The sequence below is a fragment of the Sipha flava genome, unplaced genomic scaffold (assembly GCF_003268045.1).
Source record: "Sipha flava isolate LNK unplaced genomic scaffold, YSA_version1 220_pilon_pilon, whole genome shotgun sequence".
NCBI lineage: Eukaryota > Metazoa > Arthropoda > Insecta > Hemiptera > Aphididae > Sipha > Sipha flava.
Window position 1 is genome coordinate 271,717 of NW_020272849.1, and position 72,089 is coordinate 343,805.

The window sequence follows — 72,089 nt, forward strand, 5'->3', positions numbered from 1 at the left end:
GAGATCTAACCAAAATTAACGATTACGAAAACATTTACTACACAATGTTATACCTTGTAAGGTAATTTGAAAATTAAATTATTGCTGGTATGGTCGTTACCTATGTACAAAATACAGTCATATATAAGTAAAAATATAATATATAAATACAATACAGATAAGCACTAAACTCAAACTTTCGTTCTCATATAATATGAATACACTCCATATTTTTTTTTATAGATATGGCCGTAATCGTAGTAAGGCTTTCCACATAAAATTAAAATCAAAAGTGCAAATAAGTAATTGTAATGTACTATTACTGCTGTACCATTTTATTCGTTCTGTCTTCTGTGTGACTCCGAATGAAACATTTAAAAATATTTTCAAAATTCTTGAGAGAAATGGATTCGGAATACGGTGACGTAGTATATTTCAGTCATGTTGGATGGTTTGTCGTGGAAAATGTTTACAACGATTTTATGAGTTACGTCATGAAATTGACTTGTTTATGAATGGTAAGCAAAAACTAACCAGTAGCAAGGAAAACAAATTTTTATATTAATAAGCTCGAGCACTTGTAGAATACATCATGAAGGAGTTAAGCGTTTAAATTATCATCAAATACTCGTAGTAAAATATTCTTCGAGTTATAAATATATATTTATATATTTAATTAGATGTGTTCGATTTGTTTACTTTTTTTTGAGGGAAAGGGGAGAAAATAGTTTACTGGAATGCACAATTAATTGATCATAAATGTATAACATGATCAAACACTGATCAATATTACGGTAAGCAATATTAAAATAGTTTATATGATAAAACATATACATATATATTTTCATGATCATCAGAAAATAACAACATGTAATACAAATGCATATCAGTTTCATATCCAAACAGGAAACATTTATTATAATGTAATACACACTTATAAAAAAATGTATTATACAATATTGAGTAAATTATTACAATATTCGAAAAAATACATACTTCGTCCGATAAAAGTAATTGAACAAATTATATTCATATATCATAAATAAACGTTTACGTTCTCAATTCAAAATTTTTCATTACAATACTTTTAGTAGACTTTATTAATGAATATATAGCTTAATTAAGATTTTATATGAATATAAATAAATCGAGGAAGTGAAAATGTCAAAGAATAGTTCATGTTAACGACCCAATTATTATATACCCTTTAAATGTATTATTCGTTTGTAATCGTACAATTAATATAAATAAGCAATATTTTCAAAAATCAGTCATAAATTAAATACTCTGATTTTTAATGTCAATACTTTTAAAAACAATTTCTGTATAATAATACTATTATGTATTTGCTGTGTACAAACAATTAATTATTTTAACTTTCTTTGTTGAAATTTATAATCCAATGTAAAAACATATATGTATACATAGCTATTTGACAAAATTTGAGCAATATTCAATATATGACGACATAAATATGCTTATTTCCATGAGCATTGTAGTTCTTATGCAAACAAATATAAAGTATATTAAATCGAAATATTAAATGAACAATAAATTTTATAATTTATAAATTTTTATTTTATTAACTAACTATAGTGGTAAAAATAATAAATTTCGATAGTTTATGAAACTGTTATAATTTTTTGTAACCAGTTGTATAAAAATGATATAAAAGTCAATATGTTTTACCGTTATATTCTTTAAAGATACGTAGATATTTTGAATTGAAAAAGTACTTTTAAAATATTTTTGAAAATAAAACTGGATTAAAAATAATTATTTATAATACGGTGATAACCGTTATAAATCTTAAAATTTGGGTATAAAAAATAATGGTTTTTTTTTTTGTAATTATATTTTGTAAATCTGCCCATTATATTTTTGAAATATTTGAAAATAATTCGATATATATATATATATATTAATTTTCCACGAATAAATATTAGTTTTATGGATTACGTTTTTTTTTTCAGCAATATCTAACAAAATTTATTTTGAAAAACAAATGTGTAAACTAGAAAACAGTCTTTTTAAATTATAGGATGGCAAGGGAAAATTTAAAATTTATATTGATACAAGAATAATTCATAATATAACATCAACAAAACAAAAACATATAATAATATGTTTATCACTAAAAACATTGTCATCCTAAATAATATATAAAGTCACTGTGAGTTAACAACGTAAATAAATATATTTTAAATGTTTTATAAGCTATTAACAGAATATGATAAACAGAAGCATGCATTCTCACTCATTAAGGTTAATACGAGACAATTTCATTGAATATTATTTATAATAAATGTTATTATTAATAAGACTTTTATAATATTAGATTATATAGATTTACGAGTACATAGTACATTTGTATGGGCTATAGTCGGTAATAATATTTATAATTTTTGTCCTGAAATATTACATTTACATATATAACAAATTCGTTAAAAATTTTACTTGAAAATGAAAATTCAACATAGGAAAATTAAATAAAAGCAAAATCAACCTTATATTTTTATGGTGAGAGTACTAAAAATAGTAAAACATGTTTAAACGAATGGCATTGAAAATAATCAAAGGAGAATAGATATATTACATTACACTGATATACTATGAAATTATATACCGAAAAAGTAAAAATTCGATAGTATAAAAAACATATAATTTAATGTTAATTTTTTTTAGCCATCATAAATAATGTCAAAAAAGCGTAACTCAATTACGTTACATCAAAAACACTTAGAATTTAAATGAAAAATAAAATTACGCACGTGCGTTAAAAATTACTTGTTGCACACAATAAGATCTAAATATTTACAGTACACACTGACTATTATAACTAATGTGTAATGAAACATGTTTTGTGTCATTTACAAAACGATAGTATATCAAGATATACCGTACTAACTGTTAAAGTATTGCATACATTACTATGGTAAACGCACGAAAGAGACAACATTAAATGCAAATAATAATACTCTAGCGACAACTTAAACTACATAACATATTATCAACAAAAATTTAATTTGAAAAACATTTTCAATTTATACGAAAAAAGCAAAGCTAAGAATTTTGCATAAAAGTTTCGTTTAAAAGCACTTAATTTGTAAAATTTGAATTATTGACATTTCCTCTAAAAAAAAAAAATGAATAAAATTATAATTTAAAAATAGACGAAAGTTATATTTATAATAACAACAATTTCTTTCACAATTGAATACTGCTCCAAACTCATATTTTCTGACTTAATATTATTATCGAATAAAAATATTAACCACAAAAACATTTTACAACTATTGTCTAATTTGATTAATTTTTTTTATTGATTTTTTAATTATTTATAGATCTACTTTCTTCGATTTTTTGTCCAACGATCGAACTTTATGAAACTCTCTTACAAGTGAACTTACAGCTTCTTCATGTCCTTCAAAACTATCTGCTTTCCGTAACCCATCTTGAAAAGTGTTTAGATCGAATTGACTGCGAAAAGATTCTGGGTCGCGACAAAATTTACTAGGCTCCGGAGTGACTGATTTCTTCCTAGTTGGGAACGTTTCCCACGATCTTTGTTTGCGGACAGGACCTGTTTTTTTGGATCGGCAACGAACTGAATTTGATGTGCGTGTGCTTTTATCACCCTCGGGGGAAGTAGTACGCCTAAAAACAAAAGTTTAACATTAATTTAATGATTATCATTCAAATACTAGTAAATGATCTGTTAATGTTTATCAAGTTTTATATATTCAGACAGGACATTTTTGAACGATTCACCATAAGGAAAAATATTTTTTATCCCAATTATAAATTTTATGCTTGTCATACTTTTACAATGTGATAAACTGATATAACATATTAATTAATATTAATTTACAATATATTACATAAACTAATATTACTCATAAAGACGTCTTATAACAGAAATAAGAATAAAATATAAGTAATAAGACATGATAATAATACTATCTTCTTAATTCTTAGTTCTAGTTCTCTAACCTAAATATTAGTTTGTAATAGTTTCCTTCTCCCTACTCAGTATTAAATTAAACATGGTCAATTATTATTAATCACAGTTGTGCTATTATATGAATAAAGCACTTTAACTATTAAATATATACGTATATTTATAGATTATTATAACTTATAAAAAATGAGATACATTTAATTCACTATCTTGCTCTAATGTAATATTGTAATTCGCTTTATTGTAAAAAAATAATGATTCCCTATGACACAATTTAATATTTTATCACCATAATTTCTAACCTGAATGAAATAGGTTCTTGATGCATAGCACCATCTTCCGTATCTGAATGTGGATAACGTTTATATCTTCTCGGAGCAGCCACGGGTATGGGCATAGGATCTTCAGGTGGTAGTGGCATGGCCTTCTTGTGAAATTTTCCTCCTTGTTTACGGCAAACTTTTGGTTCGCAACTAATGGTTTCAACCTCTCCAATCATTCCTTCAATATACTCAAACGTTTGTTTAAGTTCCGATTTTTGGTTATCTTTGAAGTAAAAACAAGATTAATATACATTAATATAAATATTAACTGGATAAATAACGTTTGTATAATTAATTTTTTTATTATATAAATATTGTTGTTTAATAATTATATATATATAATTACATGAAATGCTTTCACAATAAAACAAGTAGGTATAATAAAATATAATCTTGTGAGTAAATGTAATACTAATATTTAAGCTAATAATTGTTGTTATAGAACAATACATATATTAACTTTTATTTAACTTTTTTTCATATATATATATAGTAGTGTTATAATATATGTAACACTACTTCAAATAAGACAAAACCAATTACGAAATATATATTTGTATTACCTTTATTGTCTTTTATAATCTCAAAGTTCATTTTTTTTTTCAGATGATCTTTTAAGTATTCTCTTAGTCTATCAGACATTTCAATATTTGAATCCTAAAAATGTTTTATCATCAATCGTATTTTTATATATAAAGCTAATAAATATGTTATCATTAAAGTTAATAGCAATTCACCCTTACATGTATATTAGAAGTTGATTGTGCAGCAAGATGTTGGACATCACGAATATCAATCATTTGATATAAAGAACATGCTCTTGTGTTTTTCACGCATTCTTCGTTGGCAACTATGGAACATATATTAAATAATATTAGTCATATTCATAGTACACACGATAAGTACAACTATTGAACCAACCACTTTTCGCTTTGGACCGAATGGGACAATCTTTTATACGGCCTTCGGATTTGCTTCTTTCTCTAAACTCTTGAAACGTTTTATCACGTGTACACACTTTATCCACCTTATGGGATAATACATTTTTTGTAGATTGTGTCTTATGAAAGTATAATATTTGTTGATCTTTTTCTCTTACTGGAGTCTCTAGTGTATTATCTTTTACATATACATTGTCGGATAAAGGTGATGAACTGCTCATGCAGTGTGATTCTATTTTATGGCACCCCATTGGAAATCTAATAAGAAAAATTAAACCAAACTGATCAGCAATTGAATAAAATCAATACAGTGTTATAAAAACATGTGGTTACATATTTATACCATAAGAATGTATTTATTATATCATATTTAATAACAATGTTACTGCCGAATGAATTGTCAACTTTTATATTTTTTAGTTTCTTATTTCATTAATCCATATAATATTAAGATAATAAAATAAACTATACCTTTGAGATTGTTGCAATGAACTTAGTCGATCTAATAAGCTTTTTAAATCAGCCATGTCGTTATTATTTGGCTTAGATGTTAAGCGTTTGACATAAGGATCTAATTGCTGAGCTAATGTCGCCAATTGTTTTACTTCACTTTGTAAATTTGTAATATCAGTCATCTAAATATTACATAAATTGATTATTTACACATTGTTAAATTATAAAATAAATAGTCAAAGTTACTTGTGACTGGAATATATCTTGTTCAACATGAATTCTATACAACTGTTCTTGCCAAATGGTCTGAAAGACTGATCTCAATCTTTCCAGTTCTACTCGGTTTCTTTCTAGAGTGTCATTCAAACGCAGACAATCCCTGATGATATTTTGATGTCGCAAGATCAACGGAGGTACAGCAGGAGATTTAGTACCTTGAAGAGCTCTCACTTCCCTCTGTAGTTCATTTAAACGGTCTTTAACACATCCCAGTTGAGTTCCCAGTTCCTATTCAAATGTATGTAATTTAATGTAATTTAAATTAATCTACATATTATTATACAGTATACATTATGTGTACAATACAACCATATCAACCATTTGTAAACTTACTTTGATTTGAGAATCAAAACTTCGACAATGATTGGAAAAAGGTCCTTCACCTTCTAAAGCTTTGGCTTTTAGAGCAGAATGCTGTCTTTTGCTAGGTAATGAAGAATGTGATAAGTTTAAATTTTCTTTTGATTTAGCTGCTAGACTGCTAATATTTTTCGATGATTCATATATACACGAGTCATTTAATTCTGATTTACCGAACCAAGGTTCCAAACATTGAGCAAACTCCGAACGGTAGTTCGTTTTTATCGTACTCGTTAATAAAGGCCTGTAAATAAATACACTTAATTAAAATAAAATACAAATGAAAATTGTAAGATCAAATTACTTTGTTGGCTGAGGAATTTTGACAATAGTGTTTAATCGATCAATCATTAGAGATACAATCTCAAGAAAATGATATTTATTTGAAGTTGATACAAAATTTCTACAAAGAAGAATGTGATGTTGCAAAATTGGAAGCACTGCACTTAAAGTCAAAAGCTGATTGCGAAAAGCTCTTTCTTTTATTTCATATTGTCTGCAAAAAATAAAAATAAAAATATTGTAAATTAATGAAAAATATAATGTCTATAGCATGAATCTACGACAGTTAACAACGTGCATAAATTTATTACATAATACCATACACAATGAATAAGAGATACTTTGTTATTTAAAAAATGTAAAGATAATACAATTTTTTTGAAAAATAATCCCTAATATTATTCTCAAACAATAAATAGTGGGTAACAAAACAATATAATATATTATAGATCATAACAATATAATATATTATGATCTATAACTTACTAATACATAATTATTAAAATTATTTAATTTAATTTTGTGAACTTCTTTTATTAATAATTTTAACATGAACAATTAATTAAATAACAATTTTTTTTTTATGATATAAATTGGTAAAAATCAAATAATTTGAAGTTCATTTAGTTCATTTAATTTATTACAAAATAAGAACAATATATAATATGAAAATTAAAAACCGTAAATTATGTAGCTATGTTTTTGAATACCTATAAGTTAATAATATATGAGTAACAATTGAAGATAAATATTTTTCTATATAATTTTGCACGAAATCTTAAAATTTTAAAGCTATAATTCAAAGTTGGCATCATTACTACAAAAAAAAAAAAAATTATATTATGAATCTATCTCGTATGTAGTTAAACCATTCTATACCAGTACAGACTAATGAATACAAGTGTATACCGGGAAGTAAATCGAAAGAAGCCTTTAATTTTTTATAATATAAATTAAAAAAAAAAAAAAATAAATATTTGACAGTAACAGCGGGTATCATCTCAACGGGATACCAGAAACTTTTATGTTTATTTTTAATAAGAAAAAATAACGTAAGAAATTATTATTATATAACGAAAACATTTTTATATTAATACAAATTAAATCATATACAGAATTATACTTTACATTACTAGCAGTTAAAATTACATAATTGAATAATAATTATAGTTTAATAAAAAAAAAATTAAATGAACAATTGATTAAGTAATACTTAAAAATGTATAAAATTATAAAAAAAAATCTAAGTGAACACAAGTGAAAGACATACTAGTGTAGAAAAGCATAGAAAATTACTGAAATTTAATAATTTAATTTATCATTATAATTAATATAACCACTTTATGTATTTCCATCAAATTATAGTTAGACAAACATCAATCTTGTTAAATATTAAATGAGGTAATAATTATCAAAATTATAAGGGCTAATCACCTCTCCAAGTGCTCTCGCACAAAAGCACATCTATGCTCTTTGACGTCAAGATCAATCACTATCAACTCAAATATTTTGATAAATTAAACACCTATTTTAGGAAAAATCTAATGTTTATAATAAAAAATAATAATATCTATAATGAAATAAATAAGAAAATGTTTTATACAGTAAATTAAAAAATTATATATGTATTTCTATCGATTCTATTTTTAACTTGAAAAATCTTATGTAAATTATCCGGAAACCGATACACCGTGTATTATAGTGAATAAATAAAATTGAAAATTACCGTTGGACTTCTAAATGCATGTCAGTTTGAATTTTGTTTATAGCGTCATGGAGTGCTTGCACAAAATTGTGTATCGTCAATTTCTCCGTGTCGGTATTTTGTCGCAACTCCTCCAGTAGTGTGTGGCAAGCAACCACGCCTTCTCGTATTGTACTCTGCATATCGTATACAGACTGAAACAAGAATATGTTTAACACGTTGGTATTTCAAACTATCAATAAAAATAATGCAGTCCAAACACTTACTATAAGTGCTCTATCTAATTTTTTCAAGTTTTGATTATAAGCTACATCTATATCTATGCATGCCTTGCGACTGTCGGGAGGCTTTTCACGTACACAACTGGTACAAATCACATGTTTTTGAGTATTTGAATAATAACTGATCTTTTCGTCGTGCTTTGAACACTACGAAAACATATACTTTATATCGTTTATATTTACACACATGTTATAGCGTCGTCTACATATTATCGTAATCGAAGTTGTTTGCTTACTATTTCGGTTTTGTCTGCCAAACGTTTGGACATTTGAACAATGTCGTGCGAAGAAAACATTTTAGCGCGATGGGTGTTTTCACGGCACGATTTGCATAAGGCTTGACCTAAGCCGTTAGTATAATATGTATGAAAATCTGTTGTTTTTTTTAATTTAAATTTTTAAAAATACACTTACCACAAGTAGAACAGAAGTACATCGAGGACGTATCGCGCTTGTCACAGTTGGCGCAAGGAGGGTTCTCGACGTTTACTACTTCGATTAGTTTGCACATCAAATAATCAGGAGGTGGGAGCTGAACGCCTTCTTTCAGCGTGGTATGTGTTCTAGATCACAAATAAACAATTTATAAATGTATCGTTTCAGTTTTAATAGCATTCCATTAGGTAAGGATTGAATTACATTAAAAACAAAAACAAAATTGAAATTGACATATCGATATAAATATGTAGTGAGCCATGGAACACCTATTTAAACTTTTAAGAAAACAATAAGGAATTCTAAAATTAATGCATAAATAAGGAACTCCTTACATTTGATAATTATGCCAGCATAACTGTGGAAAAAACCGACGCGTTATTTAAATCAACCAGTGCACCAGAAGTTACCTGTATTCTGATCTTGATTGTTCATAAGCAGAATATATTAAGCGTTTTGCTACATTAAGGTTTGCGAGTGTTGCCTAACTGCACACCCTGCATCGCCCCCACGAACTAATAAAATTGACTTAATTTCCATCATACAACATAAAATAGTCTGCTATTACTTGTTATCATAAGCTAGTAATATATTGATTCGACGGTCGTTTTTTATAATATATTCTGTAGTCTAACGACAGACGTGTACCGACTCGACTACTCTTTCTGAATTAAGAAATGTATTTAGCAACCGACCTGTGGGCATTGGCGTGGTTATTCTATGCAAATGACATTAAAACACTTCAACTGTCTCTAACGAGAGCGCAGTATCACTCTACTCTTGATCGTCAAGATGCACAATTATCTAAGAATGTATTGTTTCCTTACAGGGTAGTAGTGGGCTAATACATGATTATAGACTCAGCAGGCTAGGCAACTGCTTGCGATCAGGTTAAAAGTATAGTTGACACCTCGGTGCGGGGGCTAGGATATATGGGAATCACATGATCACCGACGTCGAAAGCTGGTTGCCACCGGGTATGACTTATAACAAAATGAGTTGATAAACCAAGGATTTCATTGAACATTTAAATTATATCGCTGTTTTTTTTTTTTTTTTTGAAACTGTACCATATTATATTTCTCGATAAGAGATTTAAACGAATTAAAGCAAAATGTGTATTGACTTTTATTTATTTTTATACTTATGTATTAAATTATTATGTTTATAATGTTTATTTTTTATTATGTTCGTGCTTTCAAGTATTTAATAAAAATTAAATAATTAACAATAATTATAACATCGTAATACACGAATAACATGGCGAAAAAGTATTAAAGTTCTTATCTAACTTTCAATGTCTTAAAACATTTTTCTACGCTAGGATATAAAAATAGAAACTATTAAATCTGATGGCACATTTTAAGCACTGCATACGATTTCAGTGAAACATAAAATAAATATACTTCAACCTTTCACTTTTTAAGAAATTGCCTTGGCGATAATTTTTAAAAATCCACATAATTATTTAAATTTATAAATGTTACAGGTTTTTAGCTTTTTTAAATTAAATTTATTTTGTTTATAATAGTTTTATTCATATATAAAGTAAATTTGAATTATACAACAATACAAAATTAACAAACAATTATAAAAACCAGTTAGACTAAAGAACAACAACTGATATAACCATAATGACAAAATAAAAAAACCATTACAAATTACTTAATTATTTTAAAAAATGTCTACTCTGTAAATCCAAATGAATATTTGTAAAAGCTAATACATGGATTTAAATAAAAAATTTAAATATCGAATCAGGGACTGTAACCGGACCAAAAATAACCGGTTATAGAACCGGGAACCTTGTGTTAATTGTAAACCGAAATCATTTTTTTCAAATGTTAAAAAACCTAACCAAAACCAGAACCTAATTTTTAAAGTTTGATTTCTTTCGGTTTATTTCGGTTATAATTTTTTATTTGTATTATTTGTTTAACGTTTACAGTATTATTTATTATTTAATTTATATTTTTCAAGAATACATGTATTATAAACATACATGATACATTACCAGGGCCGTATTTAGGAATTTAACACCAAGGGGCAACAATAAAAAACGCTTCATTATACCAAATACAAATTTCTACGAGTTGAAAAAGATCTTTCAGAAGAACAATTCGTTGCTGGTGTACACAAAAATATTCTAAATGCAATGTCAACATAAGAATAGATGGTTTGTAGATCTTTAGATTTATCGACAGTACTTGACTGTTAACGATTATGTGTGTGTGTCGTAACGCTGTGATTGGCGATATATATGTTTTTTTTGAGATACACTTTTTACAGGCCCTATTATTTGTACAATTTCGGACTGCACACTTGATTTTACTGTTTTAAATGAAAATTTAGTCTTGCTACTGTCTTAGAAAAAGGAATATATTACATACATACACACACACACACACACACACACACACACACACACATACATACACACACACACACACACACACACACACACATATATATATATGCATTAAATTTAAAAAAATTTAATAACACTCATATTTTCTAGTAGTTAGCTTATTATTTAATTTTTGTTTGGTAGACCGTGGTGCACACACGATAAAACCATAGTGCATACTTGTACATTCGTGGTGCACATAAAAATAGAGCCTGACTTTTTATTTTGTAAAGAAGTTTCACTTCAAAAATATTAGATCATTAATATTGAAAATGTAAAAAATTAGCCGCCCTCTCATATTCAGTCACCCAGGGCAACAGCACCCTGTAGCTCCCTTCCCCTAAATACGGCCCTGTACATAAAATAGATTTATAACACGGATATGTTTTTTAGATGAGTATTAAGAATTGTGAGAACAGAAAAGCATTTTTTTTTTTTTCAACCCGAAGGTCGGTTTACAACTACAATTCTCCATTCTAACCGATTCCTCGCCTTTTCTTTGAGTTCCTTGAAGGTTTTGACTTTTGCATCGATTTGAATTTGTCCTATATACGAGTTCCGCGGGCGTCCTGCAGTTTTCTTTCCTTCTATCATACCCTCCAATATAATATTATGCAATTCTTCCTGGTGTCTCAGGGCATGTCCAACCATTTTAAAAAAGCATTTAGAAAAGCATTATCCTTCTTTAATTACATTGGTAACTAAAATAATACAAATCAAAGTTTTAACCCGAAAACACATCCATGATTTAATGTTATACATAATTATATGTTACCATAGTTGTTTAAAATTTGGTCCATTTTTGTTGAAAATATACAAATAAAAAAACTTTTATCATAATATAACTTTTATCAATATAAATTATATAATTATATAATAATAATTATATTATATAATAACTATATAAATTATATAATTGGGTTTGGTAATTTTCAATTTAGTCAGTTGGTACTGCTTTTTCAAATTTCGGACCTTATCAATTCTCAGGTCCATATAATATTTCGGACAAGTGCCAATCACTGATACAACTGTTTGTTATTGACATTAATAATCACAATCAATGGAATTGCAGATCAATTTCTAAATCAAGTTTAACCCGCCGATATCGGTGGTTTAACAATCTGTAGTTTAACTTCGGTTTAAACCATTGATAATCGATTTTAATACGGTCTTTTAAATTTAAACCAGGTGTAAACTTCGATAAGATTTTAAACTACTATTGTAAAATAGGCCTTTAATGTTATTATATTATTCACATAATAATACTCTACCTACTCTTGTTGAATTTTTCGTATTCTGCTGGCAACTGCGGGTGATAACGATCATCGTTTATGCCGCGTATTTTCACGTTTATTAAATATAGTACATTTTGAATTTTTGTATTAATTATTAAATTATTGTATTATTTAATATTAAAATAATTATGGCTCGCCATACGCAGAATTCTGTGTATGGTTATTTCACGTATGACGAAATATTGAAAAAGTCAAAGTGCAAAAGTTGTGGATCAACATTGACTAAAAGCATCCATTAAATTATAAATTATAACATTTATATTTTATACACAATACTTAGAATAGTGGTGTAAATTAACCTGTGGATTTATAGCACTACATTACCAGTACCTAAATTCTAATTTTTTAAGTTTAAAACGTTTATCTGTAGGCACCTACTTATAATTTCTAATTCCAAAACTTTAGTAAGAATTTGAATATTAGGTACAAAATTGTAAATTGTTGTTACGTACTATATAAAAATGAAATTGTTAGATGTAGAAATACCTGCCACTGTGGGCCAAAGAAAAGCAAGCCATACTACAGATCTAACATCTTCAAAACGGAAAAAATAAATAAAATTTAGTTGTTATGTTATATAAGTCTCAACCTAAATCATAACACTCTCAAAGTTGGAAATTATAATACATGTACAATGATATAATGTACTTAATACTTAATATATATAGTAGGTATTAATGAAAGAAAAATAGAAATTAGTTTTAAAATTAGGTTACAAAGGATAACATAAAGACGTATACACATAAAGTAGGTTATACGGTTAAAATCACTTTAAATTCTAATTTAAAAATATTATTTGATAACCGGTATTAACCATAACTGTAATTTCAGTTTCATATTTTTATGATTTATGATTTAAACCGAAACCTTGGGAATTTTTTTTCTGAAACCTAACCAAAACCGAAACCCGAAAAAACATAAAGGTTACAATCCCTGTATCGAATATTATGAATTCAGTTGTTTAGTCATTTTTAATAAGGAAACTTAAATGAAATTCAATACTGAATTTTAATTACCCAATTTGTTTCATGTCTAAATTATTCACTTTTTGCATTCAGGTAATTAATTTTTATTTATTTTAAAATGATTGTGATAATTTTTTTTGTTTTTTGTTTTTATTATTATTTTCCACTTAAAATACTTGTGTTTAGTAACTGAAATGTAGAGATGATTTTGAAGTACGTATACTTGTACAGAATCCTTGAAAAATCCATAGAGAGATAAGTACTTACTGTGCTGTATCATCGACATAAGTAGTTATGGTTTTCCACTTCGATATATAAGCAACCAAAACCAAGTACTTTGGAACAAAATTAAGTTATATTTTATTGAAGTTATAGAAATTAAAATTGTTATAAGTTCACCATATTGTGTAAATGATAAAATATATACTAATAGTAATTTTAATTTTATAAGACTTATACTCTTGATCACATTTTTACCTCAGGAAATATATACTATGTACATACATAATATCCCATAATATATAATATTTATAGTCACGTATATAAAGATGAGTAGTGTTACGTTTTATTAGTAGTTTTTTTTTATCCAAGTCGTCTCGTATATAAAATATACATAATATATAAAAAAAAAAATGAACTATAACATCAAAGAATTGATGAAATGTATTTATAATAATAATTTTTAGATGGTTAACAGAAAATTTTACACGAAAAGAGAATAAATGTATCAACAAAATTATTTTGAAAATAATTCATTCAAAAACAATGAAAATAAAGGCAAAGAAGAGGTATTTCATAAAGAAGTATAAAAATATACAAATACCCATTAATTAAGATAAAAATCTATATCAATTTGCTATTGATCAACAAGTTAATAATCTTCTTAAAACAGTTTCTTCAATTAAACAATAAACAAAAGGAAAAATAACAGCAATAGTGACAAAATAAAAAACAATTAATGATTTCTGGAAAAGCTAAATGTTTAAGTTTAACTACCTTCATATGTATTATGTAATTATAAAATAAGTCTATAGTTAATTAAAAATTAAATAATAAAAATTATAAATATTTCAAACTTATTTTATAATATTAAAAATACAATTTAGAATCGACTTGATAATTTAGAACATCTGTTTTATTCGATAAAGTAAAACATTGCTTGGAGTTGAATTTTCGGTTAGTTTCATGCTATTCTGGATTAGAAAGTTTTAACTATATTATACAGTATTTTAAAAACATATTCTAATTGTACATTAATGTTTATGCTATGTGGCATCAAATCTTATAAATATATAGAAGATTTGTATATACATAACTGCAGTAGCAAATGTTTATTTTAGTAAGAACATAATTTAAAAAGTTTGCTGGTCACTACTCACTGCTCAAGGGTTAAATTAAAAATATTTTTAACATAGAAAAAAGTTTTTTCTCAATAACTAAGCAATAATATTAAAAGAAGTACGAGATATTATTCGATATTTTTATTTTTTATATTTATTTTTCGTAAGAATCTTAAGCAACAAAATGTTTTAAAGATTAAAAAGTTGAAATAAAAAATTTAAATTAATGAAGTAGATATTTTGAATGATTTTGAAAAATGAAACTTGTGTAACACATTTTGAAATATATACATATATACATAAATATATACATCTTGCAAGTTGTAATAATCCATTTCTATTGATATTAAAACAATGGGTAACCTCTAGGATCAAGTCTAAGTTTCACCCTTTTTACAATATCTACAAGCGATTTACATAGTATATTACCAGCTCCCCTAAAAACCATTATGTTTGCGGACGACACCGGCATATACTGCAGAGGAAGAAATATAAACACGTCAAAAACCCTAATGGAAAACGCTTTCAAAGTAATTAACAAATGGGAAAAATCTACGGGGTTCAAATTTGGTCCAGCCAAATTCAAGTGTACCTACCATTCTCACGCAAAAAATTTAAACCTTCCACGTTTGTAAATACGAAAAAATAACATCCTAATATATCCTAGAAATTACCTAAAAATCTTAGGATTATATTTAAACAATCAACTGAATTGATCTAAATTTATTGTTATAAAATTGAAATTTGTTTCTAAAGCTACCTAAAATATACTCTATTTGTCTATACATATGGCTATGTGCCCCCTTCCACCGTTAAACATTTCTGGATCCGACCCTGACTGTAATGAAGTTGAAGCATATGCATCACACATATGGTGCATTGATGGCAAATATTATGGGTGTAAGGGTTGATTGAAAAATACAATAGTAAACCAACTTGATCATAAGTTTTTCTAGTAAGACAAATATTATTATGTAGCATGTACAACATTACCATTGCCAAGCCCTAGAGTGATATAACTTGGAAGAAATTCTGTGGCGGAAGCGAGGAAAATTTTTTTTAAGCCAAAAAGTACGACAATATATTTATTATTCGGAACTAAAAAAAAAAAATGTTCTCGTTCGATACTATCGTGTATCGAACTGTAATTTTTTAGATAATAATAATATTAATTATCATTTAATATGTGCAATATGCGTCCACGAACATACATACTGGTGAAATGGAAATTAAATGTAGAATTAAGACATTCCATTTAGACCGAAGCCACCGAATGATTATTTCTGCTATTAGATATTTTTTTTCGCTCAACTATAATTTAACTTCAGTATCTATATCTCGTGAATTAAGCCAATAAATATGTTTTAATTTTACAATTAATTTAACATATTACTATTATTTACTACTGGGCAGAAGCTTTACACTGAAGTTCAATCGAAGTTTAACATATCATTATTTACACCTAATACTTTTGAAAAATATTCATTAGTTTTAACAAAAACAATACACTATCAAATTATCTATTACTTCTTACTCTTTAATGTTAGTTCATAAACGTAAACAGAATTACTATTTCTTGACTGTGGTCACTAATCAGTGTCGAATTTAAGTCTCAAAAACCTACCCTAAGCTAGGCAACTACTCAGGCCTCTTTAGAAAATAAAATTGAACAATAAAATACATTGTACGATTGTCAGTGCTGGCCCAAAGGTTTTCGGGGCCCAGTACAGAATTTTGCGGGGCCCCATACAAATATATTAATTTATTAATTGTTTATATAAATCTGTTTTTTCGTATTATATAACTAAATATATACTATAACTGTATTTCGAACTGTCGTCGACGATAAACAAGCGCATGCGTGTATAATACTTCAAAGCTATGCGTAATTAGTACCATCTTAATTTTCATCGATAACAACCCATTTACTGAGAAGACCACACGACTACGAGGGCGGCGATTAGCGTACTGGGACTATATTATTTTTATTTACAAATAAAGTAATAATCGTAATATATAATTTATGGGACCCCAAGGACGTATTTAGATATTTTTTTTTTTTTTTGGAGGGGGGCTGTGGTATTTTCTCTAACTGAAATTCTCCAAATCAAGCCTATTAAAAACAAAAGTTGGAAAATTATTATACAAAATTTACCTATAATAGCGAAAACAAGTAAAAATTATACGACGTAAACCTATCACCGTGATAGTGTTATCGTTCGTCGCCGTCATTTCTCAGAAATCTTTTAGCTCATAGGGATTCGTATAAAAATTGTACGGTGATTGAGACGCCACAACGCGTGTATATCAGTAAATCAATTCTAGGTAAAAGAAATCGAAATTACGATAATGCAGTACTGTACGTCAAAATTAAGCACAATGTACCGATCTCAATGGTATAATCGTTACGATCAAAATCGTCAGGCCCTTAACATGAATAACTTGTTCGTTGTTACTAATAATTCTTTATAAAATTATATTGAACTTTTACGATTTACATCTGATAGGACATAATAAGCAGATTTAATTAACAATTCCTGGATTTCGGGGAGGGGGACCCCTTAGCCCCTCCATAAATATACTCCTGTGGGGCCCCATACAAGCGCGAGGCCCGGTGCGGTCGCACTGCTTGCCCCCCCCCCTTAGGGCCGACACTGACGATTGTATAGAAATTTCCATTTAACCTAGGGTTCCGATGAGTATCCAATAATGAAAGGTGCAAATTACGGATACGTTTTCGGTTATCATCTTAAAATACGTTTTGTCCTTGAATCACACTGTTGATCGAAATTTGCTACTAAAACACTTTTTTCGACATGGGGTCGCAATGCAAGTGCATTATCTGATGCCATTAATGAAAACTCTGAACCGGAGCTTGAGGCCAGCTCGCTGACCAGCGGTAAATCCGGCAACAGCGTACCGGAAGTACTTCGCGGCGATAACCTGCTTACCCGCACAGTGGACAGATGACCCTGCCGTCCTGGCTCTTGACGCGCACGCATTTCGCGCAGAACGTGTGGAAGCACAGCAGGATGCACGGGTCGGTATAGTAGTCGTCGCACAGGAAGCACAGCAAAGGGTTGCGACTGGAGGCGGTGGAGGCGGACGTACCGTCGCCGGCCGTCGCGGTCGTCGAATCCGCCTCCGGCGTTCCCTGTACATTATTGCAGTTGGACGTCATGCCGTGACGTCGTATTCCTTCCGGCGTAGGTGAACCGTCGAGCGGTGGAGCGTTTCGTTAGTAGGGATACTTGTCGCCAAGACAGGCGCGGACGAAATGACAACAACGGGAGATCGCGCGGGCAGTGCGCTTTTGCGCGTACCGAGACCCCGGTCGGCGACGGTCGACGATGGGCGACGGTCGCCGAGGACCTCGGGACCGAAACAAGCTCCCCCGACAGCATCTTGTATATCGACCCCCTGGAATTATCGGGTGGTGCGAAAAGCGCGCGCACCCGGCTCCGACGGCCTTGGAAGAGAAACGTGATCGCCGACGCCGCCGCCATGGAGAAGATTGCTTTTTGTGAGGTATCGAGTGCGCGCACACCCGCGTTTATCACGGATCGCGTTATTCTCTTTTATCAACGCAGAACAATAACAAAATAAATCGATAATCATAACGAACTACTGTTATAGCTGCTATACCTGGCTGCGGTCATCATTAGATGAACAATAAATAATAATATTAGCGATCGGCTCACTCGTTCGGATAGTAATCGTATTCACAACATACGTCCACAATACGTGTACTCCCATCGGTTATACAAATATATTATCAGTTGGTTCGCTGGTTTTAGCCGTCGTCCACAGTCATACAACAACATTACATTGCCGTATTTCTGTTAAATATGGGACCGAAACCCGAGGACATTTTGAGTGGATTCCAAGTGTAAGTCCACTTCACCGAAGACGATCAATCTACATTTATACTTTGCATAAGTGATGTTATACTCCGTAGTATTTATTAACATATTTTTATTTTTTAGAAATTGGATGAATTTAAGAGACGCTGATACAGGAGTTGTGTTGTGGCAAGGCAATGAGGATCTGTAAGAACAATTTTAATAAATATTGTATTGAGAATTTATTCTCAATTTTACTATTATTCTAGTTCATTACCTGATAAAGAACATGAAGCTAGAGTGCCAAAAAAAATATTGAAATGCAGAGCTGTATCCAGGGAAATTAACTTTTCGTCTGTAGAACCCATGGAAAAACTTAGGTTACAGCAAAAAGTATTATTTAAAGTAAGTGGTATATAAATTAGATAAATATTCATACTATAGGTGCAACTCAAACACAGGTATTGGGGATGTTGAAAATAAAATTGATGGTATTTTATTGTATTATAGATTGAATTAAAAAACACCAGAGGTTCTAAAGATACTCTTGCAATGTATGGTTTCATACTATGAAACTTAAATTATGTAGTTGATAATATATTATTTTGTATTACTCAATTTATATAACTTTGTTTTCAATAAACATAAGTGATTACATTGATGATAGTTCTTGAAAAGTTTTATGTGGCCTATTCATTGATTGTACTTTGGGAAAATGAAATTTAAACTAGTGTATTTTAAACATTTTAGGGTCGCTGTCTGGAAGAATGGTATTTTGAATTTGGATTTGTTATCCCTAACTCGACAAACACTTGGCAATCACTTATTGAAGCTGCACCAGAATCTCAAATGATGCCTGCTAATGTTTTAAAGTAAATATCAACATTTGATTCATATATGTTTATAAATAATCTAAATTTACATACATTATTATTTGAGTTTTGATGTTTTTATTTACAATAAAATATAAATAAACTATAATTTTCAGATCAATTAAAGATAAATTGTGTCTAGATAATAGAGAATAAGTACAACAATAATATTTTGAGAATAATAAAAAAAACTGTCTACAATATTCAAGAGTTAATATATTGACATTTGTTCTTCAAATAGGGTTTCTTGAAACTTAAAATATAAAATTAACTTCAAGCTAATATATTAACTAATATAAGTATAGGTGATATATTATTTTAAATGGTATTTATTTGGACTTCATTTTTTGATAACATAATTTTCTTCAAAATATTTTTAGTATTATATATGAATAAGTAAATATAAAAAATAATATAAAAAAAAATAAATATAATAAATAATAATAATAATAATATATTAAATATAATTAGAAAATGTGTTAAAACCTAAAAGTATTATGTTAAGCTCTTCCTATATGATGATTTTTTTCGTTTTGAATGTCAATTTATTTGAATTATAATAGCTTATATACATGACATAAGCGATGGAAAAATTCTTTAAATCCTTATAGTCTCATTTACTCAGTCACCGTCCAAATATTAATTATACTATTAAATAATCATAAAATGCAAAACTGATTGTTTGATATTTTAAATATTGTAATGAGTGTATATTTTTTTTTTTCAGTGGTAATATTGTGATAGAAACAAATTTCTATGATGATGATCTACTTATTTCGTCATCCAAAGTCCGGTTGTACTATGTATAAATACTAACACATTTGACTTAATACACTACTCAAATGTAGATAGTTTTTGCTTGCTATACATAACTGTGAACACAGAACACAAGTTCTCCAGCTGTGATTATTTAGTTTTTTAATTTAATTTTATATGTAATTTGTTTTTTTAAATTGTTACAAGTGTGAAACTTGTCAATACGCTTTAAACATTCTAAATTTAAAAAATTATGGCCATTGGGTGGCTACACTTGCATTTAATTGTTTATCTTTAATTATACAATGTACACACTAATATTGTTAAATATTGAACTCACTTATTATACAAATTATTATATAATAAATCAACTGTTGATTTATTAAATTATATCACACATGATTAGAATATTCCTTTAATTCTATATTAAATTTTTACTAGAGTGCTAGTCAATAGAATATTATTGTCTGGTACATTATATAATATAATTATATTAATGTATTGTACTTATTAATTATTTTTATTCTGAACAACTATTATGTTTACATTTTTAATAAAAATTTCCAATTAATTTAATTTTTAGTTCCTATTAATTTTGATTGTATATGTATTGTTGTACATTAATAATTGTGTATGTACCATTTTATAACTTATCTTTTTATTTTATAATTTGAAATTGGTTTTTAACATTTGGTTTTCCTACAGATAATATAATACTAAATATGTAATAGTGTTTATGTATTATTCAGTAACAATTAGATTTATACAGCATTTTTAGTTTTACAGAATGTTTAAACACATGCACAGAGTAAAAAATATACATACATTTTACTATCTAATATATTATATTAAATTAAAATTTTCAATATACAAAAAAAATTGAATAATTAATTAATTTCAGTATACTAAAAAAATTGAGTCAAGGAAATTAAATTTAAAATATACTAATTAATATATGTTTACATAATAATTCTGTGTATCCAAGAGTTAAATAAATTTAATTTCCAGTGTTTTAATTACATATCAAATTTGTATTAGATTGTAATAAAATAGCTATTATACACTTATTTGGAACAAATATATAATAAGAAAATATTTAGTTTTGTTGAATATTCAATTAAATATATTATGTTTATATTTAAAAGTACTAATTAGTGATTTCGAAATTTTTACTTAGTTTATTGCCATTTTTATTTCATAAATTTATGTTTATACATCAATATTAACATTTAAAATCAATTAAAACACAAAGTTTAAAAAAAATAATAAATTATTAATTTTCTTAATAATAATTAATAAATAAAAAATAATAATTTTGTATACCTACTCAACAACATTGAACCAAAATGTTAAAATTTTGTTATAAAAATTTATCATAACAATATTACTACATTATTTAAAATAAAATAAAATAGTTTATCATTTTCAAAACACATAATTGAAAAATAAAATTTCAACCAGCATATTTATCATTGCCAAATTGATTTTTTTGTTGCAGTATTTTTAGTAACTACTAAGACTTGATTTATTGATAATTGATATGTAGTAATTAGTAGTGATTTTATTTGAATACTGTTTACAATAAACTATTGACTTGATTTAAATAAATAATAGAGTAGTCATGTATGTTTACACATTATTGGGTAGGTTTTTTTTTTTGTTTTCACTCGATTAACCAAGAGAATATCACTTGTATTTCAGTAAAACTGTTAAATTTAGCCAATGATACCTTATACCAAATAAAATAAATTATTTCTTGAAATTATGGATGTTTGTCTTGTATTAAAAAAATTTTATTTTAAACTTTTAATTATTTTTTTCTTTTGTGAACTTTAATCCATTAATGATGTATTTGCCTTTAGGATTAATTATAAAACAAAAATAACTTTTTCTTAGGGACAAGAAAAACAAATTCAAAGTATACATTTTACATACCTTTTTAAATATTGTTATAATGGAACATTCAATTTTCAAATTATGTTTGCTAAGCATTTTGGATATTTGAGTATAAAAGAGATTATTTCTGATAAAATATTTATTTTTTATTTTTTAATATTGCCCATAATTTATTTCATAACATCAAAAACTATACTTATGAAGCATGTTTAAAATATTTTTGCGAATCAAATGACATATGTTCTTTGTAAAAAAAATTTCCAATAATTATAATAAGATAAAGAATAGAAAACTATTTAAATAATGTTAACAGTTTATAACTGTTTATTCAGAAAAATTTAATCTTTAAGATCAGGGATGGCCAACCCGCGGGCAGCATATGGCTCCTTATGGAAAGTTTACGACCTGCAAGATTTATTAAACATTTACAAAAAAAAAAAAATTCATAATCGCAAGAAACTGTTTGATTCATCAACAAAATCTTTGTTCCCAAGTATTATCGATGAACTACGTTATGCAAGTAGTCAAAAAACAGTGAATTACATTTGATCACATGCATTTCCTCACCGAAAATTTAAAGAATTCTTGAAAGAATTGGATTCAGAATACTGTGATAAAAACAATAATTCATTCTGTTTATTTTAAATAATTAATACACCAAAACTTATTTTATAATAATTATAATTAATTATAGTTAATCCTGTTTAAAATGTTTACTCCAAATTGTTTAATATTGGAGCAAAATTCTAATAAAATTTTTTATGTGGTCCACAGCATCAAAATGTAATTGCAAAGTGGCCCGCAAGATCATTTGGGTTGGCCACCTCTGTTTAAGATGAATACTTAAAAAAAAGGTATTGTTAAAGCTGTAAAAACTGTTAAAATTACATAAGTTAAGCTTAGAAAAACTTGGTCAAACACTAAATTGAGCATTTTGAAAATGATAAACTATTTTATTTTATTCTAAATAATGTAGTAATATTGTTATAATAAATTTTTATAACAATATTTTAACATTTTGGTTAAAATAAAAAATTATTATTTTTTTTATTCATTATTTAGATGTCTTATCTAAATCTAAACCTCTTGTTTTTTGAATTATTTTCGTGTATGGAGATCCCAGCAAGGCTTCACCCTTATCAGCTTCAGGATATTTATTTGGAGTTACAGGTTCCAAAATTGTGCTTTTATTCTTTTTTGGTGTCTTGGGTTCCTTAATTTTTTTACTTCTAGTTGGAGACCGATAAGAATTGATTCGACCATTAGTCTGTCTAAAATTATATCTTCCTGGGTTTGGTTTTTCTTCCTTGGTTTTAAAAGCCCCTGTACAAAATTTTTCACATGAATAACATTCACAGTAAATATTATTTTCACCAAAGAAATTTGAACTATAAAAGCATGTTATTTCTTCACCAGGTTCAATATCTTTGAGTACTTTAACACAAGCAGTTCCCTTATCATTAGCTACGAATTTACAGTTTGCTCGGCAATCATGGTTAATATATGCTGCAGGACCAAGCCAAAGTTGAGCACACTTTTTGCGGCAACTATACATCACTGAAAAATCATTCTTACCAATATGTAAGATTTCATCTTCTTCTTCTTCTGTTAGCTCAGCTACAGACCCAACTAATTGTTTAATAATGTCACCTCTAAACCAAAATCTCGAGGCAGTTATTTTGGCTCCTACTTTATTTTCTAATGAATATCTATGACATGGTTCAATTTTAAAACCAGAATCTCTGTAGAATATACCTAAATACCTTTCAATATGGTCTCGGACTAATTTTTTATAGGACCCTTTGAATAAATGACTAGGTATACACTTTTTATTCCATAAAGCATTTAAAGCTTTTTTCATTTGTTGATTTTGTATAAAATCTTCAATAATAGGTTTTAAATCTGATTTACATGTATACATTTCTTTATAATTTACATCCATTTTGTGTGTATTAAACCCAAGAAAAACATCAACAACTAGAGATGTGGCTAAATCATCAATATCACACAGGTCTTTAGGATTCATAATTGATTTACCTGTAAACAAATTTCATAAAGCTATTATAGGTGTAATTAACTATAAATTTTAATTAATTATTAAGAACTATTCAAACTACTTGGTACACAATCTAGGTTGTAAGTCATCAGTACAAGTACATTTTATTTATTCATATTCATATATCCTACACTGATAGCATTAAATGGAACACAGAGCAATATTTTTCAGTAGTAATCAACTATTTAAAACTATTTATTTCAACGATAGGTACATAATTACCAAATCATTTGTATTGAACATAATATGCAATTTTAGAGTGTAAAGCAAAATAAAATTGCAGAACGAGTTAATATCTGGGTTTTTTATATCTAATAATAGACAGTGGCTATTGTTGGTTAATATCTGCGCAGTAAGATTTTAAATTAAATACCTAATTAAATCTGCGTCACAAAGGTACGTATCGATTTCACCTTATTACCATACTTTTTTCAACACGATACTAGAACTGGTGAATTAGAGAAAAATAAAAAACCGTTAAAAGCTGCCACGAACGGTTTATTTGAAACAAACGCGAAAGTAAAATAAACCATTGTGGACGGAGAAAGATGAGTCGCAAACGGCGTATGGGAAAAAGAAAAGACACGTCCCCACGCGATGTTCTAGAGGAAACCTCATGAGAAGTCCGACTGCATTATCGGACACTGCTTCAGTAGTTGGAACTCAATAAACATTTAAAAAGAACTATGAAGCCCTTAACACATACAATGCAATGTTCAACAACTTAAAATTATATAACCTTACTTGTTAAAGCAATTTAAAAATGATTCGTATGAAATAATTTTTTTAAAAAAAAAAAACAGAAAATATTAAATATCTAGGTATTATACTCAACAATATATGAAATGTATTCAAATTCAAAATTTAATATTAAAAATGAATAAATCTAATTACTTTTATATTCATGCTAGAAAATTATTAGAAAAATCAAAATTGTGTAGGTAAGGTATATTTTGCAATGACTTAATCAATACTTCAAAAAGGTAATACTGCTTGAGGTAGACTTGGAATAATGACATACAAAAAATTACAACAGTACAAATATACACAATACTACATACTTACGACGACGTTATCTAGATGGTTTTCGACGCGTGCCCACGGTTGCGGATTATGTTTTGTGTTATATTTTAATTTTTTGAAATTTTTTGGGTAACGACGATCAACCGTGTACAGTGGCGATACCGCCCCACTGAAAAGATTATCAACGATCAACGCCGCTGAGGCGCGTGCCGTGATCAGCTTAGGAGCCTCGAAACCGTTAACGTTTTGGTCGATAGGATGTAGGTGCGAAGAGGTGTATTCGACAACAACGACAACAACTTTGCTGGCGATAATGGCTGATAACAGTGATATTCGCGTCAGCTGATCGTGTTGCTGTTATTGGGTCGCTGTCTGCGATCTCGAGTTGGTCAAATTTTCCATTTCCTCTCCTCCGACCGCGTCCTAGAAGATCAATTGAGTTTTTCCCCAGTTTCTACGCTTCCCGCTCTTTCCGAACCGGTGAGCCGGCGGCACGTCTAGAAAGTAATATATTATCACTATCAACCGGCGATGAGGGCGTGTCAATTGTTCAAGGCGCTTTACAGCAAGTCTGCGTTGTATGCCGGTTTCGAGCACGGCGTAGTTGGATGTTGCGCTTCTCAGAAGTTCGTCACGAGCAGAAGAACCATGGTGAGTGCTTTGTTGAATGACCCATTTATCAACCATTGAGATGGTTCAATCAGTCCTACAGTGTTTATCGTTCGGGACGTCGAGTTCCGCAAGAAACATTGGTAACCTTCATCTGTGTTTCAGGCGTCCATATGCGATGTTGGTGTCCGAAAGGAGTCTGACACGTTCGGTGAACTTGAAGTACCCAGCGATCGTTATTATGGTGCTCAAACAGTACGGTCAACAATGAACTTTCGTATTGGTGGCGAAAAAGAACAGATGCCGGTAAGTGTTCATCAATTAAATTATTCCATTGTAAATAATCAAGTTAAAGATTTAAAAAATTCAATTCATGTGTAAACTAAAACGAGTTTTCATTTTACTTTTCTAACCTAGTATGTGGTTTGGTTTCAAAATTTAATATTCTGATATAAACCATTCAAAATAAGTTCAGTAGGTTAAATATTACTTAAAATTAGAATAGGTACATAACCTATTGGTAATTCAGTTGGAATTTTTAATGATTAGAAAGTTTTAATATTTATTTTATAAATCAAATGTATGTACCAGTCATAATGCTGTGGCAAGTTATCTTCTACCAAAAAAGGTTCTGAACCACTGCAAGCAAAACATGATCATTTTGACTTTCATCTTTGTTCTACACATACAAATTGAAAGTAAAATATTGATTTATATTAAAATCAATTATTTAAACAAGATAAAAATGTATACAATTATTAAACAAGCTTTGTAAATACCTATCTTTATATTGTATTATTTTAGTTAATAATATTGAAGTATAATTAGTTAATATTGGATTGCAAAAATTATTTTTTTAAATTTTATGTTGGAATACTTAATTCTATGTTTGATATTTATTAAGTAATATTTGTTCAGTGATATTATGTAGTCATATTAACTTAAATATTATTTTTTTAAAAATTAAAATTATTGCTCTTTTCGCCTTTAATAAGTCTTATATAATTATCAAATAATAAAACTATAAGTTCCTACAATTAATTTAATTGTAATTGAAATATTTTCCTTTTTTTCAGTACCCTGTAATTGTAGCTATGGGTATATTAAAAAAGGCTGCAGCTGAAGTAAATAAAGAATTTGGCCTTGATGCCAAAATTGCTGATGCTATAAGTAAGGCGGCAGATGAAGTAATTAGTGGAAAACTCTATAATGAAGGACATTTTCCTTTGGTTATTTGGCAAACTGGTTCTGGTACTCAGTCAAATATGAATACTAATGAAGTATGTATTTTGTATTTATATAGTGGTTACATTATTAAGATAAAAAAAATAGGTATAAAATATAATTATATTACAGGTAATCAGTAATAGAGCTATTGAAATTTTGGGTGGACAATTAGGATCAAAAACTCCAGTTCATCCGAATGATCATGTTAATAAAAGCCAGAGTTCCAATGACACTTTCCCAACAGCCATGCATATTGCAGTTGCTATGGAAATAAATAATTTGTTGTTGCCCTCCCTAAAACATCTGCATAATGAATTAGATAAAAAAGCCAAAGAGTTCTCTGGTATAATTAAAATAGGCAGAACTCATACACAAGTAAGAATGATTTGTTTTAATTTAATTTAATTATATAAAAGAGAAAAATACTATTATAGATTACATTAAATGTCTTATGTAATCTGTGGTACTTTATGATGATTCTGTGTTCACTCACAAAATAAAATATGTTTTAATAGTTTCTTAACGTGTCTAAACCAACAAAAATATTTATAATCTATTTTTATATCATAATATAGTTCTTAAACAAATCATTAAAGTGTTTTTCTATAAATTATTTAATTTTTATCAATACATGTTAATATGGTATAATTAAAATATTAATAGATTAAATAAAGTTAATTTTTTATTTTTATTATTTATTAATAGATTTTTCATGTACTCATTAAATTATTTGTGTAGGATGCTACACCATTAACTTTGGAACAAGAATTCAGTGGATATGTTAGACAACTTCACAATGGAATTAAAAGAGTAGAAAATACTTTGCCTCATCTGTATGAATTAGGATTAGGCGGTACAGCTGTTGGAACTGGCTTGAATACTAGAGTTGGCTTTGCTGAGAAATGTGCTGATAAGATAAGCGAGTTAACTAATTTGCCATTTAAGAAATCTCCTAATTTTTTTGAATCATTGGCTGCCCATGATGCTATGGTAGAAGTCTCTGGAGCATTAAATGTACTCGCATGCAGCTTGATGAAGATTGCTAATGATATCAGATTCCTTGCATCTGGACCCAGAAGTGGATTAGGAGAATTATCATTGCCAGAAAATGAACCAGGAAGTAGTATTATGCCTGGTATGTATTTATACATTATTGCTCTTTATTTATGTCTATTATGTGTATTGAAATCTTGTTTTAATATTTTAAATAAGGGAAGGTAAATCCTACCCAATGTGAAGCAATTACAATGGTGTGTGCTCAAGTAATTGGCAATCATGTAGCTGTAACAGTTGGTGGTAGCAATGGTCATTTTGAGCTGAATGTTTTCAAACCTATGATTGTTTCCAATGTTCTGAGATCTGTAAGACTATTAGCAGATAGTGCTATGTCATTTACCGACAATTGTGTTGTTGGTATTGAAGCTAATAAGGAGAGAATCAATCATCTCTTACAAAACTCACTTATGTTAGTAACTGCCTTGAATCCTCATATAGGATATGATAAAGTAAGACAATTTATCGCCTATTATTACAAATTTAGTGGGTATTCATAAAAATAATTTTTTAGGCTGCTAAGATTGCTAAAACTGCTCATAAAAATGGTTCTACTCTAAGAGAAACTGCAATAAAACTTGGATACTTAACTGAAGAAGAATTTGATAAATGGGTAAGACCAGAAGACATGCTAGGACCCAAATAATGAGTTTAATTCATTCTAGGTGCACAATTACTTTAATTATTTTTAAATGTACTTTTTTTTTTCTGATGAATGTATTTGGTATTTCAATACAATGAGAAAATAAAAATAAATTGAAATACATCTTTATAGTTAATAAACTAATTTGTTTAATTTTTCCATATTTATTTTTACCTTATAATTCTTGTGTACATTGTGTGGCAGAAATCATAAATTAGTATTATATTTTTAAATAGTACATTTCTATAGAAAAAATTATCTTTAGAAAATATATTACTTGGTTGATTCAATGAATTTTTGTTAAAGCTCGTCATATTTTATGTTAACATTAAATTTATATGTCCATGAACTTGTCCTGTAAAATTAATTATATCAATGAAAAAGGTTTATACATTATTATTTTTTTTAAAAGTTTATACTTTCAATCTACTGTTGCTCATTTAGTGATGTCAGCTAAGTGTACTGGAGTAACTCACATCAATGAACATTTTGTTGGTATAATAGTGATAAAAATACAGTATTAAACAATATTGAACAAGTAGTTAAAATAAAATTTTAGAAGCTTGTTGATATTTTGAATACAATTCAATTTAATTGAGAATAGGTTTTCTACTATGTTAGTTTTGGGAAGCTCCATAAAAACATTTATTTGAGCATAATAATAGTTATAATAATAGGTCCTTATTGACAATTTTTAATTTATTGCTTAATAGATTATATTTTTGAATTGAATACAATTTGAGTTGATTGTCAGTATATGTGGCATTGTGATTAAATATATTAATTAATTTATGGTTGTATCCAATTAAATGTTAGATTTAAAAATATTGGTAATTATAAAGCAATATGTTGACACTTTTTTTTATGTATCAGCTATACACCTGCTACTTGGAAATGCCTATTTATAAAATTATAATTTTAAGGTATGTACAGATCACTACACAAATGGCAACAAATGGTTGCTAGTATTGCGTGTACTGAACTCATAATATTTGTAAATGTTCGGTGAACAGCAACTGTGTTGAGAAAATCTGTTGCCAGAATATGTATGAGCGGGCATGTTGACTATTCAATATTAGTAATTACATGAACAATTTTTACAAATACTTGTTTATGTCATGTGTTCATCCTGTTTGTCAAGCAAAATGTTGTTTCTACAAGCTTTATATTTTCTAAGGCCTCTTACACACTGAATCTATTGGATACTGATTAATTAACTGAATTTATTATCAACACATTGTCTTTATCCTTACAGGTATAGTTTTTTTTATTAATTAAAAATAATTTGTTTAAATGCAATTCAATTTGCTAACACAGTATAAAGTTACATTTTTCAAGTTTTCTAAATGTGAAACACATTTAATGATAATATGTGATAATTAGTGAATGTTTCTTGTAAAAGTAGTAATATAATTTAACCATATAGATCTTATAAAAAATGTATTTGGTTAAGACCAATATATTTCTAATAAGGGTTTAGAATTCAGTCTAAAATTTAACTAGACAATACAATACAATATGAAATATACTTCAAATTTAAAAAAACGTATGCATTTACATTGGATAAAACTAAAAACACAACATATTTGAATATTGAAATGACATATATTTCAAACTAAATAACTTAAAATTTTAACATAGTTTGCCAACAAAAAGAGTAAAAAAAAGGAAACTCAATAACTCTCTTATCATAATACAAAATAAAATATTTATTATTTAGTACAAAAATAAGAAAAAAAAATTATTTGTGTCTTCTCTGTGATCCATTTTGTGATTTGTTTCCATTCTTAGGACGGCTCCTTCTTTTTTTCAGTAGTAATTCCCAATCTTTTCGTACCAACATATAAAGCTGTAATGCTGCTTTGGCATCTTGTACTGAACTATGCTCACCTTCTTGTATACTAGCTCCAAGAAAATGTAATGTCAATCGTTTGAGACCAGGTCTTCGGCCTTCTGTCAATTGCTTGAACTGCCAATATGTTGACGTATCCCTAATCATATGTTTAGGATGTGAAATTCTCAAAACCTTCAAGTCATGTTCTATCGCATGACCAACTAACAACTTATTTTTGAGTATTTGTAAAACTTCTTTTTTAACTTTAGTAAATATTTCACCATTTTCAATGTCCTCTGGTCGAATACCACTCACTGGTGTTCGGTAATCAGTTACACTTTCTGTGGGTTTAACGAATTTATCATAAATAGTTTCCCCTTTAGAATTGACAATTGAAACACGAGCTAACATACTCGCTTGGCCATCATCATGTATGCCGACCATTTCACAATCGATTGCTACAACTTCGATTTCTTTTTTCTCCGGTTTCTGAAAACAGTGTGAAGCGTACACAAGGTCAATGAACAATATCATAATGAAGTGATTAATTAATTTTTTAATTTTTACATCTAGACATTAGAGAACGTTTAATACACCTGTACGATGGACTTTTTCAAATTACTAGTTGGCGGCGGCGAACTATTGGTGAACTTCAGCCAATTGTTGGCACCGTTCGCATTTTTGTGTACCGTCGAAGCGACGCTTTTGTTCATCTTGGCAGCGGAGCCGAGTCAATCGGACGGGAAAATATCACAATCGTTCACGCCAACGCGATATAAACGGGGAGAGCGTTTAACGACAACCTAACAGTCTAACGGGCTTGTAGACCGAATCACGTGTGAACTCGTTTTGTAGATGAACCACACTAATGATAACTGTTGAACTTGATCGCCGACGTTGTTGATAAGAGTTATCATGTTGTCGGGCCTGCGATAACGAGGAACGTCCAATGGAGGAGAAAACACGCGGCCCCGTCGTCATGCGAACGGAAACAACGTAACCTCGAAACGTGATGGCCGGAGTAGTGGCGAATATCAGTCATATATAATATTATACGGTTTGTAACGTTGGAATTTTATATCTATTTTCGGTTACACGACATGAAATAACCACCGATTGTGCTAACGGGCGGCTATGAAAATAGTACGGGAAAAAAACAAATAAAACAATAACAACAAACGATAACGTCAAACCGATTCAAATAAAGAGTAATAATAATAATAGGTAATATTAATCTTTCTAATATTGTCGAACAGTGAGAGTCGTGCCGCGGTTTCCTAACGAGCAGTTTTGCCGTTCTCGCGCGTTTCCATACGGGTCGAAGCGGTCGTCGTTCCAGTTTCGTCTCGTCGTCATCCATCGGCGTCGACGGGACACCGGATGAGAACATTTCAAAACCAACGACCAAACTATTATTATTAATATTATTGTGTTCACCGGATTTCGTCTCGAGGAAACGTCGCCGACGTACGTGTGGTCGCAGAGTTGCACAAGTAAGTTTCTTACACATCGTTTCAAGGCCGCCGTCTTTCAGTGAAATAAAAAAAAAATATAATACTTTTACTCTCGTTCTCGCAATAGTACCATGATAATAGTCATATTGTTATGCGTGTGTAGGCTGTGCAAGGTACACTCGTACCTACTCTCACGGTTGCCATCGCGTAGTCGAATTTCGTTCGTTTTCCGCAGCTCCGTTACCGTTGCTCACGCGGTGATAGTAATAATAATAATAATAATAATAATAGTAATTTCTATTATTATTATTCGGCACGAGACCATTGACACGGCGGCAAACGACGTCGAATCGCCGCCAGAATACGGTTATTCAATAATATTATTGTAATCAATTTTCTCACCGGTCCATTCATTATTCGAACGTCCGTCCACTGTGCGTGCGCGTACGCGATTCATTATGTTTATCATTATTTGTATCTAGATCATTGTTGTTGACTATCTCGTTGCTGAACACGACGACGTGGGTTTCTTCAAGGTAATGCCCCATGGGGTGTCTAGCGTTTTTGAACTGAGCCGCGCGATTTTTTCGTTCTTATATTATTCTTGCTGTTGATCTGAGAATGCGTCGTTCCTCGACATAGGTATTCGTCGTGCATTCGTTAACACATTCGTTAACATTCGATATTGTGAGTACCTGTTAATAGTTCTAGATAGTGTTTTCATATTTTACTATTCGCCGTCTTTCAACACCCAAGTTTTATGTTGTCAACGTTTTTTAAATTCCTATCAGAAAGTCACTGGAAGTGAACGTACTGATCTTGTAATGATGTGTTGTTGTTGTCTACTTGAAGAATGTACAGGTAAAATATAAAAACCCTTATCAATTGAATGTTTTGCTTTGGATTTTTTGTTTAAAATAAAAAACATGTATATTTTGGATTTACTATTGAAAGCCAAAACCTTCTAAGAATGGTTGGGAATTTTTGAATTATATCTCTGATTATCAATAATATTTTTTCTCACATTTCAATTAGTTGGTCATTGAATGAGTCACTGAAGCTGATTTTTGCCTACTGGAATTTGCTAAAATTGACCTTTTGATAATAGATAATACTCATAAATTTAATTGCTACAGCATGATTCTATTTTTTTTTTTTTTTTTTTTGACTATTACTAATTTATAATCATTAGTTTCAGTATCAAAATTATCATTCATCTCTTGTATTAATAAATTAAATATTATTTGTGTAAAATTAAGAAGAACATTTTTTAAACATTCATCTTTTGTGATTACTAAATTATTTATAAGTAGTAGACATTTATATCACTATGGTACTTATGTTATGATAGGTAGGTATTTACAATTTATTCGATTAAGCTTTTTGGTAGGCATATAACTAATTTAAAAATTATAAAAACAGGTATATAAAAAATTATTCAATAAATATTTTGTTGACTACTTGAAATTATTTAAATAAATTATCGAGTTACTATTTTGATATATAGGTTAATGTAGTTACCTACTTAACAATAATAAAAAGTACAGTCATCAACATGTATAACTGATATATTTTGTTTACCTTAGTGATATTTTAAATGTAAACATTACCACCAAGTCTAATTTGCCCTATAGTTGTGTGTTTTTAGTGATGAACCAACAGTTAAATTTTGTTTACAATTTTAAAGTATTAGAAAAACAAATATTCAATAATTAGACCTATCTAAAATTTTATTTTTGTTGTAGTGTATTCTATTAATTATTCTTTTCTTATTCTAAATATATGTGTAAACTTTTTTTTTTTTAATTAGTTTATTATTTTGTTATTTTAGGCACTTTTGGTTTTACTGAATGTCAATTTTTCAAGTTCTTCTAAATATAGATTTTTATATACAACTTTACTTAACAAAATTGAAATATTATTGATTCTGCACATAATGGTTTCTATTGTAAACACAATTTATATCTACTCAAAACAATATAAAGTATATTCAAATAAAAATTAAACTATTAACTTACTTTTAAGATATAATGTTTATTTCAAATGTTTAATGGTATCTGTTAAATTAAATTTAGAAAGAAAAAAAATTAGTGAACCGTCATATTTGTTTAGTTCATACAATTGGTTGTTCTTATACTATCATAGATTTTTTTTGATATTTATTCATTTTTATTTTGAATTTGATTTAATTTGGTTAAATTGTAATTTTTTATTAATCCACTGTTTCTATAAACTTTATAAAATTATAATATCTATTTTTAGTAATAATTTGCTTGTTAATTCTTATCAGAATTTATATTTTCTATAATATTTTAATTGAGTGAATTCAACAGGAATGATGAAGCTGATCAAGTTATACCTGTGAGCCATTGTGGCAGTAATGAGTGCCAGAGAAGCAACAGATGACCGCTTCATCAACGATCCCATATTAACGGGTAAAAAGCCACCATTTATGCTGAAACCACCATCATACGTCAACATATCTAGATCTATAAATGGCTATACATCATCTTTAACTCAGTACGATAGAAAGAAAAGAGAAGGACGTTCCAGAGATTGCAGCCCGATCAATGTACGTACGGTAAATAGTGAAATGGACGATCAAAATTTTATAACCAAATGTACTATTACTGATACAGTTGATTATAGAACTGAATCACCTAGTTCAATAGTTGTTAACACAATTCATAGACTTTATGGTTCTAGTGTTAAAATATCACCTAAGGAAAAAAAATTAAATAACATTCCTACATCAACTGTATTACAAGGTGAACATGCTGATTTGCCTGTCTTAAAGTTGCTCAATCCACAATTCCGGGCTAAATTAGTTGTAAATAAGTATTCACCTCCCAAGAAAACAAAACCACTTACAGTTACTAATGGTATTGACAAATGTATTGAAGTAGAAGATCATGGTGGAAATTATTTTATAAATTTAGTAAATTTAGAATGTGATATAATAAAAAAATTAGTATCACAAGTAGAATGTTTGTTACCAATTGCTCCTGAATATGGTCAAGATCGTATTCAAGCAATTGTTGGTAAATCAAACCTGTTAATGTCTCAAAAAATTAAGCAGTTCCTTGGTTTATGTGAAAATAACATAACCCGTTCAGTTGATGATGTATCTAGACCCAAAAGTAATGATTTAGAAGGGTTTTGGGATTTGGTTAAGATTCAAATAAATCAAGTGAAAACTGAAATGGAAGCAATTATTGAGCTAAGCAATAAAGGATGGCCTGAAGATGATGACAAGAGCAAAAAAAAACTTACCAAAACTATTAAAGTAAAAACGAAAGCAATAAAGCCAGCTGTCTCAAATTCTAAGTATGATGCAGCTCGTAGAAAAGCAATTGAAGATCAACGCAAGGCTATGAAAAACTTAAAAAATGAAGACGTTATATTTTTTTAACAATAATCAATTTTAAAATTTAGACTGTAATATTATGTGTTAATGAATATTTTATTTAATTAATCATTGTTTAACTTTTTGATTTTATATTTTTGTGTATGCCATTTGCATTGTAAAAACATTATTTTTAATTTTTCATCAAATTTTATAAAAATTAAAGCATATTGTTAGTTTAAATTATGTTGGTTGAGTATTTTTAACTTTAAAAACAAGTGCACTTAGATAGTTTGAATACATTTTGTAATTAGCTTTAACCAAATCATAATATAAGATGTAACCAATAAGACAATTTTAAAATTTAATTTTTATATGAATAAAAACCTAAATTTTAACTAATTAAAACTTTTTTGATTTTTATGCCTTATTGTTTGGCCCATTATATGTTATAGAATTGTGTCATTCATCAAAGTTTTTTAAATGTGCTCTGACTTATTGAATTATAGTTAATAATACATAAATATATGCTGCTTTTATGTATATATATATGTGTGTGTGTGTGTGTGTGTGTGTGTGTGTTTGTGATGTATTAAGTTTTTATCTAATTAAAATTTTTAATAATTTGTATGCTAAATTTTAGGTTAATAGAACTATTATAAAAATTATATTTATGTACTTTTATTATGATTTTATTGATGAAAATATGCTATTATCAGGCTAGTTAGATATAGGATGAATACCAGTTATACAGAATAACATATAAAAACTGAGACCTATGTGTCTATGTATAATTACTAGTGCTTGTTGAATATTTTTTTCCGTAATCACAAAGGCAATTGGTAATATTTGTTTTATGATTCTAATAATATTGATTGTTGTTCAAGACATAATTTATAAATTTAAATTTATAATTTATAAAGACATATTTTATTTTTCTTGAATTTGTATTTTAGTAGATTACGCATTCAATAACTTAGGTTCTTAGAGTATACATATTGTTGTTTGGTGATTGCATTAATATTTATTAATAAATAATTTTCATTGATACGGTAGTAGGTATTTTTGATGATCATTCTTTAATTGTCAATTAATATTTACGTATTCAGCACGTATCTTTATGTAATTTTATTGATTCATATTATATTTAAATTGATAATTGTTTGAAACAGAAACGTTTTTTTCAATTATAATCTTATTTATTTTTTGTACACGAACATTTTGAATATTTACAAATATTAAAACATTAAAAATTTAAAATACTTATCTAATTAAAATGAAAATAGCCGTTAAATATTTTTATTTTGTAACTTTTAAATACAACATATTTTACAAATGTTTTTAATCATTATAAAAAACCACATGGTGTATAAATCTTTATTTTATAGTACTATATTACCTACTTCAACTTTGCTAATAAAATTACCTATATTCAGAGTAAGGCATTATTTAGATAACATTTTATTCGAATAAATATTATAATAAATATTATTCTAATGAATTTTTGACAGTTATTTGAAAAAAAAAAATCATTCGAATAATTTAAAAAAATAATTATTCGAATAAAAAATGATTTGAAAATTTTTTTAATAATACACCACTGTCGTTATCAGGCCCCATTGAAAAATTATCTTACGCAACTATAACCAATTTACCGAAATGCAACAAACTGTTAGATGATATGTTTGAACAAAGAGTAATTTTTAAATTTAATGTAAAGACATATATTTAAATTGAAATAAAGATGGTAATAAAATATTTTTTATTGAAATTTAAATGCATTTTAAATATTATTTCATTTTTGTTATTATTATTTATTTTGTTGTAGTTATTATTAAATTATTATGACAAACAAATACATATTATTTTCATTATAAAATGCATTCATCAATTCATGATAAAACATATCTAATTTAATTATTTATATATATATATAATATATATATATATATTATATTATATTTATTTATATTTTATAATTTTCTTCTTTTTGTATTCAACTTATGGTTGGTTTTACAGTCGGATATGCGCTCTTTACTTTTACCTGTTTTTAACTAATGTCTTCAATTTACTTGCTTGATAGTCTTGCATCGGTAATCATTTGTTTGACAAATTAAGTTCTTGGAGGTTTTAGGTCTCTCTTTCCTTCAATTTTCCCTTCTATTATTTTATAAATTACTTAATTTTTGTGTCTCAAAATGTAATCAATCATGTTGCATCGTCTTGATTTGATAATTTTGAGTGTCTCTGCTTTCCTATATTTCTCTGAATATACTTTTGTTGGTACGGTGTTCTATTCAACTCACCCGTAACATCTTTCTTCTACACCACATTTCAAAGCTCTCGAGGATTCGTTGTTTTGCTTTGAGCATCAAGTTTCATGCATATATTTTTATGAAGAGTTTCTTTGCCTACTCTAATATTCATGCTATTGGAGCATAAAAATGAGAAAAATATTTTCTTATTCATATACGCTGACTTTACCTATGTGATTAGACTAGATCTTGCTTCCATTATGCATTTGCCGTCTTGGTTAATTGAATTGTCTTGGTATTTAAAATGTTCAACTTGTTCAAGCATTCGATTCCCTGCTTGGATTTAATATTAATGCTTTGGAATTAATATTAATTCTACAGATTCGGTCTTATGCACACCATAACTTTAGTTTTTTCCCAGTTTATAATCAATTGATATTTTTATCAACGTACCGTTACTTATTTTGTTCGTCCATTATGACATATGAGCTTAGGTTTAAAAGTTGCTATAACTTGTTCAATATCAATATTCTATGAATTTTTCTTATTCTATAAATATGCTGTCAACTATCCATTTAACAGTTCTTTTTTTAATATGTTAATTAGCTTAATTTTTATTTTTATTGTAGGTAATTTTATTATACTAATTTTTGATTAGTTTTTATACACGTAAAAATGGTGACTACTAATTACTAATTAGTATGTATACTCTTGGTATTTCCATCTGAAAATACTCATCCATTCTTCACATTCCATGTAATTAGCTATTAAAAAAAAAAAAATACAATTTTCAGCCATGATAGTTTTCTTTAATTATTTTTTAAATACAGTGGTCGCCGCTTAATGTAATCACGTTGGTACGAGACATAACCGATAACATAATCCGATTGATAACATTAAACGAAAGTTATAAATAATAATAAAACCTACGTTAAATAAAAAAAAAAATGAATAATGTAGTGTTGCGTCAAATTTTGTAATCATAATACATAGTTATTAAAAATATAAAATTAAAAAAATTAAATTAAATGTAAATAAATATGTATAATATGTAAAACGATTTTATTATTTAATTGTTTATCCCTCTTTATTAATCACTCATTAAAAATAACTGACTGTCATCCAAGCATTTGTGTTCGTATAATAATCAACTGGTAAACATTTTACTGATTTAAAACAACGAGGATTTTTACGTTTCCCTATAACCAAAAGTTTTTGTTTTTTACCTAACATACTTGTACAACATAGGACAGTGATGCGCTCTTTTGCTATTTTACAGCATTTTGCGTTTTCATTTTTGAATAAATAACTATGCTCAGGCAAGGCACGATAAAATAATCCAGTTTCATCAGCATTATAAGCATTGTCGGGCGTATATTCTGAAATAATTTTTGACCATTCAGTTTTTATCCAATTTTCTGCTGCCGAGAAATCTGCGTCTTTTTATTCTCCATACGTTCATTTGTATACAATATTTTCACGTTTTATCCAGCGATGAAACCATCCTTCTGAGGCAATAAAATTTTCTATACCCATTTTTTTTTGCAAGTTCTTCAGCTTTTTGACGCAATATTGGACCATTAATGCATGCATCATTTTTTCTAACATTAATAAACCATAATGTTAATGCTGATTCAACCTGTTCTTCTTTCTCACTGCGTATCCTCTTTATGTTTGGATTTTTAAATAATTTAGTGTTGCTAAATTTTCTATTTCAATTCGTTTTTTTAATAATTTATACAATAATGGTTGGGAAATTTGTAGTTTTATAGCTGCTTCTCATTGTCCCATTTTTGGTAAATTGTCGTAACGTTGTAGAATTAAAATTTTATCATAAATTGCCAGGTCACTTATTTTTTGTTTTTCACTCATTTTTACTCACACGCGATACAGATACATACAAACGTGATAATGGTCGACGGGCAGCAACGATACTATCTTAATGCTATATGAACTAAAGGTAGATAAATATACGGTAAATAAATAACAGTATAGACATTTATATTCGAGACATTCGACGAAAACTTTGTATGTTACAAAATTATGATTTTATGACCTCAAACTGATAATATTATGAGGCGTATTGATTACAATAACCGTCATAATTTACACAAATAAGTATACATCCGGCCCGTACTTATACTTTTCGATAACAATAAACGTTTGATAACATTAAGCGGCGACCACTGTATTGTCATATACCTAGAAGGTATCAGAATATATAAACTTATTTTTATAAATACAAAATAATTTATCTTCCCGCAGACACGCGGCCTTTGCACATTACGCCGAAATCCTAATAAATGAACACTATATAAATGTAGTCATAATTTAAAAAAAGTGAACAGGCAGAAAAATTAATAATATTTAATTTTTTGTATTTTCTTTAAAATTAAAAATTAAAATTAATTTTTCTTTTTTTTTAATGGAATTGAAAGAAAATATTACTTTTTGTTTCGTTCAGTAAATATGTAGTATTACAAACTTTTTAATTGAATCTCCTGATGCATCTCCTCTGTTGGCTTTAAACAGTTACAGAAATGAAACATGTATACCTTTATAATAACAAGAAGAGACCATGAGTGGTAGGATATTGGTACAGTCGAGGTTAAAATATCGAAAAGGAACTCCGCAGCAAATGTGGTGAAAATAAAAATGATATAGAATAAAGGTTAGTAAAGGGGATCGATGAAAATTTTATTTATTCTCAAAAATTTGCTAAAAAGTCGCTCGCTCTAAAGATCAAAATGAGTAAGGGCATAAAATATACGTACATTCAAGAGAAGTGTGATTTTTTCTTCCTTAAAAATTGTATAAAATTCTACTAATGTTCATTTTTTTTTGTTAAACTTTTTCCATTTCAATAACTCTTCGGTAAACCAAATGGTCGGGAAATAATACACTCATCCGTACAACGACTCGCCGGCGTATTGATTGTAAATGATTATTTAATCGGAGTGCCCAAAATTAACCAACGTGAGCGAACACGAATCGTATTATCTTTGTCAGTATTCGTTTGAGATACGTGATACGTCACATGTGTGTAATGTTTATTATAGAATATGTAAACATTACGACCGCTATATATCATCGGTGAGCCGTAAAAACAATATTAACTCAACGAGAAAACAATTGTCTCCGCAATCGCGTATAGACTATGCAGTAATCGACGGAATCAATAATTATTTAGAACCAGCTGGACATTGCACGTTTGTAATGCACATTTCCCAAAGGTACGAAGGTATCTGGTTTTTATTTTAAGTAAACATATACAATTATTCGTCATTTCACACTTTTGTCATCGGGTACTGACAGTTTTTTTAGGAGCGACTCGTTTTATAGAATAACAGCGAACACAATCGTCAATAGTTCGTCAATGCAATTCAACCGTGTTGTAAAATATTTGTGTACTTGCTAAAATACCGCCGAACATTGTCGCAGACCAATCGTTTTTACTTGGTACACAGCAGTGGTGCCGATCACGTACTTTTATGGGGCAATTCGCCCTTTTGTTTAACTATGGTGGTGGGTGTCTGGTGTTTGGGTGGGTGTGAGGTGGGTTGGGTGGATAAATTTACACTCTAGTTAGTAAATCTTAAGAATGTACAAATCAAGTGACAGTCGATCTGTAGATGGTAGGATACTATGATGCGATAGAGCAATTCGCCTATCAATGCATGTATACCATATCGACCATGTCAAGTATAAAGATGTACATTGACATTTATATTTATTTCGCACACATGATGAAGCTAAATGCCTCTTGGTCATAGGCGAATTTCAACTTTTGACTTGAGAGGGCTGAATATATTAAGGGCAAGCAGACCTATATGGGACAAAGCCTCCCCACATCCCTCACCAATCACCATTCATATCTTACCTTATAATATTACTTCATAATCTGATTAATTTTTTTATCTTCATTATTACGGTCGACCTACCACAAATTTAAAGAAGGGGGGGAGGGTTATAATAACATAATTTTAACAATATAGTAATACATTTATTAATTAATTTTATTATACCTATATATCAATCAAAATAAACAACAAATTATAATTGTAACCTTTTATTGGTCTTAGCACACTCAATTAGTATATCCTCAGCTTTAAGCTGATTTAATACTTCTCTTTCAATGTTTATTATTGCCAAACTGGAAAATCGCTCGTCAAACTAATATTATACATTTAATTCTACAATACCAGTGATAATTTCTATTTTATAATTAACATGGCCATCTCATAATATATAATATTATTTAAATATATAAAAAAAAAAAAAACACTGTACACATTTATAATATAACATTTTAAATTTGTAAATTTTTGGGGGGCTATGGCTAAATTGGGGGCTTAGCCCCAAGCCCCCCAATTTGCGCATATGATTTCGGTTCTCAATATTTAGAAGTGATTGTACAGCATGCAAATACATCTTTTAAACATTTTAAGATAGTCACTTAAATTTCCAATAGCCCCGTGAAACATTTTTAAAACATCTTTTTTTAAATTACAGTTGTTTAAAAAAATTAAATAAACTTTTTTGTTTTACATTTCTTTAATTTTATTAACGTATTTAATATTTAAAAAATTAAACCTATATTTATATACGCTTCAAATTGATATTAAGTGTTTTTTTTCTAAAAGCACTATGAAGTAGGTAAGCAATAAGAAAGGGCCGAAGGAAAACAAATATATATTACTACATTTATACACACACGTAACGTGTGGAGAGATTAAATTGTTTATTATAATATGTACAAGATTATGGTACACACTACACGGTTCGCTGTTCGATGTCATTGTGGAGGAGAGAAGGCGATTATTAGCTAGTTTTTGAGTTGGACAGATTTTTAACGATCTAAAAACATCAAAAAGTTCGTTAAAAAAAAAAAAGACATGTAAAAAAAAGCAAAAATACTTTAACGATGTATTTAAGTTTATAATTATTGCTTTTTATGAATTTATTTACACTCACGATTACAAAATTACAAATTATTAAACTACCCGCTATGGACGTTTCAAAAAAATTGCTGTAAAATCGTTATTTTTACGATAATGCAAATAATAATAACATAACAATCAATATTAAGATTTTTTAATTCGTTCGTTTCTAAACCAAGTCCTGTACTTTAACTTGATGTCTGCGGAAACCTTATGCGTGCGCAAGGAGTATGCAGGGCATGCAGTTTATACCTTAAACACAGGGCCTTGTTTCTTACAATGCTAAAAATAAATAAAAAATGTGTCATATTTGGTCTTTAAATTTATATTAAATGATTTTGTATTGCACTATAATTATTATTGTATTTTTATATTATGTTCCAAACATTTTTATTTATTTTTTAAACACAAATTATATACCAATGTAATAATGATTTAAACTATTAATGAAATTAAAAAGTAGTACTATGCTTCAAGCGAGATTAAATAGCTTAATGCTTTTAAATACAGTGCAAGAAATTGCTATATATTTAAATCCGGACGATATTATTGATGATTTTAAAAACTCAATTAAAGGCGGAATTGTATTGTTATAATCAATACGTTTTTGTTTATTTGCAGTATTTAAATACATTACTCAATCCATTTCAAGTGTTTTGTGTTTAATTTTTTTTCGTAATTTATTTTAAATTTAAATTTTGAAGACAGTTATAACAATAAAGAAATAGCTATCTAGTCACTTTTTATTTAGTAAAAAATTCAAATTTTATATTAAACAGTTATTCAGACATTTAGGTGTATATATTTATCAGAATTTTGAACGTTTAAAATAACTTTTAATGGTGAGAGTGAGCAGTGGCAGTCTTTCGCATACCCTGAAAAAAGGTGTGTGCATACATATGACGGAATCGAAGTAAAATGTGACACGAAATTCTATAAAATCAGAATACATCATTTTTACTTAATTAATTTTCTTCTTGACCTATACTGGGGGAGTAGATAATAAAATAGAGTACTGCTTGTTTTGGTGTAAACTGTAGATATATAACTAAATTGAACGTTATTTTTACATTTTTTCAGATTTTGTTTTTACAATCTGTCTGAAAAATATTAATACGTGTATACAAAATACATTATAGTATACAACACCAAAGTTTGATGTATATAAAATAAAATTCTTTAGCCACGGACGAAAAGAGAACTATAAAAATAGGGACATTGAGCTGCAGAAGTGTAGTATAATCGATTTTTCTCCACTCGACAGATTTCATTGCGAACTTAAGCTCGGCTCATTTCTTCAGTCTTCAGTAAGATAATTATATAGTTGAATTACCCGGCTTTGCACTGAACAGTCTTTGCCGGATATAGTTTTTAATGGATTATTACTTCACTCTATTTAAAGCCTAGATCAGCCGAAATAATGGTCAAAACAATAATTGGCAATATATTGTAACAGGTAAATATTAAACATGACCATACCCGCACGTCTTGCTGTGGCCCTTCATTGAATTTAAAGAAATACCAATATTGTTATCAACATTCTATAAAAACACTTGTAAACAATGAAAATACACTGATTTAAAAAAAATTTTATTTTGTATTACACTGTCCACGGGATCCGTCCGCGAACCGTTGACACCCGATCATAAGTCTCGGTCCGAACCTGAATCCGTACTAGAACCCGGTCGATACCAGTCGTACTGCGTGCACAGCTATTCACGTTTGCGTAGTTCACCCGGAATCGCCGGGTTTGTGTGGCGTGTTAGGGCTACACGGAACGTCATAGCAGAACGACAGCCGTGACTTAACGCGGTTCGTGCAGGGGCGTATTTAGAATTACTTTTAGGGGGGAGGAGGGTGATTCAAATATTTTCTTTAATTCAGACTCAAAATTTACAAGTAAAATTTTTGGTAAATTAGGTGAATCCTTAATATTTGTGGTTTTTTTTTAATTTAATGCAATATCCACTTAGAATCAACTTTTGTGAAGTTCTTTTTAACACCTGTCTGTGTTTTGAAAGTTACGCTTGTGTTTTATTTGATTTTTCACTAAGTATGGACCCAGCAAAAAGCCCAATTCGGTATTTATAGCCACGTGTAATTTGATTTTGTTATAAAATGATCCAACTAAAAAAAATTGAAACAGTATCTCGCATATAATCGATTCCTTAAATACGGATTTAGGTGGGGGACGATCTCCCCCTTCCCCCCCCCCCCCCCTAAAATATGCCCCTTGGTTCGTGGAGATCACTGCGACGACGAGAGTCGCGTTTGCGTTTTACAAAATGGAAAAATAATAATAATATCGATACAAACCGTAAAACACCGTCACGTATTTCGTAGTACATCGATTTTGTCTACATTTACAAGCGTAGTAATACGATCCCTGGCCCGCAACGGTTTTCGTCCATCGTTTTAATTAATCTCACATCGCGATATCAGCGCCGTTCAAGCACGGTCGAACGATAAATAGTCTCGAGATACAATCAGAATGTGCACACGTGGACATGTATTTTATAACCCAGGTCACGGAAGGAAACGTTATCTGAACGTTGACGTTACGGTGTTTTTATTATCCTCCTCTGTTTCCTCATCTAAAGCTTGGACGCTTCGTTTATTATGACTCCTCTATGAAGAAAAATTATGTGAAACGCCGATTGCGGACAAAGCTACGTTTGACCCATTGATCTTGGAAATTTCATTATTCACCTTTCGTGTTAATTGGTGGAAACGTATTTTTCAAACATTTTTTGGACAATCTCTAGGTTCTGGAGCAAGTGCGAACAAATTAATAATAATGTGTACGCGATATATATATACATAAGCGACGAGTTGAGCTGTTGGACCTCAAATATAAATTCTCAATTTTAGAATTTAGTTATATGTGATCGCAAGCATTAAACCCGACACAATATGTCAATCATTACTAATTTTGTAATTTCGACTTTAAATCTTATCAACAGTATTGTTGTTACACTTTAACGTACAAATAATAGTCAACAGAGTAATTTCGCGTTTAAAAATGTATAAAAACGATTTACCTAGATTTATGTATATATTTTAATTTAACGTTTTACAACTATGGCATTATTCATATTCGCATCTTTTAAACAAAGTACTGTTTTACAATAATCGATGTTTGATAGAGCCTGTACTCGCCAGTGATTAACCCTTTGAGACACTTATTAACACTATATAGTTTTATGATATTGACTTGGTATTTTAATTGGTTGTAGGTTTTGCATCCTTAGATTTTTCATAATTTTGACATTTACAACTCGCCATCGTATACGTAGTATGATTGGGATACGTTCTCTGTTGCGTTTTAAAACAACTTATTCCAAAAAAGATCTGGGAAAAATATTCAAAAATATGAACAGAGATACCAAGCAGTTGTTCGGTGATCTTTTGGAGACTAACAAAATAAGAAAAAAACGTCTGAAAAGCACGGATGGAAGCCACGCAGTCAAAGTGGAAAGAGTTAATGACAATGTCGATCGGCTGAAGTTAAAGATCAAACCGATTGCAAAAGGTAACATATATGTGTATAAGTGTTGTGGATTTGTTTTCATTGATACAATGTATATGTAAAATATGTTATGTTTTATTTTCGCTGATCTATATAGTTTGCAAGAAAAAAAAATTCAATCTTTTTTTACGTTAAAATTTTATGATGCAGTTCATTATTTAGATAAATTGTAGACAACTTTATGTAAATATAAATAAATAATATATGGTAATAATAAATATACGGTGTACTTTTATCATGCAAGCTTCTTAAAAAAAAAAAAAAAAATGCTTATAGTGTCTTATTCGAATAAATAAAATAAAATATGTTAAAATAATAACTTGACTATTTTTCAAATATTCGAATATTTCAATTCATAAGGCAAAAATGTATATTTATATAATTTAGCATTTTATATGACAAAATAATAAATCACAATAACTGTATGCGAATAATAAGCTTGTTTTTATACAAATAAACTCTAACTCGGATCACTGAAAAATGCTTCTAAGAAAATTTTGATTTTAAACCCTTTAAATTGATACTTTAATAGTAATATAAAATTGTACATATAAAATATAAAATTTTCATCGGTAAAAATGTTAAATGGAGTACCTTATGTAAATCATACATTACAATACATAATATATAAATATATTAGGTATATATATATATATAGAGGTAATAATATAAGTAATCATTGTTCACAACCTCGTGTTATACGTCACCGTGCCAAATGTATGGTGATATTTAGACAGTTTCAGTATGGTCGATCATTCTAAGCGGGATTTGAACGAAGAATATTACCAACAGTTTGTAGCTGCAGTGTGTCACGACAAAGTTATTGTACGTAAAAGCTCCGAATGTGATGTGGTACCGTCAGTAACGAACATCCTTAACGCTACAATGTCGGAGAAGTCAAAGGCGGCTTTAGAAAATTGGAAAAGGAGCATGATTGAAAAAATGGGAGAAGACGGATTCAACGAGTACAGCAGAGGTAAAATTCGTGTTTTCAAAACCTATTCATCGTATTATACATATATATTATTACACTGTGGACTTTTTCGTTGTTTTACGACGCATGTAAAAGTGTCATCATCGTATCATCTGTATATATACTCGTACATTCATATAGATGCGCTCGAAAAGTGTTATATCTCCTTGTACAAATGAATGTAATTGCACGATGAAATGCGTATACGTTTTGTTCTAAAAAAAAAAAAAAAAAAAACATTAACAATAGCAGGTAGTATCTTATTGCGACTGTACGCGTACAAGTGGTATCTCGTTACGCATCGTGGGGCAGAGTTGGGCAAAAATAAATCAAAATAAAGAATAAAAAATAAAAGCGTGAATAACTAATTTATTTATGAATAAAGAATAATTTTTTATTCTGAATAATTGTGGTATACTGAATAAAGAATAACATTATTCTGAATAGTTTTATTCGTAAATAACACAATTATTCAGAATAAATGTATTCGTTAAAATCATGAATGATATTAATTAAGTAGTGATATTAAATATAAAAGTATATTTAATTTATTTTTGTAAAATTTTTATATGTATTAATATGTATTACCTTTATATATATTATTTAAGTCTAAACAATAAGTCTATTAATATTATGCATCGTTATTTAGGATTTAAATTTATTATCTATATGATTATAGGGAATAACGAATAATAATATAAATTAAAATAATGAATAAAAATAAAAATCAATAAGAAAATTAAAAATAAATCAATGAAGAATATTTTTTTATTCTAATAATCAATTGAACTATATTTTATTTGACTAATGTCCAACTCGTGGGGCACGTTTATGTTATTTTTCTAAAAATATTAAATTTTTTTTTAAACGTGTATCGTATAATTTTAAAACTTACCGTGCATTGTGAATTTATCGATTCTATATCCCCGAGGTCATTGGTTTTACAAATACATATATTATGCACTTGTCTACGGTACTTTATATGCATTTGTTTCATCTGTTTCGCTTTGAAAAAATATTTAAAAAAAAAAACAATTTAACTCAAATATCAACGGCAGTATATTTTTTTTTCAACTCTAAGGTTGGTTTATAACTCAAATTCTCCACTCTGACCGATTGCTAGCCTTTTCTTTAAGGCTCTTTGTTTATTGTAACACTTGGTTCACATTTAATTTGTTCTATATAAGAATTCCATGGTCGTCCTGCCGGTTTTTTTCCTTTTATCATACCCTTCAATATTATACTATTCAGCTCTTTTGTGCGCCTTAGTGTCTAACAATTTTTCAACGCTCTATTCTATCCTAACTCTACGTTTTTCTTTCAAAATTCTAAATATTTCGTTTGAGTTTCGTTCTATTCAGCCTATCCTTTACATTACATATACTTTTAGCATCAAATTTCAAAAGTTTATACTTTTTTTTTTTCAACATAATTTATTTAATTTTTTTTTAAATATATTTAAATTAATGTTGATATAAAAAAAAAAAAATCGATAAAGACAATGTTCAATACAATATGCACTAAGTGTAAAGAAAATACTCGTTTTTTATAAGTTCGTGTTAATTTTTACTATTTTATTTAACTATTTCTTTTAGTATTAAAATCTTCAAAAATAATTTGCTAGAATAGTAAAAAAAAAAACTTTGCTTTCCCTTAAACATATATGTATGTATTTAAGTAATATGAGAATAGTTCTCCATATTATTCAAAAATACTATGTTTACTTACAGTTTTTCTATTAGAACGAATAATAACGAATTTAATGTTAAATCATAACGTTTTGATTTACGTTTTGGTGCGCTACAAAAAAGATCAAGTTACAGATTACACGTATAAATCACGTCGTAACCTTGATGTATTACTACTGCAAGTGAATTCTGTTCTGTTCAGAGATGGGAACAGAGAATATTCCCCAGGCAAAAATAAATATAATTAATGTTTGTATTTACTTTATGACAACAACAAAAATGTTTACAATTTCAATTATTTTATAATTGTTTTCATTACGTATACGCTATACCTACCAATTTACCTTTTGGTATTTCCATATTCCATACATTGAAATAAAGCCTATTTGTCTGTTATTCGTAATCATGGAGACAATTTCCGCAATTGTGTTGACGTTTAATGATAATCATGAACCATTATTCAATTTAATTCAATTCAATTTCGTAAAATTTGTTAATTATTACCAATAAGATAATATTTGTTAATGTCAGGTGTATTTTATACGAAGAATATTAAATGTTCGTATGCTAACAAATATACAAATAAAAAAAAAAATAAATCTAATATCAACCGACAAAACTTAGGTATAACATTAGATAATTAATTTCAAAATAATTTTACAATATTTTGTGTCACGTGTATGTGATAAAATTTAAATGTAATATTTTTAGTAATATAATTTTGAAATATCTATACATATTATTTTGTATTCCATCCGGTTTTGATTGGATATCACTCTTTAGAAACTTATTATTTTGAAACTCAATTTAGTGCCGCGAACCCAATGGTATCGAAAATAATAACTATCGGGTGTATGAAGTATGTCCTATAGAGATAAATAGATTGTTTGCTTTTCAAAATAATTTGATTTTCCCGTGCATTTCAAACAATGGACCTCACGCTACATTTAGTTATACATTTGATTGGTTTTATATAAAAATTACACTGAACTTCATGCTTGACTATTTTTTATTTTAATTTTAATTACAGCCAAGTTTAAAATAATTAATTGATATATTTATATATTTAAATAAAAAAATGTTCACATCTGTGTTGATTTTATTATAACATTTTATTATGTATTATTATTTGCGTAGTAATGAATTTATTACTTTTCATACGAATTTGATTGTTTTCGATTCAGATATAAAATTTTTAATACTTTTCATTGGTTGGGTTTTATTCATTCCTTAACTTTTTAAGACTTAATATTGGGTTCGTGATATTATGATATGTTAAAACTATAAGACGAAATTCGAGAATAAAATATTATGTTTCAGTTATAATTCGGTGTCGATAATTTTCAAGGAACTGTACACCGATTTACTTGTGACAAAACGTCGAATGGGGGTGTAACATTTGACAATTTTTTACTATATGGATCGACCTCATGCACCTGAACTAATCTGAAGTTTTTGGTTCTCATTTCTCATTACAAAACATTTCAAATTTGTACTTAATTAAATAACACTTCGTTTACCGTCGAATGTCATATTATACATTTTATAATTTAATCTTAGTAGTCCACCTGACCAGTGGCGTATTTTCAATTTTTTTGTGGGGTAGTTAACATTCTTATAAAAAATTAATAGTTTTATAATATTATGAAAAATACATATAAGGTATAATTTAATAATTATTTTATTTTTATTATAAATACACATTAAGAGTTATTTTTCATAAAAAAGATAAACATCTTTGTTTTTCATAGTTCATCAATAATTTCTTGGATTGAATCGATTATTGCAGAAATGTGACAAGTCATATATTTTATGAAATTAAGATATTAGTAAAAACGTCATATGTTTTTATACCAAACGTAAAGAATCATAAAATACGTTTTTAGTGATTCTCACATTTATAAAATATATGACTAGTGAAGTTTCTGCAATCATCGATTCCATTGTTTTTAGGTATTTTTTATTTATTAATAACTTCGTTAAATCGTAAACTAACTCGGAAATGCTTCCATCCCGAAAATATACCAATGTACCTGATTATTGTACATTGTCTTAAGAATATTTTATTTATTTTATATTTTAACATATTTCCAACCGCATCAAGTCACCATTGTTCTAATGTTCTTTAATGAATAATTTTTAAAATTAAATACAATTATTAACAGAAGCACCGTGTACATGGGGACTCGGGGACTATATTTCCCTTAAGCTTGATAAGCTAGAGTTCAGCCCCCAACGGTTCTCATATTATAAAACATTCTTAAAATACTAATTTTATTCATAACAAATGAATTGAGAAAAATAAACGTTTTCTTCGATGTAGAAAAAGTGTAGATTTTGGTAATTAACTACCTAGTTTCTTGGTTAACTGGTGTCTGATTAACGGAATATCGGTAATGCATGATATGATAATGGTTTGATATCAATACACCTTGACAGCGCGTGAACCATTTATCATATATTGTTGTCACTGTCAAACTGTTTAGACACTTAGTGTTTAATCATTTATTATATTCGAATATATTTTACTATTTATATTTTATTATAAATTATTAATATTAATTAAAATGAGGAAATACATAAAATTCTCTACTTCAGTATTTTGGTATTCAAACTAAAATTACCGTTGCTAATAATGGGTGTAATGACGACGTTGAAAATACAGATATAAATCTTGGTTATTTATTTATTCTTATTATTATTATTTATGATTATTGATTTAGTTAAAATTGTACGTATATTTATAAATAGTAAGTTCCTCATGATTTTCAAATCCTGGCACCTCTGATTGGTAACTACTCGTATAATTTCTTCTCCGGTTGATTTCCAAAAATATGAATTTTACTAAAAATTAGTACAAAACTAAAGTATTACGTATTGTAAACATATTTATATACGAATCATACTATTATTCTGTTTCCGTGTGGGTTTTAAGTATTCAGATTATAAAAGGAAATATAATACTAATAATACTACTACTACTAATAATAATACTATAACAAAAGTCAAAAAAAAAAAAAAAATATAACAATTATGTACCTTGTAATAATAAAAAAAAACTTTCCGTATACACAGTGGTTTAAATGGGGAAAATGTTGTGAGGGGACTATATTCATCAAAAATTGAAGAGCGTTCTCCTTCCTAATTTTAAATCTTATCAACCTTTTTTAGGAAACCCATGAGGTCTAAGCCTTTTTTGTTGCTCATATACATATGTTCATAAAAATTTTATTTTCATTGGGTGTAAAAACTAATTCCCTCCAAAGAAAAATAATTCTATACATATGCCTGATTGAAAAAAAAAATTGAAATACATGTTTAATTTAATGTTTGTGTAATGTTTAAAAAACTTAACTTAAACTTAATAAAACGAAAAAGAAACAATTACTAACCTTGCTAGTTGTTGGTCGACGTAGACAGTAACATATACGTATATTGCACATAAGGTGTATACTGTCTATATTATAAGATAGTGTCTATCCTCTATCATAATTTAATATTAAATATAGTTATAAATTTTATATTATTTATAGTTATTCTATTCTGTTAATATTTATTCTAAATAATAGCTTATATCACTATTACTTTAATTTTAGAGCTATGGGTAGTAACCGCTCGGGAATCATCTATAATTAGACACAGCGTCAATTAAATTAACCCATAGTGTACATTATCTACCATTTTTTCTTATCAGTATACCTAAATATAATTTCTCCGAAATTTTTTCCACTTATTCAAATAAATCAAAAAAATAAATTTCATGTAATATTATAATAAGTATTGTATATTCAATACTATATTTTAGTGACCAATGCCATTAAGCGTCTACCCGGACTTTTGACGACTTAAATTTAAGAGGATGAATATACTTACCTTAAATAAGAAGGGGGACTCCGTCCTCCTCCGTCCTCCTTCACTTTAACCACTGCGTTTACAATTATAATTGTTTTTAAAACCACTTAATTTTCTGACATTATTTTTAAACTGTTGCTGTAAATCTAAAACTAAAACAATATCAATACCCATATTATCTATAAATAACTCAAAAAATACCAACATTTTCTGAAAATTATACCATCTATAAAGAACGATGATATAAGTAGTATTGGGCGAGTATTGGTTTTTTGAAGTCAAGTCAAGTCGAGTCGAGTTTCAATTAGATCGAGTCAAGTCGAGTTTAAAATTCGAGTACTTGAAAAATGTCGAGTACTCAAAAAAAAGTCGAGTACTAAATAATATCCGAGTATTAAAAAAAGTCGAGTACTCAAAAAAAGAGTCGAGTATTAGACAATTCCCGAATATTAAAAAAAATTAGAGTACTCGATAAATGCCAAGTAGTCGAATACAAAATTTTTTCATACAAACCTCACCCGGAGTCCTGACAATTACGAACACAACCAAAAAAAATCACCTAAATCGGTATATCCGTTCTCAATGATCTTTCATACATGTAGCAATTGATTTTTAGGTTACTATATTTGGGTTCTCTCAGTTATTTATAATTTCAACATTTAATAATTATTTTTAAATAATATAGTGAAACATTGAAACAAGTAATCAATTCAATTCGAGTGTTTGGTTCGTATTTACGAGTACAAAATTTTTTTTAGTCGAGTCGAGTACTCGAACTCGACTCGGAAATTTTTCCAAAGTCGAGTACTCGAACAACTCTAGATATAAGTATTCAATGAAATTTTCAAATCTTAATAATTTTTCTTTTTTGAATTATGACGAAAAAAAAATCAATTCAATTTTGTTTAAAACCTGATATTTTTTTTAACTATTGTCTGTCGGCTTTTCTCAATTATTTGAAAAACTGTCGAGAATTATAAAAATCAAATCATGAAAGTACCCAATAAACAGCATTTTCTGTCAAAACCCATCCCCTTTTTTGATGATTATGACCAGGTGGTCTGGTCGAAACCGTGTAGACAAAAAAAAAAACATTATACAACCAACTGGTACACCTCACTTATTTCGGAATCTAAAACTACATATTGAGTCTAAAAATAAAATATAATTGAAAAAAACCTGATTGATATTATATTTGATGGCATTATTATAGAGTGATTTTTTTAAATATAGTATTTAAGTATTTAATATTTAATCACTTATATATAAAAGAAAGAAAAATAAATCATCTTTTGCTGGTCATCGTTCCAATATTTAATATATGTAGTTTTACGATGTAGTACCAAAAAGTCCCTATAGATACCTCTGAACCACCCCTTATGTACACAGGAATAGTTTTTACACAGCGCCGGCGGTACTATACAGTCGTCATAGCTGTATCTTTGGCTGACGACTATTTGCGTAGCAGTATAAACAATGCCGTCGCAAGCTTTTGCGAGGCCTTAGGCAAAATCAGTACAATTTCCTTACATCCAGTACTGAATCTAGGAAATTTGAGAACCGGAGCTAATTAAAATGCAGCGTCCTTACGATGATGGATGTATGGATATATGTATGTTCATGACATTTTTTATTTCCGTTAATTTAAGAGCACCCTTATATTAACTGCGCCTGGGACAAGCATACTCACTTGCTCCTCCTAGATCCGACATTGCTTACATCTAAGTATATTTAACTATTCTAACTTGACAAAACTGTGGGCTCCCAAATTTATTTTAAGTGCGAGGCCCTAGGCAATTGCCTAAGTTGTCTACTCGCTAACGACGGCACTGAGTATAAATTTAATAGTAATTTAAATGATTTGAAAATTATCATAAGTTATGTCACGAATACGCGAAAATGAGTCAAAACATAATTTGCTCATATGCATGCACGTATGTATGTGTGTTAAATTAATTTAAAGCTAAATAATTAAAATTAATATCTGTTTTCGATAGTAAAATATTTATCGGATTAAAGTTTAGCTAGATCATTTTGAAATCATTATCAATCTGGGTTAATACAGCCGTCATAATTTTACCGAATTAATTATGGCCAATCGATTTGCTCAATATAATTTAACTTTACCCGTATTATTATTATTATTATTATTTGTTGCAACTATGCTTTTGACTAAAACTCGATGGTTTGAAATATATATAATAAAATAGAACTTATAATATGTCTTTATTGCTTGATGCCTTTTACAGTCACGAGGATAACATAGTTTCTTCAATGTTTTCCTTTACAAAAATTAGCTGTTTTTTAAATGAAATAGTTTTTAAACATGTCCCTTAACTATTTGTTTGTATTTGTTCTTTGCGTTGGGTTTAAAAACAAATGAAAAATCGTTTCGTTTACCTGTATAAGACATTGTCTCGGTGGATTTGAAAACTCATAAAGAGGGGTGTGAAAGATTTACTCCCTACGGGTTTTATTTGGAGAAAATACATCGGTAAATTATCTAAAAATTGAAATTGTTGGATACGTGTCCGACTATTTCAATTTTAAAAGTAATTTTATAGGGTGCCCAAAAAATTACTTCCGAAGTACACAACAGGGTATTATCAATTGAATAATAATATAATAATAAATTATTAATTATATTATATTTGATATTGAAAATATTTGTAATCATGGAATATTCTCTAAGGGATGATTGTATACCCTTTAGTTGAGTTATTCACTAGGTGGATATGATTTAAAATGTCAGCAACAATTTAGTGTTATTATATTGCGATCAATTGTCATTGTTGAATTCCACGAGGTATAAATGTAAAATATGGTAAAGTATTTTTATGAAATTGAATACATTATTTTATTTCACTTATAAATTCTACATTGTTTAAAATTCAATATATGGGAAATTATTTCTGTATAGTGTTATATTAACTAAATTCTCATGATTTACCATACGTAGGGAATATACTTATGTATAATTAAAAAACGTAACAAAATTTAAGTCTAATTATTATAGTATAATATTTTTGAAAGTTCTTTTTTTTCTCATTAAATTTGATAGTTCATTATTAATTCATAAATAGTATCTGATGGGTCGTTTATTACGTACCCTGAACTGTTTCAATCGAAATTACCTGTCGTTGAGTATCGCGGTGCCTGCTAAAATATCGATCAAAAGGCTAAAACCCGAAAGTTCAATCGCGTATCCCTAGAAATGTTATATAATATATACGAACTGTTGACCTCCCGTCGGCGGCGGGTTTCACACAATAATATTTTATGGAAAAAACTATGGGTGAGACTGTGCATACCACATATGGTCATTTCGCTTTGATTATTTTCTCTGTAAGCGTTTTAAGACAAACGCTACTATTCACTTTTGGATCGACACTACGTGTAAATATATTATATATTGGGCCGGTGTAAGGCTAAATGACGCCCGATGCCAAAATACCAACTGGCGCTTTTATCATACAAAAACCCGTAATATCATTATACTTGGAAAAAAGTGTTGTTTGTGAACAGAAATACGGAAAAATGATATATTATGCTCAACTTGTATATTATTTGTTATCGTTTAATTTTTTAGTCACGAGTCACGACAACTCGACGCGATCCCGATTAAACGATAACAAATATTTGGGAATTATAGCAACATATACGATAAAATATTCTACGCTAAACTATAGTAAATATAGGTACTTAAAATATACTTATATTATTTTAATATATGGCTTTAGGAAATAACTTTAATTATTATCAATATTTCAATAGAAAATTATAGGTATTTTACATTAAAAAAAAAAATTATATTACTGACATTATGTGTAAAATTGTAAAAAATAATTTTGGCGTCCTCCTGAAAATGGTGACCTAGGCGACCGCCTGATTCACCCTACTCTCACGCCGGTCCTGTATGTATATGTATATAGTCAAATTTAATTAATAATAAGTACGAAACATCGAATATTCATCGTTGCCGTTTAATTATCCGGAAAAGTATTCACAAAACCGTGAACTAGTCGGAGTTCGTTATAAACGTTTAATACGATTTATTTCAGAGTTAATGGCTATGGGAAGGGCTATGCATAGTAAAATACAGTCGTATTTTACCGGTAGTCTGGACGAAGTGAGTCATTACGAAGAAGTAGAGAATTGTTGGAGAAGTTTGAATGCTGTTCTGAATAACATTTCGAAGCCGATTCTTGTCGAAAAAATGGTCGTCCATAAGGAGCTGATGTACAAAGGCATTGTGGATTGTGTTGCATTTTATAAGTAATTACATCTATAAAATCGATTATATGTAGTGCTGTTATGTATTAATAATAATAATAATAATAATATTTGCTTCGTGTTTCAGACATACTCCCGTTGTAATAGAGTGGAAGAAGTCATCACGTGACAAGTTGACTTTGCAGGCAACGTATGACGCTCCTATTCAACTAGCTGCTTACATGGGAGCTGTGAACAACGACATTTCCTACGACTTTAAGGTAATTAATATGCAGATTTATTTATTTTGTATTTAAACTGTATGTTATGCGATTTGTGAAAAATGTCCTTTCCCCAAAATCTGTCATATCTTGGAAAAATAGGTAATAATTTCACATCGTACATATTCCTATACGCCGCACTCCTTCAAATACTTATTGTATTATAATACTTATTATTACATTAATCATTTTATATGAAGCTGATAGAACTTTTTTTTTATATTTCGAACGGGAATTGTATAGCTCACATAATAGAGTTATTATACGGTTTTTGTGTGATTTATTGACCTCGAAGTAATATGTATTTAGTAATGACATTATTAAGTAAACATTTTCATAGAATTATTATTATTATTATAATTGTCATAGAATTTATTATAGAATAGCAAGAAACAAAAAAAAAAATAAATAAATAAATAATATTTCGTTTTAGATAAGTTTCCGGCCTCCCAAGTCCAAAATTAACCATTTAACCATGTGACCGAAAATCGACAGTTTCTTTAAAGCACACTTCCGTATAATCAAAACTCTATCTTTGACAAGTATTATTGCGTTCCATAGCACATTATAACATCGCCATTTCAATAAAATCGATGTAACCCAAAGAAATGTAATAAATAAAGGTTGGACCCCAATTTTGGAATGTACATATTCGTAAACAGATTTTATTCAGTAATTTAAAACCGTAATTATTGCTATTGTTATACCTACGTTATAAATGTCGCATGGTTTAAAACTGAGAAAAATGTTTTCTCAGTTCACGTTGTTAGCCAATACCATTGGTAAATACCGTTGGAAATTATAAATACAAAAGTTTTTCATATTTTTTCCTTATTTAGGTTGAAGAAGGATTAGTAGTTGTCGCATATAGTGACGGCCATCCTGCTAACGTTTTCAAACTAACAAAACAATCCTGCCTAGATTATTGGACAGTTTGGATGCTACGGCTAAATAAATACAAGCAAGTTAAAAGTAATTTTAAGTAATTATTGTTGTAATTCAATTAATATAATTGAATATATCAAGGAACTGATTAATTTGTTTTTTCTTCTTCTTTTTCATCCGTAACTTGGACATTGTTTGCCATTTTTACGAAGTTTTTACTTAGCCTAAAATCAAAAATAAATTGATCATGTTAAATAAAAATTTCTTATTCATAAAATTGTAAAAATATAAATGTTAATTGTTATTGCACATATGCTGTATTAATCTTATTAACTACCTATATTTTAGTTTTTTTTTGATACAATACATTTATTTATTTGTACTACTGCATAAATTTATAGCGCAGAACCTTACATTGTTTTTATGGATCTATTGGTGCAAAATCTGGCCATGCTTGCACTTTTGGAATACCAAATATTTCAAATATTGGATAAAATAATAAGAAAAAACCTCTTTGTGTCACGTATGGTACAACATGCAATAAGGGGTTTATGTTTTTAGTTTCATTTAATGTGTATAATAGGAGTTTTGTTTTTATGATTAAGTAAATTATTAAAACAATGATTAAAACTGATTCTCAGTTGATCTGAGTTATGATGTATAAATAATACAGATTTTTTCAATCGCAATTGAAATAAGTAGTATTTTTTATAGAGTTCTTATTAAAAAAAAAAAGTATATTTTAAAGCTGATTAATTATTCTATCAAAAAAACATAATATTTTATACTAGATTTTTAGTACTATTATCAAAATATGCGTTTTTATAAAATATATTTTGTTTCTTAACTTTTTACTGCTATCCCTCCTTTACAAGTTTGTATTCATAGTCTTTGTACTTAAAACCTTAAACGTTTTTTTTTGACCATTATTCTTCGGTGAATTCGATAAAACAAATCACCATAAATAATTCGTATAACTCGTTAATTTATTTTCGGGATGTTAATCCAGGTAGGTGGTTTATTCATAGTATGTGACATGCACACAAATGGAAAATAAATGCATTACAATCGTGTGTACGAACGAAACTCATATTATTGACGAAATAAATTTTTTTTTTCGTGAAACATGAATATATAATGAATACTTAGTAATTTGATTTGTCGATGAAATCGTATGGCCAATGATTAATAATCAAATACGTATACCATACATTATATTATAAGTGGAGGAAGGTTTCCCTATATTTGCAAAAATGATTTGAAACGTTTTACCAATTTAAGATGACTGATGGTAACGGTTAAGATGGGTGACTAATGTATTACTTTCAAAACGTAATATTTTTCAGTGATTATTCAAATGTAAACATTCTAAAATTTGTCAACTTGGGATAGCATATTTGTCGTAGATTTATTAAAAAAGATAAGAAATAAATTTAATGATGAGAGGACTCTTAAAATGAGATAAAAGCCTTTTTACTACTTTTATACTTTCGAATAAAGCCTGTCACGTTTGTGCAATTTTCGTAGCCGAAGTAATATCATAATGACATTCGTTATTCTACCTGCAGTTTTTCATTTTCATGCAAATCTTAATCGAACCGATTTATCTGTACTTAAATAATACGTGTGTTTATGTGGATAGATAATATAAAAATGTAGAAAAATAAATAACGATTCTTTTTGTTATTTTTTTTTCTTTTTCTTATGTATTTACTACTGTTTATATTATAATATGGTAAGATATTATTAGGTTGAGTAATATATATATATATATATGTATGGATAACATTGTACAAAATAGAAAAATAATGTCAAATTGTAATGCAAGATAAACGAAAAAATAAAATAAAAATGTACAGGTAGTCCCATAAAAATGTTATTTCATTTTTAAATGACATGATATAATTGCATATTCATATGGTACATTTACTCGTATTTTATTTTACGAGTATATCCTATCATTAAAATCTAATGTAAATTAAAAATCAATTTTCTTTGTGAAAAATATGTACACATGTAATCTTAAACGGTATAATTATATCAATATAATGAAAATATAGTTAAGAAATATTACTCAATTTTTTTTTTACACAAATTTGCTTATAAAATGTTTTATAGGGAGTAAAAATTAAAAAGAAGTTTCTTCCCCTCCCCCCCAAAAAAACTAAAAAACTATCATCAAAATATTATGCCAGGTCAGTAAAAAAAAATTGTAATATACAGTCTAAAGTGTTTATAAAAATGAATTAAAATTTTTAATTTGGTTTATTTTTAAATATTTCATTAAAAATACGAATAAAACAAATTTATATTAAACATCATATGTTAGGTAATAAAATAATACCACAACTCACAAGCTTAACTTTTAATTAATTATTATTAATATGTATACAAAGCAGTCTTAACATTTAGAACTGTAACAAAATTAAAAACTAACAATCGCTAACCTTGCTAACCATGCTAACCTACAGTTTTTGGTCAATAAAACAACAACAAATATGCACATAATAATAATGTTTATGTATTATCAACAACTAAATAAATATATATTTTTTTATGCAACTGAAAGGTAACTTTTATTTTTATAGTTATTTATTTGAGTTTGTAGAAAAAAATATTTATTTTACATAATTTAACTTATTTTGGGGATTAGAGATATTATACTGCTTTTCATATTTTAAAATATGTGTTGTTGTCTGTAAAAAAAGATCATATTTATTCAATTCATAAATTTGGACTTAAATATCACAGAAAAAAAACATAATATGAAAAGAGGATTAAAATAAAACAAAAATAATTATTTTATTTTATTATTTATTATTATGAATTGACAATACATTTATTGTTTTATTATAAATGTGGTGATTTTTTTTTTAATTTTACATATAAAAAACTTTATGTAAGTTATCTTGAATTTTTTACTGGAAACATTTTTTTTTTTTTTTGTGATACCTATTCCGAGTAAATAGGTACATGTTTATAAGTGCAAACAACAATTAATACAACTATCAATAATATAAATCAAAATATATTCATTGTATTTATAATATTATACATAATTAAATGATAATAATAATAATAATCAAGATGGGAAGACTTAGTTAAAAAGGATGTACAATCGCTAGGAGGAGGAACGAATTGGAAAGAAATAGCAATGGATAGAGAAGAATGGAGGAACGGGTCGGGTGTGAGATGGGATGGTCTTGAAAGGCCTTTAACCAGAAGAAGAAGATTACTTTTACATAATTAAATAATTAGCATTAGCATACTTGAGGATATTTTTAATAAAATCAAATATTCCTTGGATTTAAGCATTTTTCGAACAAATTCATTTCAAAATCCAATCAGTTTTTCAGGGAATATTTAGGTAAAATGTTGAGGTATTTTTCCGTGCATATATTATACTTTAAAAAACCTAAGAGTCCGTCTTTTAATTATAACTTAAGAACTTACCTTACATATATTTGATTGTAACTTACACCATGACCATACCATCAAAAACAGAAAGCAAATATTTTTAACTTACAATCATTAAAAGCTGCTGTCTATCACATATCACTTCAGTTTTGGAAGAGCCATTATAATAATAAACTATGTGTTGGTGTCGAGTGACGGTCCGTGTACGTGTTAAAATATTAATTGTTATTTATACAAGCGCCCGGGTATCTTTTTACAATTAAACACAGCGTCTATTAAATTAACCCACAATTACAAGAATATTATCTTATACTTAATTTTTACATATCGCAACATATTATTTCATTATAAATATTTCTTCTTCAAAGTCTCAACTTTTTCTTCCACATATTCAAATATATTAATCAATAGTACATATTATCATATGATAATATGAACATAGTGTGATAATTACTAACGCCGTTTAACGTTAAGTTCCCTCGGACTTTGGATATTTAAACTAAAGGGGACGCATAGTATTACCTTAAATAAGAAGGAGGACTCCGTACTCTTCCGTCCACCTTTACTTTAATCACTGAGCTTACACTATACTATAGAAACGCATTTTATTGTTTTAGATTCTGAAAAAGTGTTCACGGAATGCGTATTATTATATTGGTTTTGCGTTAGTAAATTTTTCTTTTAATATTCACACGATTTATTAACTTGATATAAGTATGTGCTTCAAAATTGTAATTTATAACCTTTATTGTATTTAACCATTGTAGTTGGTAGATAAGTACTTTGGGGAAGTTATTTTTTGAAGGAAGACTGCCGTGAATTTTGGCGAAGCCGATGATTTTGTTGAATGTAATAGTACATGGCGTGTACGAATATAAAACATGGTTAATGTAGGGCGGCCACTTTGAAAATGTTTAAATGTCGGTCAATGTTTTTCCGATGATTATATTGTCCCAACGTAGTTGTACCGTATTATTTATTAAAACATTTATAAAAACACGACCGGCTTATGTACATGGTGATCGTTGCAGGATAGAACTTTCGAAAAGAACTTTCGGTGGGGGCTTCGAATTAATTAGCGAGACTCATAACTTTCTCCTTACACCGTATTGTTTATACACTATTTTATTCGACTCTGTTGCATTTTTTATCTTATACATCTAATTTGTTGTTGTTTTGGAGGGACAGCCAATATCGTATGCGTGCGTCCTCGTGCTGCTGTCCACTCCACTCAATCCTCTCATCGCGGTGTTAATTTCTAACTTTATTTTTCGAGGAGATATCTACAATTTTCATGGTTCTTAATAATGAATAGTGCTTTAATTATTTATTGTATTATTACATTCCAAAAGAAAAAAATTATGATAGGTACACGATAATTCATCTTTAATAACTCAGATATATATATATATTAGTGATGGGTCGAACCCTGATTTTTTAAATCGAACCGAACTTTAAATTATTTTTTCGAACTCGAACTGAACCGAACCTTCATATTTTCTACCGAACCTATTATGATTTTAAGTCGAACTCGAACTCGAACTCAATACTTTTTATTATGTACCTACATTGTACCACACACTTTATAACGTTGCGTGGGCTATCTATGTATATTTAATCAATGATTGTTCCTACTTACAAATTAAATTAACCATATTTATTAATTACTATTGTTTTTTAAGTTTTCGTATTACCTATTCTACATTTTAAAGTTTAAGTCAAAGGAATTGTATTATTTACAATAAATTTAAATTTTAGATAATTTCTACTTATTATTATTATTTTTCAAACCCATTATTGTGCTCTCTTGTGTTGTCTTGTAGCTTATAAAATATTATATGAGTATTGAGTATAATATGACAGTACAATCAATACATTTTAATAATATATATAAAAAAAATAGTAATAATAACTACAATTCACAAATATAGAATGATAATTAAAATTTATGGGTGTAGGTGAGTTGTGGCCCAGCTTGTCGTTTCCGGTGTTGGAGACCGGTGAATTCTGGCCCGATAATATTTTAGCCGTAGGTTAGTTGCGGCCCGAATAATTATCATTACCTATGTACCGATCGGCTAATAACTATATGTACGATGCGGTGTTGGCTATACATTTAGTGATAAACGAATAACGATAAACGAATTGTTCGATACGTATGGCAAGTTATATCTTTATGTAATATAATAAAGATAATATAGATCGTTTTATTGTATTATCTGTTGTAATAATATAATATGTATATATATAATAATTTATAATTATTATATATTATTCTCATTATATATTAAATTCTAGAAACGCAAAATATTATTATATTTATTTTTCACACATTTTCTTTTTTATTATTATTATTTTAACCAAAACAATAGCTAAAAAATGAAATTACTATATGGTATAATTAATTTACGAATATTTTTTTTTATTTGTATTCTTGAAATGACAAATATTAATAATATACGACAATAATAGAAAATACGTAGTATTAATAAATTTATATTGTGATGTTTATATACATGTACTATGTATAGTATATATTATATATTTAGTATATAAATTATTGTATGGGCCGCAACTCGTACGTTATTTAGGGTTTGGGCCGCAACTCACTAACACCGAAATTTATTATGTAAGACGTAAGTTTTAAACATGTTTTTATTAACAGTGCAGTCACGTATCGGAATATTACCATGGATTTACACAAAATATATTTTAACCTCTACAATAAATATGATAAAAACAAAAATAGCTATATTATGAATGTAGATATACTGCCTCTATTGGAAATAAACAACTTATTCATTTTTTGGTCAGCGGAGGGTGGATGTGTAACAGGCGACTGGAAAAATAACATTATTATGATAATAATAACATTATTATCATAATAATAGCATTATTATTATAAATAATACATAACGTGCCCGCTGCAGATTATTACTTTCTATCGCCAATAGTCTAATTATTTCTAAATAATCATCAATTTTTATTTTTCAAAAATAATTCTTGAAGATTTATACAAATTTGGTTTTCGAATTATCGTGGTCAGTAAGTCTGGTTCGACAAATATTTTCAAGTTTGATTTTCGAACAGTAAAATATGCTTGATAGTTCGGTTTGATTTTTTTCATGCCTAGTTCGAATTTCGAACCGAACCGAACATCAAGGGTTCGGTTCGGTTCGGTTCGAGATTCGAACAGTTCGACCTAACATTAATATATATATATATATATATCAATATTAATGACAGTAAATGAGCTTTACAGTGGATGCATGGAATTTATCTTCTTTTTTGAAAATTTTTGAAAACTACATAGTCGACGTATCGTAACATTTGTAAAAATACACGTAAATCGTAATTTATTTAACACATCTAAATGGAATATTTGGATTCTAGGGATGGATTACCCTACCGGTTTCCTACACCTGGGCCTGCGTAAAAATCTAGCACGTTCACACGCATACGCTTACAATAGGTTTACGGTTAACGCGACGGTGTTATATAATCATATTATGGTATCAACACTGACTTGTTGAGTTCTTCTTCGAGTCCTCGGTTGGCCACTTCGATCTGCTCCCGCTGGGCCGTGATGGCTTTCATGCGCTCCTGCAGCAGCTGGATCCTCTCTTCCAACAACGCCTCCATTGCCGTATCGCGTTCCGTGTCCCGAAGTTCGTCAACGTAGCGGATCTGCGGCGAGGGTGGGCACGGTTACGTATTTGTTCGCAATATGGGGCGACGGAAAACGGAGTCGCGCGAGACAATATATTACACGAACGGCGGTGGCGGCGGCCAATGGACTTTTACGTATCGCGTTATACGTATATCGTGCGCGTATATATACGTAAACGTGGTATAATGTGGTCTAAAATTACCACGCTGGTCTGGACCGTGGCCAGCTAAACGGCGATGCGCGTACGGGTTACGTGTATACGGTTTCATCGGGATGCCGTTATAAGGGGTTACCGCGGTCGGGAACGTTCGTACTCGCACCGCCACGCGTATATTATCGCGTGCGCAGAGTCCCGGATCACGGGCGCGTTCACATATTCATACGTTCAATACCTACGCGCATCCGGGTCGAGACTTTGAATTCGATATCGTTTCATTTTCAATACGTTTCTAAAAGTCTGCGAATAAACCGTTCGTACAGAACCACGCGTTGACCATATTAGCTTCGGATTTGAAATCAAAAATATATCCTATAGCCTTATTATTCGAACGCGTAAAAACAGTGCGCCCTTCGAAACATGCCCCGAGTTCACAGATATGCGGACACGAGTTCACGACGACTTTCCACATCCTTCTCCTTCTCAACATCACCTTTTTTACAAATAAAACGTTTCAACTGAACGTTTGCGTCGAGAGGAACGTTATCCGGCACCTGCGCGCGACGCATCAACACCAGTGACAAAGAACGATTCTCAGTTTATTCAATTCGTGTTCGAGGCAGGGTGGTCATACATGACGCGTTAACATTTAATATTAACAACACATTTGGATGGGGTAACTTCATTAACAATTATACTTTTCCAATATTCTTATGTACATGTATTTACCATTTACGAACGTTTCGAAGTGGTTGGACATAATTTGGCTATTTATTATTATGATCATATTGAATATTTTGGTCACGGAGCGAAGGTTCACAGAGTAGTCAAGTGTCTACCCCGCGTGCACTCTTATGCTCGTGATAGCGACGCGAACTGGCTTTTCGTACGGTGCATGCCGAAGTGATTCGAACGTATTTGGATAGAGGTTTCGAAGATTTTTGACCGATTTTAAGTATGCTCACACGCACACGTGTGTAAACAATCGACGGTTTCGGACTAGGAACGTCTACGGCAGCTGTACGACAGTACATTACAATAAGTTATTCATGGCCTATATCTACGGATATTCACAGAATCAGTAGTTTTTTTTTAACACGATAATAACTATAATTGTAATAACAAGCAATCGTAATAAGTACTTGGGTTTGGATAGACTTTATAAAACAATAATATAACACTGAAAAGACGAAGAATGTAATTAAACACAATATAATTTATAATAATAAACTGTATAACAAAATATTGTAACACAGTAAATCGTAAACGTTGGTTCGTTAAATACTGTATTAACTATCGTTGGGTTTAAATAAAATAACGTTTCACAGCGACTTTTAGCGAATTGTATAAAAAATAAAAAATTATTATTTCAACCGGCGCATCCGAATTGCATGCCAAAAAAATAAACATAAATTAAAATGTTCAAATTGCATGCCATATCTTAGAGGGGTATGACCGAATCGCATGCTACGTCTTAGAAAGGTCTATCCGAATTTCATGCCATGTACTTTCAAGTTTATATATCATACACTTATGTGTACAATTTTATTACTATTAAGCTTTATTTTTGACTTTTCTTATTAAAAAAAAAAAAAAAAAAAAAAAAACCGGATGACTAGAAACCGATTAGGTTTTAGATTGAAATATTTTTTATATCCGAGTAAATATTTTATCAAATTGGAGAAGGTGACACTATGTATATTAAACATTAAATAAAACGATTGTAGTTTATGTTAATCAAGTGAATGTATTTTACATTTTTACATGTCATTTCAAATAAATAATAATATTATAAAATTTGGTGGAATTTTTTGACAATATACAATAATAAAAATATAAAGATGATAGTTCAACAGGTTATAATAATAAAATAAAATATAAATATTGATTTATGCAATTATTTACTCGGATATAAAAAATATTTCAATTTAGAAACCAATCAGTTGTGATTACCATATCAAAAAGAGTTTAAGTCAAAATAAATGTTAAGTTGTGTACATAAGTACATGATAAATAAATTTGTGGGTATACAGCATACACCTCTAAGACATGGCATGAAATTCGGACAGATTTTCTAAGAGATGGCATACAATTCAGACATTTTTTTTTTTTTTTTTTTGGCATGCAATTTGTATGCAGTCATTTCAACGTGTTATGGACACCACTGCAGATTTATGGCGTACAAGAATAGCATATTGGTTTCGAGATGAGCGCGCATGTGTGCGTGTTATTTTTATGTGGTCGATTTCTCGTATTGAAGAAATACTCTGAAACATTTATTGATACAACTCTTCTTGTATATAGGCTTGTACATGTATTTATGTCATATTTACTTAATGAAATCGATCATTTCAGAACTTGATTTTCAGATGGCGAAATCCATTTGAATAATGACACGTGCGACATCCGTTTTGCGTAACCGACAAATATGTTGTAAATGTGGTCTGATGAGTGTGACGTACGTTTTATATTAATGTTTATTTATGTGCAAATAGTATAATATATTGGTACATTGAATCGTGTTTAAATTTTACCGTATATATATTATGTTTGTAAATTACGAGTATAATGTGTACAACGAAACGTCATCACTGTTTATATTCAACTTTATTAAATTTATTTTTTATTTTTATTTATTAATAAAGAAAATCTACAATTTACACATAATATTTTATACAATAAGTAAGTTCAATAAGCGGTAAATATTAACAATAACGGTGATGAATGTGAGTTGGGAGATTACCCAGTGGTAACACTCAGCTAATTAATTTCAAAAATTTTTTTATGAAATATACTTCTTATAAAGAAAAATGTGTTCTCAGTATTTATTACTTCTTTTTTATTCTTTTGCATAGATCCATAAATATTAATATTCGAACCGGATTGTTGTCTGTCATTGCGCTGACCTTTCTGATCGTTTTGTTACCAACAATTATAAAACAAATAGCTTTCATGGAAAGCTACTCAGATTATTGATTTTGCTATTAATTTTAAATGTACAAAGTATTTGTCTATAAATGCAATGTATGCATTTTCGATTAAATTCATATCCAAATTAGTTTGTACCATATTTTGGATATCTAGTCGACGAAAATATTTACAACCTATTTTAGAACTTTAAAGGTGGTTATAATTTCTTACAATAATTGTCTGAATATCTGAGTCTCAAAATATTATAATTATTTATTAAAAATATATACGTAAAATATAATGATGATTAGTCACCAACTCAACTGTAATTTATTAGGTACCTGCTAAATGACGAGCTGGCACGTTATTATTTGTTTTAAAAATTGAACCTTAAACATGCAGTATTTGTGATTATGTTTAAATTCTATTTTTGTTTTTATAAAATAAATAACTTAGCCATAAATATTAAAGAAATAATAATACAATTTATCGAGAGAAGTAAATTACTTTTTATTCGTCGTAGTATTAAGTTTTTAAATAATTTCAAAAAGGCAACCAATGATAATCATTTATATCTACAAAAATCAAATTTGGTTGTTGTTCAATAGCTGTAAAGCAGAAAATGACATAATTGTATATTTTAGGTTATTTAGGTACTTAATATTTTAATATTTTAGGATAATAAATTTAAAAATTTTGTTTATGAATTATTTATTTATTTACCGGCTTGGTAATTAAAGAGAACATTTTGAACCTAATTTTAAAATTTTAAATCTACTTAGTGTTAATATACAATTCTAATTTTAATTTAAAAAGCTTGAATGTTAGATATTTACATTATTCTATATTATATAATGTTATAAATTAGATATAACGCCAACATCGAATTAAAAATGACTAAGCATAGGAATATATTTATAATTATTCATAGTATAGTTTTCATTTATTTTTTAGAATGTCTCCTGAATATATAATTTTCTAATTATACCTCCGGGTGTAGGTACCACAAGATGTGTAATTGAAGATATTTTATATAGGGGATATGGAAATTACCCTTCAGGACAAAATTGTAGATAGATTTATCATTTACACACTCGCACCACGCTTTTAATAATTTAATACTCACGAACATGGTTTATATTTTTTATTTTATTATAGAGAATATACTAAATAAACAATTTTATTTTAAAAAGATTGATTTCGTATTGAATTCTCGAAATCTATTATTAGTTTCATAAATATTTATTAATTAAAACATTTCTATCCTCATTACAATACTAATAGTATAAAAAATATAATAATAAATAGTTTTTACTGAAAAGATAGATCATTATAACCATAACGTCAACACTTTATTAATTTAGTACAGCAGTTATCGACAAATTAGAAGCAGGAAAAGTTTTCTGACATTTAACTTGGTTAATACCTAAATAAAGAGCTCTTTTGCTTACTCTCAAATAATTTTAGTTTACCATATATTGATACTTTTGGTGGTTTTACGAGGAATTCATAATAAAGAAATTAATTTAATGACAGCGAAATTTCGATCAATAATTATATTGTATTTTTTTTCCATTCTTTTTGTGTTTTTACAATAAAAAAAAGCCTCCATAGTTTAATATTTAAAACTAATTATTATTATGTCTAACAATGGATTATGATTATTATGTATTATATTGTATTATACATTTCCAATATAAATTTTCTATCGATAGTCTTGGAACCTTTTTTTGTTTTTTCGCTCACTTTAGTAACCATAGTTATTTTTTGCTACTGTAACCTAAAATAACTGAAAATGAAAAATTACTTTTTTGTAAATATCATATTTTAAATTATAATATCAAAATAAATAAGAAAAATTTGAATATTTTTAAATACAAATTATAACTGTACAATTTTTGTAGTATAATAATGTACTTGTATTATCGTGTGTACATATATCATTATATACATATATAATTGTACATCCAATTCTAAAATTTGAGTGACCTGATATTGAGTTTTAACCTATAGTTTGATGATCACTGTTACATTAGAACATAATAGTATTATAACCGTTATTAGTACCAATGGTTTATTGACTTATTGAATTTAAATGATTTTTTTTTTTGTATTATTATAATAAGGCAACACGATCTATATTATTGTATAAAATAAAAATAATTTTGGATTCATAATAATGAGAAACATATTTTAATGTCTTATGAGTTTAATTAAAATGCAATTGAATATTTAGTAATTATTTTTGAAAATCATTAGTTTTTCGATAACGAAAAGGTTTATGTCCAGTCGTTTCACAGACAGCAGTGAACTATATATTTATACATAATAATGAACAGCATTGTATTAAATAACACATTATTAGAACACTAATTTTTAATTTATTAAGTTCTAATACAAATTAAAATCGTAAAAAAAAATCATAATACTAAATATGAATTATTATTCTAGTTATGAAGAATCGTAAGACACTATAATTGTGTTCTTACACTGTAAATTCATTACAGATTATGCGTCTCTAACCTACATTATTAAGCCCTATTATGGATAAAAGTATCTGCACTGGGTTTGAATAATTTCTTTAAATTATGATTTCATATTTTATTGTTCTTTCTTTAAGTTAAAATTAATTGTAGTTACTCCAATTATAAAATATCAATTAAAATGGCTTTATAAGATACCAAAAGTACTTTTATCCATTTACTTTAATGTTAAAAATAATATTTATCTCGAAGATGTGTAATATTTTTATTTCTTTATTAAGTGTGTCTGTTTATGATTGCTATCGTAAACTATAGCTGATAGTTTATTGCCAAAGAATTTTAATAAATCTCTAGTTTGAGCTCTTTATATTTAAAAAAAAATTTTCGTGTTAAAAATTACATCGACAAAATTTCAAAATTGGTTAGAGAGTCATATTTACAACGGTCAACTAAGTCGAGAAAAGCATTTTGACATTCCGCTAATTTAATTAATTAGTTGGAATTACCTGAATCTATACAAATTAATTATAGTAACATCAGTGTGTTCATTTCACATTGAAACATCCTAAATAATTATAAAATGAAATATTCATATATATATATATGGTACTAACAATAGTGAAATTTTGACAATAATATTAATTCCTAGCCAATGATGTTGATTCCTAATATTAATACGAGTAAATGTCAAAAATTCTTAGACGTTCACAGACAATGTGTAGTGAATGTAAAATCGTATCAATTATTAATAAGTTCATAACTCTGACTAAGTAATGCCATCAAAATTTACGACTGGATGAGTGATGCAGATAATTTTAATTAAATAATATTGTAATATTTAAATTATTTGCCTTTGAAATTATTGACTTTTCAGTTGTGACACTTTAAATTATATAATTTTTTTTTTTTTTTTTAACAAACATACTTCTGTACCCCATTTTATAAATACAGCCTTAATTTCCTCTGTATGTTTTTTTTTTTTTTTTTTTGATAATTTAAAAATAAATCAATTTATAATTTCAAGACTACATTTAAATTCCTCTGTTGTTAAAAAAATCATATAAAATAACTAAATATAACTGATGACATCGATGACATAGTAAAGGAACCTAAAGGAAGATCCGGTGAACTCATCTCGCACATATTGTGACATAGGGCCTCCGTTTTCACTTATCTTTATCAAAAACATTTTAAACTACTCTGCTTTCAATACGATCTCA

General features: G+C 28.2%; 7 protein-coding genes across 11 annotated transcripts; 4 read left to right on the top strand and 3 right to left on the bottom strand.

Annotated features, from left to right (window-relative positions):
• Positions 1–2,561: 2,561 nt before the first annotated feature.
• LOC112683139 (RING finger protein 207-like) lies at positions 2,562–18,466 on the bottom strand. The gene is made up of 14 exons (XM_025554039.1): positions 17,958–18,466; positions 8,979–9,127; positions 8,801–8,907; positions 8,550–8,711; positions 8,305–8,477; positions 6,601–6,792; positions 6,270–6,540; positions 5,904–6,164; positions 5,676–5,839; positions 5,185–5,462; positions 5,007–5,113; positions 4,827–4,920; positions 4,243–4,486; positions 2,562–3,636 (listed from the first exon to the last, which is right to left on the bottom strand). Exons 1-14 carry the CDS (start codon positions 18,185–18,187, stop codon positions 3,318–3,320), a joined length of 2,751 nt encoding a protein of 916 aa, XP_025409824.1. The 5' UTR covers positions 18,188–18,466; the 3' UTR covers positions 2,562–3,317.
• A 160-nt stretch (positions 18,467–18,626) lies between these two features.
• Positions 18,627–20,913, top strand: LOC112683140 (retinal rod rhodopsin-sensitive cGMP 3',5'-cyclic phosphodiesterase subunit delta). Its single transcript, XM_025554040.1, has 5 exons — positions 18,627–18,895; positions 18,993–19,055; positions 19,118–19,253; positions 19,599–19,720; positions 20,448–20,913. Exons 1-5 carry the CDS (start codon positions 18,855–18,857, stop codon positions 20,527–20,529), a joined length of 444 nt encoding a protein of 147 aa, XP_025409825.1. The 5' UTR covers positions 18,627–18,854; the 3' UTR covers positions 20,530–20,913.
• A 2,147-nt stretch (positions 20,914–23,060) lies between these two features.
• Positions 23,061–25,713, bottom strand: LOC112683132 (histone-lysine N-methyltransferase KMT5B). 2 transcript variants are annotated; one of them, XM_025554027.1, is made up of 2 exons: positions 25,494–25,713; positions 23,061–24,409 (listed from the first exon to the last, which is right to left on the bottom strand). In XM_025554027.1, exon 2 carries the CDS (start codon positions 24,396–24,398, stop codon positions 23,427–23,429), a length of 972 nt encoding a protein of 323 aa, XP_025409812.1. In that variant the 5' UTR covers positions 24,399–24,409; positions 25,494–25,713; the 3' UTR covers positions 23,061–23,426. The 2 variants fall into 2 exon arrangements, with proteins under 2 accessions (XP_025409812.1, XP_025409811.1); XM_025554026.1 differs by having other exon boundaries at positions 25,490–25,713.
• Positions 25,714–25,838: 125 nt separating this feature from the next.
• On the top strand, positions 25,839–29,123 carry LOC112683131 (fumarate hydratase, mitochondrial-like). Its single transcript, XM_025554025.1, has 7 exons — positions 25,839–26,102; positions 26,226–26,366; positions 27,137–27,340; positions 27,417–27,662; positions 28,026–28,422; positions 28,500–28,792; positions 28,855–29,123. Exons 1-7 carry the CDS (start codon positions 25,983–25,985, stop codon positions 28,984–28,986), a joined length of 1,533 nt encoding a protein of 510 aa, XP_025409810.1. The 5' UTR covers positions 25,839–25,982; the 3' UTR covers positions 28,987–29,123.
• A 1,535-nt stretch (positions 29,124–30,658) lies between these two features.
• Positions 30,659–31,690, bottom strand: LOC112683119 (RNA exonuclease 4-like). Of its 2 annotated transcripts, XM_025554008.1 has the most exons (3): positions 31,414–31,690; positions 31,231–31,306; positions 30,659–31,158 (listed from the first exon to the last, which is right to left on the bottom strand). In XM_025554008.1, exons 1-3 carry the CDS (start codon positions 31,528–31,530, stop codon positions 30,725–30,727), a joined length of 627 nt encoding a protein of 208 aa, XP_025409793.1. In that variant the 5' UTR covers positions 31,531–31,690; the 3' UTR covers positions 30,659–30,724. The 2 variants fall into 2 exon arrangements, with proteins under 2 accessions (XP_025409793.1, XP_025409792.1); XM_025554007.1 differs by having other exon boundaries at positions 30,659–31,306; positions 31,414–31,686.
• Positions 31,691–31,843: 153 nt separating this feature from the next.
• LOC112683117 lies at positions 31,844–35,720 on the top strand. 2 transcript variants are annotated; one of them, XM_025554002.1, is made up of 2 exons: positions 31,844–32,310; positions 34,605–35,720. In XM_025554002.1, the coding sequence occupies exon 2, from the start codon at positions 34,652–34,654 to the stop codon at positions 35,681–35,683; it is 1,032 nt and encodes a 343-aa protein (XP_025409787.1). In that variant the 5' UTR covers positions 31,844–32,310; positions 34,605–34,651; the 3' UTR covers positions 35,684–35,720. The 2 variants fall into 2 exon arrangements, with proteins under 2 accessions (XP_025409787.1, XP_025409788.1); XM_025554003.1 differs by lacking the exon at positions 31,844–32,310 and adding an exon at positions 32,816–33,132.
• Positions 32,324–58,333, top strand: LOC112683118 (mitochondrial genome maintenance exonuclease 1-like). Of its 2 annotated transcripts, none has more exons than XM_025554005.1 (6): positions 32,324–32,807; positions 46,049–46,344; positions 47,075–47,317; positions 56,916–57,129; positions 57,215–57,347; positions 58,187–58,333. In XM_025554005.1, the coding sequence occupies exons 2-6, from the start codon at positions 46,110–46,112 to the stop codon at positions 58,331–58,333; spliced, it is 972 nt and encodes a 323-aa protein (XP_025409790.1). In that variant the 5' UTR covers positions 32,324–32,807; positions 46,049–46,109. The 2 variants fall into 2 exon arrangements, with proteins under 2 accessions (XP_025409790.1, XP_025409791.1); XM_025554006.1 differs by lacking the exon at positions 32,324–32,807 and adding an exon at positions 43,948–44,119.
• Positions 58,334–72,089: the final 13,756 nt, after the last annotated feature.

Bases quoted from the DNA above. Each gene is read 5' to 3' on its own strand.
- LOC112683139 (XM_025554039.1), bottom strand. From the start codon at position 18,187: ATGACGTCCAACTGCAATAATGTACAGGGAACGCCGGAGGCGGATTCG. The intron at 8,908-8,978 runs GTAAGTGTATTT...CTAACGGCTTAG, and splicing joins GTACTTCTGTTCTACTTGTG to GTCAAGCCTTATGCAAATCG. The intron at 3,637-4,242 runs GTTAGAAATTAT...TTTTGTTTTTAG, and splicing joins CAAGAACCTATTTCATTCAG to GCGTACTACTTCCCCCGAGG.
- LOC112683140 (XM_025554040.1), top strand. From the start codon at position 18,855: ATGGGACCGAAACCCGAGGACATTTTGAGTGGATTCCAAGT. The intron at 19,056-19,117 runs GTAAGAACAATT...CTATTATTCTAG, and splicing joins TGGCAAGGCAATGAGGATCT to TTCATTACCTGATAAAGAAC. The intron at 19,721-20,447 runs GTAAATATCAAC...TTTTTTTTTCAG, and splicing joins ATGCCTGCTAATGTTTTAAA to TGGTAATATTGTGATAGAAA.
- LOC112683132 (XM_025554027.1), bottom strand. From the start codon at position 24,398: ATGAATCCTAAAGACCTGTGTGATATTGATGATTTAGCCACATCTCTA.
- LOC112683131 (XM_025554025.1), top strand. From the start codon at position 25,983: ATGAGGGCGTGTCAATTGTTCAAGGCGCTTTACAGCAAGTCTGCGTTG. The intron at 27,341-27,416 runs GTATGTATTTTG...ATTATATTACAG, and splicing joins CAAATATGAATACTAATGAA to GTAATCAGTAATAGAGCTAT. The intron at 27,663-28,025 runs GTAAGAATGATT...TTATTTGTGTAG, and splicing joins TAGGCAGAACTCATACACAA to GATGCTACACCATTAACTTT.
- LOC112683119 (XM_025554007.1), bottom strand. From the start codon at position 31,530: ATGAACAAAAGCGTCGCTTCGACGGTACACAAAAATGCGAACGGTGCC. The intron at 31,307-31,413 runs GTGTATTAAACG...CACTGTTTTCAG, and splicing joins TGAAAAAGTCCATCGTACAG to AAACCGGAGAAAAAAGAAAT.
- LOC112683117 (XM_025554002.1), top strand. From the start codon at position 34,652: ATGAGTGCCAGAGAAGCAACAGATGACCGCTTCATCAACGATCCCATA.
- LOC112683118 (XM_025554005.1), top strand. From the start codon at position 46,110: ATGATTGGGATACGTTCTCTGTTGCGTTTTAAAACAACTTATTCCAAA. The intron at 46,345-47,074 runs GTAACATATATG...GGTGATATTTAG, and splicing joins GATCAAACCGATTGCAAAAG to ACAGTTTCAGTATGGTCGAT. The intron at 57,348-58,186 runs GTAATTAATATG...TTCCTTATTTAG, and splicing joins ACATTTCCTACGACTTTAAG to GTTGAAGAAGGATTAGTAGT.